Source organism: Lissotriton vulgaris, chromosome 8 (genome assembly GCF_964263255.1).
Source record: "Lissotriton vulgaris chromosome 8, aLisVul1.2, whole genome shotgun sequence".
Lineage (NCBI taxonomy): Eukaryota > Metazoa > Chordata > Amphibia > Caudata > Salamandridae > Lissotriton > Lissotriton vulgaris.
Window position 1 is genome coordinate 1,138,291,604 of NC_141696.1, and position 72,089 is coordinate 1,138,363,692.

General features: G+C 44.6%; 1 protein-coding gene across 1 annotated transcript; it reads left to right on the forward strand.

Annotated features, from left to right (window-relative positions):
• The first annotated feature begins 27,342 nt into the window (after positions 1-27,342).
• LOC147698392 (uncharacterized) lies at positions 27,343-42,890 on the forward strand. Its single transcript, XM_086936234.1, has 3 exons — positions 27,343-27,609; positions 27,664-28,231; positions 42,853-42,890. Exons 1-3 carry the CDS (start codon positions 27,343-27,345, stop codon positions 42,888-42,890), a joined length of 873 nt encoding a protein of 290 aa, XP_086792360.1.
• The last annotated feature ends 29,199 nt before the right edge of the window (positions 42,891-72,089 follow it).

Below are 72,089 nucleotides of genomic sequence, written 5' to 3' on the forward strand. Positions count from 1 at the left end.
TTACCCCTAGTTGATCAAGAAGATCTTTCAAAAATAAGTCTGCCCTGCTGGTTTTGTTATCATCCTGGTAGAGGGTCTGATAGTATTGTTGAAATGCCCCGATTATTTCTGGTGTTTGTGTGAACGCCTGCCCTTGGAATTGTATCTTTGTGATGGCATTATGGGACATTTGCTGGCGTGCATGTAGTGCGAGCACTTTTCCGAGGTAGGAAAATGATTTCAAAAATCCCTCAAATAGTCACCTAACTGTGGAAAATAAAGAAATATATAAAGACCACATTTAGAGTTCCACCTGGATTGTGCAAGACTTATTACAACTAGAAATCAAAAGATGCACGTTAGCCTGGTAGCCCAAACTGCTCACCTTTTTAAGGATTAGGATATTCAAACAAGCGATTGTAGAAAAATTATTCATATATATCCCAATGGACAGTGCTTTAAAATGCTGCACATGTAGTATCATACTGTACCAACGATACACAGCTTCAATCTATTAAAAGACAATTTGTTTTGTCTTGGCAAGGGCACTCTTTAAAAATGAGCAACCACTACTGCAGAGCGTAGGGATGTTCACTGATTGCAAGTAGAGCAGAGCCTCTGCACATCTTCTAATACCACAAGCTCTGATTAATAGGACTAAAAACCTTTTAGAGTAAGCCCTGTATAATGTTTAGAAAAAAATGAAGTTAAGCAAACTCTGGGGTGAGGACTCGTCACAGGGCCAGGAGTACTCGTCACAGGGGCAGATTAAGACATAGGTGGAATCAAATTGACCCAGCGGAAAGCTTAAATGCCACCTCACAATACCAAACCTAAATCTAGTTAGCAAAACTCTGAACCTATACAAATTAAAAACTTGAACTGAAAATGAGACTATTTGCACTAAATGGAAATGACAATTTAAATACATTTGGATTACCTGGTAGGAAGCATACAATTGCTGCTATAAAATGCTTGCCTCCCCCTAGACAGAAGGTAAAAGAAGAGGGTTAAAATGGAAAATCCTTAGATATTACATTTTCGATCATGTTCTTCAGTTCTTTTAGCCTTCATCATATTTTATCACATCTATCTAAGATATTTTGCCTGCATTTCTATATTGCTCTGTCTTGTGATCTTTTCTTACATTTATCACCTTTTGCTAAGCCTGATGCACTCCTGCTTGTATTCATTTCATAACTTTATTTTTAATGATGGTACTATGTATCAAAACAATAAATTGATTTCACTAAGAAAAAAAAAACTCTGTCCCATTTATTATCCATCCAAGACAGGTATGGTTCCATATTGGGGGTGGTTTGCAAGATAACATACTCCCTGACAAAGATTTTGGCTATTTCAGTTTCCTCTCTATGCTATCTATTTCTGATTAGGAACGCTTTTGTGACACAAGTAAGTTCCACCTTATATATACACGAAGGAAAGCAAAAGAGCTCAGGTGTCCCCAAATCAGACATTTCCTGTTTGATATATGCAAAAAGAACCGATGATGGACAGAATCTTAACAAATCAAACATTCACCCCAATGGAAGCCTCCACTAACAAAGGGGGGTGAGGCGGGTGGGTGGAGGGTGGGGGGGGGAGAGCCAGCCCGAGGTCGGAGGGGAGAAGGGTGACGACGGGTTAATAATAATATTAAAAACTTACCAGACCGCCGCTTACCGCCTACCGGGTCGCTCCTGCTGGCCTCTGCTTCCTGGGTCTCAGCAACCCCGAAGACAGATTCCCAGCCAATCCCTGTACTGTAGAGAAGCACAGGATTAGTCTGAGCAGGCAGGAAAGATGCCTTGCTCAGAGCAGGCAGTCTATGGGGGTTCTCCAGTCCGGCTGCTCAATGCAGCCTGGCTAGAGAAACCTAAGTGCGCATGTGTGTTTTGGTCGGCCTGAGGCAGCAGGTCAAACACATATGAGCACTTAGGAAGTGCACACACACTCCTTCTCCACCCTCCCATGCCCACCCTCCATGCACAAGCTGGGAAACAAAAAAATAAAACAATGTTAGAGCATCGTTTTTTTGCGTTTGCTGGCAAGTCTGTGGGGTGACGCTCCTCTGCCATTGCGGAAGAGCTGCCACTGATTCACCCCCGATCTGGGTTTCATCCATCATTTTTTTGCTCACCATGCTACCGCAGTTTGTACCCAGCCATATTCAAATTAGTCTCGACCCTGCTCCCTAGGGGAACAGTCAAGTCTGAATTTCCAGGTATGGTCCTCTCTGGGACAAAAACAAGCATCCTGAGACCCTCATCTGGGCATACCCTTCCTACCCAGGGCGAAAAAAGCAAAAAGAACAGATAATGGACAGAATACTGAACAAATCAAACATTCACCCCCAATCACAGATTTGTTTTAATACATATATTTTTCGTTTTCCTGTTTGATATATTGCAGCCAGAGAATGTCTATTACAGTCAATGCAGTCCAAGATCACCTTCCTGTTCAGGCCTGCGTCTGCGTTCGCCCAGATAGCGCACCAGAGCATCAGCGGGACCAATTTGATAAGATCTTTGTCAAACCCAACACCAAGCTCCTGATGGACAATATAGGTTGCACAGGCCGGGGGTAAACCCAGGAGAGGACGCAGGACCCTGTTCACTTCAATCTGGAGGGTAACAATATATGAGTTTCAAGTCCTTCGCATCCTTCCGCAAACTGAATCCCTGTCAGCATACAGCTACGATAACATTCAGCGCCACTTCTCACTTGGGATTTACATATTCAAGACATGACTTTTACTGAAATACAAGAGAGCACCACTCTGGTTTGCATGATGTCCTGACCTTCAATAGGGGTGTGGGTGGGATGGAATCTGTCTGGATCTGTGATCTGAGGAAAATGAAAATCTAGACTTAAGTTAGTTTCCAGTAGGGTATGTTGATTTGTATAAAAGAAGCAGCAGTCATCATCAGGTCTAGTTCCTACAGCTGGAGTGGTTACACAATACATTTACATCTGGGTGAATTTGAAAATGATGTAATAACATCTATACACCCCCCAGCAAGGGAAACATTCTACACTGGTGCCCAAAAGAAGAGTGACCTGTATCAATTGTTAGGCACATGGAACAGGAACCAGTACTCTTGTACCCTGTAGCTGTAGCTGCTGTGTAGATATTTAAGTAAGCTTCTGCCTCTTACTGTCACCCCACCAATCAGTAGTCAAGGTATTAATTTACAGCCCCCTGGGCCATGCAGGACCCTTCTTGAAATCTTTGGGCAATGCCCTTGAACACTGAGCCCTAAGATATGTGCACTTTTTAGTATTGGAGGATCTCAACCTGCATATGGACAAAGTAGAAGACAGTGTGGTGGCCCTATTATTAGATACTATGCCATCCTTAAAGCTTACCTAACATGTGTTCAGCCCTACGCATCAAGCAGGTCATGTGCTGGAACAAATCTTGTCTAATACTGAGCTGCACTTAGAAGATCATGTGCAACTAGTATGGACGGATTACTATTTGATCACGTTTGTCTGTCCTATATTAATAAAATCACAACCCAAGGCAGGCAAAGTTTCATCTGTTTCAAGAGCATTTAATAAAATCCTACCACTGGAATGTATTCGCTCTTTGGAAGAGAGCATCTCCTCTCTCTCTGTCTTAGTGGAAGATGATGCCAGCCGGCTAGACAGTTGGATTCATAACACATCCAATAAGCTTGCACCAGTCTCTTCACACACACCCTGCAGAAGCCATCTGGCCCCTGGTTTCAAGACAGTCTTAGGCATGATTTTAGAGAGGCAATGTCGGAACAACTATAATGCTAGTGACAAAGGTATTTATAAGGCAGCTCTAAAAAATATTACGCACAGAAGTAAGAACAGCTAAAAAACACATTTTGAGGTGAAGATAGTGGATACAGGCTATAAATCAAGCAAAATCGTCAGAGTTGTTAAAAATGTTATGTCCCCGGAGGCTTGCCCCAGAGTCCAGAGTCCATCAACCTTCAGCGGAATAGTATGAACAGCTGCCCTCATATTTCCAAAATAAGATCAAATCATTCAAGCTAACCTTTCATCGGTTAGAGGACAGTCTGATGGATATTGTAAACTCCAGCACGGCTACTACCACTATGGCTACCCTTTCAAACTTCCAGCCTATTCACTTGGAGGGATCACAGACAACTTTACAAGGGCTCCAATCAGGATCTGGGACTAGATTTAGGCCCAGATCTCTGAACTGGGGTGAATGTATGACATTGTTCTGCATTCTCTCCATCAATTGTTGTTTTTTGCATTTGTCACCCAAGTGTGACTGGTAAGCCCAGACGTGTGTCCTGTACTCTCCATGCCACTGGAGTCAATCTATCCTGGCTGATGAGGGGTGAAACCCTGAAACCGGTCCTAGGGTGTTTGTTTCCAGTCCAGGGAGGACCTAGGCTAGCAGTTCGGGCGGGACTGTTCCCATTGGGCACAGGGTCCAGGCTGATTTGCATATGACTGGATTCTAACTGGAATGGCATTGTGAGCAAAAAAACAATGGATTTAGTCCCAGATCTCTGTACTGGGGTGAATGTATGACATTGTTCTGCATTCTGTCCATCAATTGTTGTTTTTGCAACTTTCTAAAAGTGAAATTTTCTGAATTGTTACTTAAAATCTGACCATTAAAGAGGATTTTAAATTACAATTCTTTAGAGACTAAACAGAACATTTCTACCTGACCACTAAAGAGGATCAAATAGGGAAGTTGCAGGCAGAATAATGCTAATTAACCTACTGGAGATGCAGGCAAGAAATGTATAATTTTGTAAAGGTTACTTTTCTTGCAGATTTATAAAAAATCCATCATCTTCACTGAACTTGATTTTAATAAATATTAAAACAGTGATTGAATGGGCTCTGTACTATAGGCTATTCTAAACCAAAAGTATAATAAAAACACTGTAATTGTAAATTAGTTTTTGTCACAGAAACAGCTACTGCTTATGCTGTGAGACTAGCCTTTGGGGGCTAGTTGATGTAGGTACATACCAACCTTAAATTCTCCTATGTACTACTTTTAAGTACTATGCACCCTACAATTTCAAGAATAGATATGTCAGTAAGGAGAAGATCATTTAAAAGTATCTGTACTTAGGAAGACCTGATATTAGCAATAAAGGTCTTAGCAAAGGGGAAAGGTCTAGGCCCAAACATGATACCAGCAGAAGATTTTAGGCAAACACAGAGTGATGGCAAAGTATTCTAACAGCAACCTTCATTGAGATTGCTGTGACAAACACATGCCCCAAATCCTGGCGACATAGTATAAATGTGCCTTTGTATAAAAATGTACCAAAAAGCAACCTTAATTCCTACAGAATGATCAGCTTGATAGCTAGCAATTACAATTTTCTTCCTAAACAGAAACTTAGGCCCCGATTTATATGTTGGTGGCGATGGAGTTCCCTCCCCACCATTTTGTGTGGACCATCAGTTTGTCCATGGCTCTATTTCCAGCCTGGGGTGCGATTGGAAACTCAGGCAAGCCTAGAGTGCTCCTCTCCTCCTTGACTCTCTTAAGCTAGGGTCACCGGTAGGGAAAAGTTCCTTGTGGGGAGATGCTGCCCTCTTGCAGTCCCTCACACTCTTTTCATTGCGTTGGTGGGGACTACTGCCAAACCGGGGCTGCCACATTAACAGAAACAATTACTTTAGTTGGGCCATTCAGGGCCTTATGGGACACTCCTTTGCCTAAAGATTGAATAACTGATGAGTGGCTCCGGCTGCTGGCTTTAGCTGTTACGCGCAGCCTCGCTCAATGCGGCCAGCCCTTTTCCGTTTTGTTGTTTTTTTCAGTTTTTTTAGGACAGCCTGATCCCAGTCGAGTACCTCATGTGCTGCCAACATTGGAGGCAACCCAGGGAGCCCACCACTGGCTGACTTCCTCCTTCCTGCTCAGCTACCTCCAATTCCTGGCTGCAGGTGCTGGCAGCTCTGTTATCCCCTGCCTGCTCCTGCAGGCAGTACACTTGTAAAAGGGGTGGCTGCCTGATCTCTCCAGACATGGGCAAGAGGTGCAGGGCAAGTTCACCACTGATGGGAGAAGCAGTAGAACGCTCCACACTCCATTTCCCTTTCCTCGCCTCTCTCTCTCTCTTTTGGGGGAACATGACGGTGCTCTCCTGTCATTCTGGTGCCATCTGGGGCCTGAAGTAGAGCCCTGGGCACCCAAGATTGAGGAACCTGCCTGGGGGCCTCCTGGCACCTGGGCAAGGGGCCCTTTTGCTTGCCCCCTCCCAGGGTTTAAAAATGGAGAATGTTCCTTGCCGCAAACCCTGGGTCTCGGGCCACCCAAGGGGCATTTTTCAAAGCAACAGTTCAGCTTCATGTGCCCCAGGATGGCACTGCGGGGTCAAAGGCCAAATTCTTCTCCTGCTTATATATCTGGCCCCTTTATTCCTACTTGGGCTAAATTTGGTCCTGCTGGTGAACTCTAGCCAACTCTAGCATTTTCCTTAGGCCTCCTGACTTCTAAGGAGGCAAACTTTACAGGGAACCGGTTCCACAGACTCCCTGCTCCAGCCTTGCTCCTCTTACTCCTGTGATGGTTCTCTCTTCCTTGGCACAAAAGTCCAGTCCTTCCCCAACTAGTTCTTAGGGGGTGTAAGTGGACCAGCTTCCCTGGTCCTGGGGAGAGCCCAATTGATCCTGGGGGCAACTGTAGTCAGAGTCCTTAGTCCAGTTGGATATCAGGTGGTTCCTCCTTCCAGTTATCCATGGCTGCTATCCCAAGTCCAAGTGTCCTGCGAAAAACACAAGCAAGAGAGATCTCTTTCCCTTGTGCCAGATCCTTTAAGTGGGGTTCTAGAAGCTAGGCACCTCTGACTTATCCTGGGGTGTCACATCACCTCTCTGCCACCAGGACAGTGTGCTAGGACAATTCAAAATAGCACCACCCAGGAGTCACTGGGCGCATCTCCTCTGGGGATCTCAGCTTAGCCCCTCACTGGTAAGAAAACCAAGGAGCATCAACCAAACGATGCAAGAGTCTAGTGGCAAAACTTAGATGTGCAGTAAAAAACTTTTACATGTCAACAAAAGATCACAAATGGTTAGGACCATTTCTCTGTTGGATACCAAACAATTGCAACGTTGGAATAGATTGGGCTGATTGTGCAGTCTAATAAATATCTTTGTGATCTTTTGTTGACATGTAAAAGTACATTTCCCTTTTTGTCACCAAGGAGCCATGTATGTGTGTATGTTTGAAGTTCAGTGTGAATGAGTAATGCGGTTTGAATGGTGAAGTCTGAGTGTAAATATTGTGACACCTTTTAGGTTGGGTAGGTTTTTTTGCATACAGGTTTATCCTGTTTTGAAGTATGTATTGTTTTTGAATCACTTGAACGTAGTGTTTGTTCTCTTTTTCTACATTGAATGAGAAATGTGTAGCTTATTTATTCACTTTTTGAAAAAAGAAGTAAGCTGTACAAAATAAATTTGAAAAAAAACTTTATTAGGTAAGACAGGTGGCTACTGACTCAATGTTCTTCCGCCTTGCTAAGTAAGGGATAAATAAATATCAGTATAGGCATTTGTGTTTGTTTTTTCTTCTATTCTGTAGGATGCGGCATTTTATCTTCTGTACTGTCTGTCCTACATAAAGGAAGCTGCATGGGCAGCTGACGGCGTAAACCACGCCAGTCGTGTTGCAGTTACTGTGTTGTTGCAGTATGTATGTCTGAGTATTGTGGGTGAATTCTGTCAGTTCTATAGTCATAGGACACACCTTGCAGACACAGCTTTTGTGGTGCTCTCTAGCAGGAGGAAGACCCCAGAGAGTAGTTTGGCCAGAGATGCGTGTGGTAGGTAGGAGTGATTTGACCAGGTGGTCCCTGATATTCTTGCCTTTCCGAAATGCTTGCAGTGGAGGGGGCATATTCCCTAATTCGTCAGTAACCAAGTGCCAGTGCTGGTTAATCGCTTTTTTAATAGCACTGCTCTTTGTGTTGAATGTTGTAACACACACCAAACGGTCATCACTGTTAGTTTTGGCTTTAGGGACCAGTAGGTGTTCCCTATGATTATGCCAAGCACGTTTGCGTGCCTTCTTAAGTAGTCTGATGGGGTATCCACGTTCACTAAGTCTAGCTAGTAGTCCTGCGTACTCAAAGTAATCCTAGTTCTTTGTACAGTTCCTACATAACCTCAGTAATTGGCCAAAAGGCAGCTTGTCCCTGAGGTTACGGGGATGGTGGCTGGTGTACCTTAGAAGTGTGTTGCGTTCACTACTTTTTCTATAGAGGCTGGTATATAGGCTCCCTGATTAAGTTCTTATCTGGATGTCCATGAAGTTTATGGACTCCCTGTCAGACTCAAGTGTGAATTGGATGTCTGGGGAGCAGGTGTTAAGCCAATTATGAAAGGCTGCCAGTAGTTCCTCACTGCCTTCCCAGAGTATCAAGACGTCATCTATATAGCGTATCCACAGTGTGATATGGCTAAGGTAAGGGTTGTATTCATTGAGGACAAATTGATGCTCAAATTCACTCATGTAGATGATGGGAGCTAAACTTGCCCCCATAGCCTTGCCTTTGGTCTGGACATAGTACTGACTTAACTACATGGCCTTAAGACGAGTCGAAACGTCAACGCTCTTTTAATATACACGGCCTGGACCCTGACCCTTCATACCCTACGTGCCACATGGGAATGCATATCCCTATTGTTTGAATAAATTGTGTGAATCCTGCCCATAACTGCAACTGTGGCCAGGCCAAATAGGACAGTAATTTTGAGCCAGTCCGCTCTCCTTAAATATTGTACTATTTACTTATGTCACTATCTTAACCACCTTTCCTCTCCTCACCACTGAACCACAAAATACACTCAAGCACTCTACTCCTTTGCATGGTCCTCCCTTGGGGAAACCATTCTGCCCGTAATTAATATTTTTTTACCATTTGCAATAAAAATAAATTGCCTGTGGTCCTAGAATTTGGTTTGTTGCTCTATCCATTCTTTGCTTTAATCAATGTATTAGATACCATGAGCCGACTTTTGTTCTCTTAGCATGCTCGCTAACTGTTTCATCTTATCAGCTGAGTATTCAGAGTTAAATCTGACATTGAGGTAAGGTTTAGGACCATTGTTTATTGTATCACTTTCATAAAGTTGGCATTTTCCTGACCTATTTGGTGCCTGCACCTGTTCATCGGTCACATAGCTAGATGTGAGTGGCAGCTGTCCTCTGTATGTTCCTCCAGGCTGCCATAAAATAGATGGATTAGGTGTTCCTGGATGGGCCATTTCAGGCAGGACAGGGGATGGAGCTGGGAACATCCCTACTTGCAATTCCAGCGGCTGTGCCCTGCTCATACACAAGCACCTTCACACAAGGCTACTGTGTCTGTAACCAGGTTGGAACCACGGCATGGATTGCAAACACTTCTGAAAGGGGTCTTCAAGAAACTTCTTCGAATTCAAATAAGGCACCAGATATAAAAAAGTAACCCTCATACCCATTCTTCAGTACACTTTCTGGCCTGTGGGAGACTCGGAAGAAGGCCTTCCCTGCTCCTCTGCTACAAGAAGGACTGCTCTGCTGCCTTGCTACTCTGCTGTTCTGCTGTCCCTCTATCTGAGTGGGAAGGACTGGACCTACACTTTGAACCCAGTACCACCAGAGTGACTCAAAAGGTTAGTTAACTGTCCTTCTGATCAGAGCCTCAGAAGCAGAAAAGGCTCCAACCATCTTGAACTTAGCACCTGGACTCTGCCTGTTGTGAGTCCTAGCCTGTGGTGCCCCACTAGCCCTTGACCCTTGGAAGTGGAGCTAAAGGTGCTCTGTCAGGCCAGCCATAATCTCATCAGACCCAACGCTGCATAACACAAACCCGACGTAGCTCTCCGCAGTACCTCATCGGACTGACAGAAAGATACAGAGTCGAGGCAAGACTGCATCGTAGTTGCATAGCTCATCAGAACCACAGCTGCATGGCGCATCCTTGACATGGATCTTGCAGCCCCTCAACAGAACTGATGCAGCATGATGCAGCCTCAACACAAACTCACACCACAGCCCTTGCAACTCATTGGAACTACCGCTTCACAACACATCATCGATGTGCACCTCACATCTCTTTTTGGCACAGCCGCAGCATGGTACAATGCTCTGTAACTAGGATTAAAGGCACTTTTTTCAACAGGACTAACTTAGTCCCTGGATCCAGCCTCCACTCCATTGCGGTCAGCCTGAACTTGTGACTTTGTCCCAGTCTGGTGTGCCCAGATAGCCACAATTGGCTCTTTTTACTTTGAAGCACTATTTTTACCTAAACATTTAAAATTGCATATCTATGGCTCTACTAATTGGATTAATAAAAAAATGTATTAAAATTTACTACATTGCTCTAAATTAGTTTGGGATTTTTTTTGTGCTGTGCTTTCACTTTATTGTTGCTTGTGTGCCGAATAAATACTTTTCACATTGCCTCTAAGTTATGGCTGACTGCTTTTGTGCCAAGCTACCAGCGGTTAATTTAGTGACTTTAGTGGTTCAACCTGATGGGAATTGTGGCTGTTCCTTGAAGAGGGTTCACACTCCCCTCAACCAACAACCCAATTTCTTATAATTAATATTTAATTAAATCAAGTAACACCCAACATCTTGGCGAATTGGGCCGTCAGTCAAATTCCTCGAGTTGGGTATATGATAGAAATCAATGTGGGATAATCCTAAGTGTGCACATGGTTAAAAAGTACTTCAATAGATTACACCTCTGGGAGTTTACCGCCCCAAAGAGAGGTACTTTGCCCCTTACAGCAATCACAATATATACTATAGTAAAAGGCCTTGATCAGTGATAGTACGGCGGGCTGCATGCAGTCCTCCTGACCTTTACATGCAGCCCCCTGCTCAACAGCAGCCCTAGTCTGTAGCTCACTTGATTTAGCACTAACATCAAAAAAATCTTAAATAAACAGGCAAGCCTATCTTTAAAGGCTAATTAAAGGAAGACAGTAACTAGGGTGACCAGCAGCATTTAACATTAGCCTTCATTTTCTAAGCCATCTTGCAGCAAAAGTGTAAAAACATGATAACTTCTCTCAAAATTCAAACAATGTGTATTTCATTAACATGCAGAACCATTTCACCACAGTACATCTGATATCAGTGCATTGAGAAGTATTTTTTTTTAAGTGATTGCTTTCAAATATGAATTTAGAAGCATTTATCCCCCCCCACTCCCCCCCCCCCCCCCACACACACTGACATCAATGCCAATAGGGAAGAGGCAAACCAGTTTTCATGTGCACTGTTAGGTTGGTCTAGGTTCCTATTATACAAGAACAACATTTTCGTTTATTAAAATAAAACACAGGAAATGGTTTGTAAAATGTGTATCCTAAAATCCTGTTTTTCGAGTTCCTCATATATGTGATAATGAAGAAAAAGGAGGAAAAGTGAATGAACACAATTGCCTGGGATCACGATGATCCTACCAAAGTGCACATATTAAAAATATAGAAGTAAGTGCATGTCAGTTCAATGTCCCAGATCTAATGCACTCCTATTTTGATTGCACACCTTCCAGAATTGTTCAGGCTGTGGTAAATAAGAAAGAGTGAGAAAGAACGAGGTTGAACGTGAATTTTTTAATTCTACAATAGGATATGGAATGAAAGAGCTGCTATGATTATATGGTAAAAATATTTTGGTATATTCCTATTGAAAGAATCTGCCTTGCCTACATAGATGTCTATGATAATACACAGTATGCCACATTGATACCCTACAGTGTCTACTCATATTCAAGGCCCTGCGTCTGTTTGGGGTCTCATTAAAACAGAAATAGAATTCTCTTTGTACTTCCCTTATGGGTTTAACATTTAGATCTGCCTAAGATTGGCTAATGGACTTTTGTTTGTTAGTCATCATTTGATTCATTATTAAAGCGTTTTCCTTTGCAGAAGTAATTGATGTGCCTAATAAATCTAGAAAGGTTAATTTGAAATGTGAAACATATCTTTGTCTCATTCGTTTTACTGTTCTTTTCTGACGTATGACAGACTTAGCAGGGTACCAAGCTCTCAATGCGAGTGTTTCTGCTTAAAAAATGTTGTTCTTCCACATTACTATTATAAACCTTGAGAAGATATGTTTCATTTGGCACTGGACGTTCTTAAAAAATAGCAAACCACATAAGATTACCATAATCATGATTCAAAGTTGCTATTTGTTACTGTTTCCATGGCAAGGATGAAAGACATGGGGGCATATTACCAAGGCAGGCAAAATGAAATTATCGCTGCTTTTGCGGCAGTTTTCGGCCACAAAACGGCGATAATTTCATCGCCCTATTAGCAAGCTGTCGCTAACATCAGTTAGTGACAGCTTTTAGGTGATAGCGAGCGGTGTGGGGCCCGCTTTGCATGTCAGCGATATTTATCGCTAATGACATGCAGAGTGGGCGTACCCAACCTGTTAGCAACTGAAAGCAGTCGCTAACATCGCTATCGCCTATTATCAACGCAGGCGTAGCGATTAAAATATTTGCGCTAAGCGCGAATATCGCCAAATCCTAACGCCTGCTCAGACCACTTCTTAGCCTGTATATCCAATGGGAGGTGGATATTCAGGTTAAGTCGCTATTAGCGATAATGCCTGAATATCGCTGAATTTCCAGCGATATTCACGCATTTTGCCGCTATCGTCGGATATTTTATCGCTTTGGAGATAAACATTGCTAATAGCACGTTATCTCTGCGATCAAATCCAGCGATGCCGTGGTGGTGTTATAAAATGACTGCCTTTTTCTAATTGATAGTAAGTCCTAGGAGAACTCCTGAGAATCTGACATCCAAGTTTTCACCAGAGCAGTCCTGGAATAAGTTTGTGAATTTAAGGTTTTTCCTAGGCGTCTTTTTTTACTGCATAAATGTAGCAGGTGCAGATTAATTCATACACGAGCCACCAAAGTTCCGTTGCACTTGCTTACTGTTTGGCTTTTAACTTTTGACTTTTTTCCTCCACTGCAAACGTATATTTTCCTGTGAATGAATCGCTACCGCTGCAGCACTTCAATCAATTTCTGTTTGTATCCTCTCCTCATTCCCTCGCCTGAAAAGGATTTCACTCATTACTTCCACAGGAGGAAATCTCAACTCATATCTAGGGTGGGAATGTGTCTGCCGAAAAAATGTTAAGTACCAAAGGTCAGATAATGGCTTTCATAAAGACGCTTCCACATTGAAGAGGCAATATGTTCAGACAGTGTACATCAATATTTTGTGTAAAATCATGATTCCAATTTTTTTCAACCTCAAATAACATAGATTATAACATAAGTGTAAAATACTGTTGGTCCTGCATAGCTGGTGTCAATTTAGACAGAGAATGTCCATCAGTGTAGGGTCAGATTAATGCTTGATTTTCAAAATACAGTAGCAAACCTGCATCCACGCATTTATGTTTACATGGGTACAGATATACAACTTTTTCCATTGTATAAACATTTTTATGAGTACATCTGGAAAGCCACGCCAAGTGCAGGTTTCTGAGTGGGTTATTAAGAACGTCAGATGGCTTTAAAAAAAGAGTTGTGTATTCGCTCTGTTTGGAGTTCTCCAAAGCAGAGAATTCGCACAGAGCACTAGGATTCCCTGTGCAAACACACATAGGGGGCATATTATCAAGCCTGTGCGCTAAAATTATCGCCGCTTTATCGGCCGAAAACGGCCGATAAAGCGGCGATAATGGGCTTGATAATATGCTCTGTGGAATTCCAATCGAAGCCCATGTTAGATGTCTTCACATCTAACATGTGCTTCGATTGGAATTCGATAGAGCATATTATCAAGCCCATTATCGCCACTTTATCGGCCGTTTTCGGCCGATAAAGCGGCGATAATTTTAGCGCACAGGCTTGATAATATGCCCCATATTTTTCTGCAGGAGCAGGACACATATTTTCCCCCATAGAGGAACCCTTTGCTGCACAACCCCACCAAATCAGGGTGTGATCCCTCCCTTTCCAACAATAGAAAGGGATTCATGCCAGCTGAAGACAAATCCTGTGCACACGTTTGCAGATTGCTTGGAGAAATGTAAGATATATGATCACGAAGAACATCAACTGCAATACTAAATATGGTATGTACATATTAGAATGCACGTGCCAGAAGTACTATGTGGGCAGCACGATTAGAGCCCTGAAAGAGCGTATCATGGAACACATCAGAGCCATGCACCACGGGGATGCAAGATACCCGATGGCCTGTCACATAAACACATACCCTTCACAAGGATCGAATAAGAGTCTCTCTTTTTTCGGTATTGATGTTGCTGAACCGAGCGCAAGCGGTGGCAACCGTGAACTCAGACTCAGGAGACTGGAAGCTACTTGGATAATGCGCTTGCAAGCTGTGAAATACGGTCTCAACATTGACCATTAACTGCATTACTTCTTAGGTTCCTGAAGTCTGTTATGACCAACATCAACAGACTGTGCCTCTTCCTGTTTTTGCATCCACACCGCCCTTTCTGTTGATGTCTCTCTGCGCATTATGGTATTTAGACCTAGAACAATTATTCTCTATTTCTCTGTAATTTCTGATTTTTTCACCATTCTGCATCCTCTATTCCTACTGTCTACGAAATTTGGGAATGTTTGCCCACTGTACCTATTTAACATAACTGACTTCAGTTTACTGTGAATGATAACACTACAAATTGTTGTTTTACTAGCATTTTTCTTCCCTCTTATGTTTTCAATTTCCTTTCTCCTGTTTCTCTGCCACTGACGCCACCTTAGCAACACTCGCACCTTTGGCACACGTTTACCCTTCTATTCATCTTTGCTTCAAAGTGCTGTTCACAATTTAAGAGATGATGGGAGATTGTGTAGCCATTTTAGAGATTTGAAAAATTATGTGTTCGAATCTTGACCTACAGCAACTGATAAATCATCCTACTCATCACGGAGGCCATATGCTTGATCTTTTATTTGCTAATCAAGATGAGGCTGAAGTCCTCAATATAACCCCTCAAAACTGGACCGATCACTTTTTAATTCTTTTTAAGATTATACAACTCTGTCGTGAGGATAAAGCCAACCCCCCAGCTACGTACCGGAGAGGGAGAGAATGGTCCAAACTCGAGAAAATTAAGAATTTTGAAATCCCCTCAGGTGTAACTGACTTCAATCCTACTGACACAGTTGAGGTAAACTATAACACCTACTGCACTTATATAATCAATATCCTGGACTAGGCGGCTCCAATAAAGAAACTATAGAATAGGAAGAGAGTCTCAGCCCCATGGTACAATGAAGGGCTGAAACAGCAACGCCTGTCTTGCAAACAAGTGGAGAGGAAATGGAGGAAGAAGTATCTGCCATCAGACAAAAATGAGCTGAAAACAATACAACTGAAATATAAGGAGCTCATTACTAGGTCCAAAGCAGACTTCTATGCCAATACTATTATCCAATTCATCATGGTGGGGGATGCACACCAGTTTTCACGAACATTTTTTCATTCCTCAAGTTAATTCATCCTTCGTTTTGAATTGCGTGCAAATGTGATTTATAGGCATGCCCTGCTGCCGTCAGTTAAGAAAACATATGAGAGGAGGGACTTCGCAGCCCCTTATCCAAATGCACAGCTCTGTGCCGCTGAATTTGCGTGCACATAATATTCTCACACCTTAGTCCATTAAAGTATTTTCATCCTTTTCTTTAATCCGTATTTCAAATCTATGACATTTTGATTCTTGGTTGTAATTTGCCAATCGGGAAAAATAAAAGTGCCAATTTTCAATCTTAAACATTCAGACTGTGCCATTCCAGGCCTTCAAGAAAGAATGCGAAAATGCAAGAAGTCCATCACAAGTGTTCATTTATTTAGTAGTTAAAATACCCAATGCATTTCGGGCCTCCATGTGCCCTTCTTCGGGGGTCACTACAAATAAATAGAATAAAACAATAAGAATAATTAATCACATTCTGTATCTGAAATGTTCTGTGTTGCAAAGTTCTTGTAATCATATGCTAAGTTCACCATTATTGAAACTCGACTTCCTAATATGCTGCGTTCCTATGTTTACCCTTCTTACATCTTAGTCATCATGGACTTAATCATAAAAGTGTTGGAAATAAAACCATGCTCATGTTTCTGTTAGTGATACCAGTATGTTGCTCCCATCTAACGTAAACATGCACAGAAACCTACTGTGTCTTATGTATTTGTGCCTTCATTTCTGAGACCCTTTGCGCACCGCTAGCGTGCCTGAGTTTTAAATGTTCAACGTGAGCTAAGCTTCACTCTTTACACAGTGCTGCAAGTTCTACAATCACTTTTTACCATTGCGAATTCCAAGTAAGCAGGCGCTTTTTTTATCATGTCGCTTACCGAATAAAACAAACACCTAGCATCTCCCGTCCTCCTCCTAATTGCTCGAGCCGGTTTCACAACTCATTTCCCGCCCACGCTTTAACAAGTCTTCCACCCTCTTGTTCTCCCTCCCAAATCTCCCGTGGTCCTAATGCCCACCGTTCGATCGGGACCATTTCCTGTGAGTAAACAGCATATACCACAATGCATCATTTATGTAAAACAGACCAAACATCAAACAAGAACGTGCAAAGTGAAAAAAGTCATTTCGGTGTATCAAATTCGATTTAAAAATTCGATTTAAAGATGTTGCAGAGTCGATACGTGTGATTGGTTCTCTTGTGAGGGACTCCGATGTTAATTCCGATCGTATGTTCCATAAAGTCATGTTTTATCACTGCGTCATAAATTCCTTTGTATGGGTGCAATCCCTGTGTTGTGGGCTGTAGTTAAGACAATTCATCATGGTGGGGGATGCACACCAGTTTTCACGAACATTTTTTCATTCCTCAAGTTAATCCATCCTTCGTTTTGAATTGCGTGCAAATGTGATTTATAGGCATGCCCTGCTGCCGTCAGTTAAGAAAACATATGAGAGGAGGGACTTCGCAGCCCCTTATCCAAATGCACAGCTCTGTGCCGCTGAATTTGCGTGCACATAATATTCTCACACCTTAGTCCATTAAAGTATTTTCATCCTTTTCTTTAATCCGTATTTCAAATCTATGACATTTTGATTCTTGGTTGTAATTTGCCAATCGGGAAAAATAAAAGTGCCAATTTTCAATCTTAAACATTCAGACTGTGCCATTCCAGGCCTTCAAGAAAGAATGCGAAAATGCAAGAAGTCCATCACAAGTGTTCATTTATTTAGTAGTTAAAATACCCAATGCATTTCGGGCCTCCATGTGCCCTTCTTCGGGGGTCACTACAAATAAATAGAATAAAACAATAAGAATAATTAATCACATTCTGTATCTGAAATGTTCTGTGTTGCAAAGTTCTTGTAATCATATGCTAAGTTCACCATTATTGAAACTCGACTTCCTAATATGCTGCGTTCCTATGTTTACCCTTCTTACATCTTAGTCGTCATGGACTTAATCATAAAAGTGTTGGAAATAAAACCATGCTCATGTTTCTGTTAGTGATACCAGTATGTTGCTCCCATCTAACGTAAACATGCACAGAAACCTACTGTGTCTTATGTATTTGTGCCTTCATTTCTGAGACCCTTTGCGCACCGCTAGCGTGCCTGAGTTGAAAATACTTTAATGGACTAAGGTGTGAGAATATTATGTGCACGCAAATTCAGCGGCACAGAGCTGTGCATTTGGATAAGGGGCTGCGAAGTCCCTCCTCTCATATGTTTTCAATACTATTATCCAGGCATCAAATGGGACGAAAGCTCTATTTAAGATAGTGAAGGAGCTCTCCTCACCAACCTGCCTTAATAATAATGTGGTGGCCTCACAAAGTTTGTGCGACGATATTGCCTCCTATTTTGATGAAAAAATTGTCACAATTGTCGGCACTCTTCATCCCACGGGCAATAATGAAGAAGATAATAGCCCCTCTGAGGCAGAGGTTAAGAACCAGGAGCAAACAGTGACCCTGGATAATTTTCAAACCTTTACCGACATCTCTTTTACTAATTTAGCCTAAACCGTGTCCTCAGGATCACCCACGGACCCCCTGCCCCACAAAATCTGGAAAACATTTGGACAAGGATCGTTTCCCTGGTTGCGACAAATTTGCAACTAATCTCTGGAGACTGGAATAGTTCTGGAGAATTGGAAACAGGCAGTGGTAACTCCTTTGATTAAAAAGCCATCTTTGGATCCAACGAAACCGGCTAGTTTCAGACACATTTCTCTGCTGCCCTTCCCAATTAAAATCATGGAGAAGGCAGTAAGTAAGACACTATCCAACTATTTGAAGGGTAGTCAAATCCTGGACAGGAACTGTAGGAAGGTGGCTATCTGACTATGGTTACACCCAAACTTTTTGCCTGGTGTTTAGCGGGTTTTTGACATAGTTGTCCTGACATCCTGCTATTCAGGGCCCCAGGCTAATTGCTCTCTCCTTAAAATGGACTCCATGTACCTTAGGTACATACACAATTGGAACTGGTTCACCTTATAGGCCCCTGTAACAGTGTTCCATAGGTACCCAGGGCATAGGTGTATCCAAGGCCTACCAGGGGCTGCAGCATGTATTGTGCCACCCTTGGCCTGGCCTCCATATTTGACACAACTGGCTGATCACTCAGCTGGGGTAAGTTGGTGTAATCACCTCTTACTTAGATATAGTATACCTATATCTAACCTAAATGGACACATGTTAACCTATAAGCCACTCCTATGGAAGGCCTCTGCAATCCTGGAGGCAGAGTGCGTGGTTTCATGTGAGATGGTGCTCTAGCATGCGCTGAGCCTGTGTGCAGCTGTCGGGAACCACTCCCTTAGCTGTTCCAGGATATTGCCATACCATATACTCTTAAGTGCATTATAATCCTCGCGATTATATGCTAACTTTGGTTTGGCTTTATCAAAACATGTCGAGTAAGGTGTCATACGACTTGGAATACTCTCCCCATGACAGTTCTGTCGACGGGGATAGCATTCCACCCTTCTAGTGGGACACGAAATGTACATAACCTGAACCCCGGTTAAAGTTAACCAGAGCCTCAGCATCACAAAATGGATGCTGCCACCACAGACACAAGCCTGACCTCCTGCTGCTGGGAGTCCTTCCAGTGAGGGAAGCTTGGACAAAGGGTTTCCTGCCTTGGGAGGTGCGAGCACCACCCCAGACAGGATTTTGTGTATTGGGTAGGACAGGGCTGAATAGAATCAGACATGCCCGGGGCACACAAGGTGTCCTCGTGCATAAACCAGTCCAAACTGATGCTGGGGCTTTCCAGCCCCAGTCCTGGCACAGAGCTGGACAAAGGAAAGGGGGTGTAACCGCCCCCTTTCCTGGTCCCACTCAGATAAGGGACCTAGCAGGTGATCCACCCCTCAGATTGGGAATAAGAGTGGGAGCAGTGCCATAGCACTTCAGATCATCCTGAAATCAACTTGAAACTAAGAAGACGACTGGACTTCGACATTCTGCTGCACAGAAGACTGAAGAGCATCTCCCTTGTGGCCTAGGAGTGGCCACCCTATGAACACAGGCACCATCCAGCAACTCGATGTCTGCTTTGCCGCTGCCTCCTGCTGGAGCCCGAGCCCAGAGCCTGACGAGACCCAGACTGCCAGACATCTTAGAGCCTGATCTACAGTCCCTGCAAAGAAGGGACCCGTGGAGGCACGGAGAGACGTGGGACCAGACATCTCGAACAACCCCTGAGAAGCTGACTGCGCAGCACCCGAGGCACCCTCAATGCTGTGCTTTGGGGTTTGAGAAGCCCCACAACCGAGCAGCATTTGCACTGAAGATCAGTCCCCCAGCATCTCCATGATCTGCCTGGGGCCCTTTTGCATTGTGCCACTCGACGCGCCATCCCGGCCACTTGCCACGTGGCTAGCAGCCATCTTGGCGACAAAACCTATGATTTACACTGCGGGTCTGATTGGACCAGACTTGCTCTCACTCCTGTAAAAAGGAGCACCCGCTCTGACCTTGCTGGTCCGAATGATAAGCTTTCTTCACTTCCTGCGTGGCTTGCATTAGCCAAGGCCTGTTTGCTCCAATCAAGTTGCCGACACCGCCAACAGCTAGAGCCTTCATAGGGCAGCTCATGATCGATGCCTGGATGTCCTCAACCTCTTTGTGTCTACGTGGCTGAGGAGACAAGCTGCACCTCATCGCCTGTTTGCACCCTAAATCGCCTTGTTCCATCCTGGTTCCACGGTAGTCACTGGCTAGTGACTTTGAACATTGTCCCCTATGCTTTCAAGTCTTCACCATTTAGATCCACCCTTGCATCCACCGGAACTCTTCTCGTCTCGACGCCTGCAGCATCTTCAGCTCCAAGCACCATCAACCAGCGTGACGAAACCCGACACTACTTCGCACCTGTGCACCCGCCTCCTGTGGGTGAGGTAACTCAGCAACCCCGGTGTTCCTACACTGGTAAACACCTCTAGTGTATGTGTCTAAAGTTTCATCATGCTAGGTTAAGCGGAAGGTTCCTTAAACACTAACTTTGTAACTTTTACGCACCATTGACATTGCATTGGTGTATGTGTGCACTTTAAGCGCTGCACCCGAGTCCCGCGGGCCTTTCCCGACTTCTTCACTGTTAGACCCGAACAGCTCCAGCGATTCCCCAGGCCCTAGACCTACTTCCTTTCAGCTAGGTGGTTCTTATACCACTATTTTAGTATATGGTTTAGGTGGCCCCTAGGGCTCATCCATATTGTGCAACTTTTGTGTATTTAAACTGTGTTTTGTTTTAACGCATTTGCTTCTGTGCTCATAAAGAGTATAGGGGATCTGTAGTAAATAAATATATATATTTTCAATATATATCTGTGTGGTGTCCTTTTATTTGATATTCAAGGGGATTGTGTATGGTAAAACAGCTTGCTTCACATGCCTATACAGAGTTTAGCCTAAGACTGCTTTGTCCACGCTACCTCTAAGATAGCTGGTCTATAAGGTTGACTTACAACCAATCATCATAAGGGTTGCTTGGCATGGTACAAGTTGATCACTAGAACTAGTGAGCATCATATACCAGGCCAACTTCCCACATTGGTGAGAAGCGGTTGGGATTTGAGCTTGCTGTTGTTTTACCATTACAATCTTTGAGATTATCATTTGAAAGATCATACAGGTACCTGCTAGGTACATATAAAACAAGACTAGTATACTTAAGTTCTACTGAACTTAGTTGTTTTAGAGGATAGGGAGTAGCACACCCTGACTACAACTACTAGATAGGTTTAGTAGGTAAACACCAGTGTAGGTAGATTGCAACATATCCACCCACACTAGAGCAATGTCTGGAGCAGAGGGGTCCACTGGACCTGTCCCTGTTGAGAGTGACCCTCCAAGGGCACCATCCAAATTTGCTTTGCTTAATTTTAAGAAATTGAGGCATCTTTGTGCCTCAAGAAGTCTCAAGACGGGTCCAACCCCTACTACAGACCACCTTAGAGAGCTTTTAGACCAGTCTGAAGCTCTCAAGACCTCTAAAGCAGACCCCACAGGGAATGCTGATGGAGGCTCTCCCACTGAAGATGATAATACTGACACCCCTGTCCCTGTAGTCCAGATAGACGAGGATGACCAAGTCACTGGAGATACTCAGCCTGATGAGGAGGAGGAAGAAGAGGAGACAGAAGGGGGGAGCAGTGATTCTGATGATGGCAGAAATAGTCAGGTGCCAGCCAGAGGGCTTAGCATGGCTAACTTAAGCCTATTTGGGACTGAGTCAGGGATGAACCAACTCAGACCCCCAAGTGGACTTAAACAGGAGCATAGGAGGAGGAGGAATCACTCAGGTGAATCCAATACCTCCCAGGCTTCTAGAGGTTCTCATGGTCACTCCAGAAGGGGGATGACTAGCCCTCAGAGAAGGGAACATGAGGCCAAAATGAGAGAGGCTGAGCTTAGGATCCAGAAGCAAAAATTAGAAGTTGCCCTGGCCCAAGAGAAACTTGCTAGAGCAAGACAGCCTAGAGAGGGTGGATTAGGATCCACTGGTGGCAGCACTATCCCTAAGGATAAAGACAGGTCCTATGACAATAGAAACCTGAGTAAGATTGTGCCCCCCTACAAAGCTGGGGATGACATCCACAAATGGATAACTGCCCTTGAGAGAGCCTGCAGAGTACAGCAGATCCCTCAGGAGCAGTGGGCAGCAATATTGTGGCTCTCATTTGAAGGTAGAGGCAGAGACAGACTCCTCACAGTTAGTGATGGGAATGCTAGAAACTACCTGGTCCTGAAGAGTGCTCTGATTGATGGGTTAGGCTTAACCACTGAACAGTACAGGTTAATGATCAGAGAGACCCAGAAGACACAGACTCAGGACTGGTCTGAATTTGTTGAAAGTGCCACTAAGGCTCTGCAGGGATGGTTGCTGGGAAGTAAGGTTACAGACTATACAGGATTGTATAATTTAATTATGAGAGAGCAAATCTTAAGTAATTGTCAAAATCAGCTTCTACATCAGCACCTGGTGGACTCTGATCTGACCACTCCACAAGAATTGGGTAAGAGGGCAGACAAATGGGTCAGAACCAGGATCAGGCCTAAGAACCAGGGTGGTGACCAAAAGAAAGAGACTACCAAGCCTCAAGAGAAAGGTGGGGATAAAACCAAAGAGAAGACTTCCCCAGGGCTTCAAAAATCCAATTGAAAGGGTGGGCCCCAGAACACTTCCTCTACAGAGAAAAAAACTTACTGCCATACCTGTAAACAGGTTGGACATTGGAAAACAGACAGCTGTTGTCCCAGGAATTGTAATAAGGAAAATATACCTCCAAGTAAGGCTCCAACACCTCCTGTCACTGTTAGCAGTGGTCCCCCAGGTGGTGGGAGCACCCCCAAGAATTTGGGTGGGTTTACCTTTGGAGCTCAGGTGGATTCTGGCCTAGCCAGGTCCCCTACCTCAGATACTCTTGTCTATGAAAATGGCATGGGGTTTGCCAACTTCACTGCTTGCCCAAACACTTTGAGCAGGTACAGACAGGAGCCCCTCATCAATGGCTTGAAAGTTGAGGCCTTTAGAGACACAGGGGCTAGCATCACCATGGTGGCTGAATGTCCAGTCCCCTCAAGGCAACTTTTACCTGATGCCACATATCAGGCGACAAACATTGATGGAATAGAAACCAAACATCCCATGGCAGTAGTCAATCTTAGCTGGGGAGGTGTCACTGGCCCAAAGAGAGTGGCAGTGTCAGCAAACTTGCCTGTAGATTGCCTACTTGGTAATGATTTGGAAATCTCAGCCTGGGCTGAGGTGGAACAGCAAACCCATTCTAGAATGGTAAATCTCCATGGAAAGGTTAGTGGGGCTGTGATGGCCACAGCACCAATCCAAGATGTCCTTCCTGAAAAGGTTGGTAGGGCTGAACAAACCTCAGCCCCATCTTTAGCTAACTTCCCTCCTGAAAAGATTAGCAGGGCTGTGATGGTAACAGCCCATACCCAAACTGAGTCCCTTCCTGAAAAGGTTGGCAGGGCTGTGATGGCCACAGCCCAAACTCAAACTGATTCATGTGTTGTGAAGCCTGAAACAATGGATCACTCCACACAAACAGAGAGCATTGAGGAGGAAGAGAAATCTCCCTTCCCCCAGACTTTAGGACAGGATCAGCCTCCTCAGGGAACTGATCTTACCCCTGATGAAGGAACTGCCCCAGAGGCGGTTGGGCCTAGCCTGACAGAGACTCTGATGTCAGTGGACCCTACTCAGTTGGGACCCAGTCTGGAGCAGGTAACCTGCCCCTCTCTACCTTGCCTTAGGCAGCCCAGGGTTGCAGAGGACAAGAAGGACAGTGAGCCCCAAAGGGGCCCCTGTCATATAAAGCACCCCCATCAACAGATTAGGGGCACCAAAACTAGTAGCCCTAGTGAGGTGAAAACTTTAAAAACTCCAGAGGGAGCCCCCTTAAAAGTAGTTAGGGACCTCCCAAAGATGGATTCTGTTGGGCACAGCCAAACCTGGGACCCCAAACCTGACCTGTCCCACCACCTCCAGTAAGCCAAACAAAGGGACCCAGCCTCCAGCTTTAGATAGCCAGAGGTTGACCCTGAGAGCACAGTGCAACTCAGTCAAAGAAAGAAAGGCCTACATGGTGGAGAGTGATTGGAGGAAGCTGAGTCCTACAGAGGAGTCTCACTTCAGTTCTCCCTCTCAACACCAGCCTTTGACTTTGCAAAGACACACCACAGGTAGAGATTCCCTATGGTGGGGACCCTCAGATACCCTTAGGGTGAGGGATTGCTTAGTGGACCATGACACAGGGGGTAACCAAGCCAGAGCTGGTACTTCCTTATATGGCCACTTAGGCAATATAGGCTTACCTGGTCAAGAATAGCCTTATCCCAATTTGTTGGGGGGGGTTGTGTAGGAAGGTGGATATCTGACTATGGTTACCCCCAAACTTTTTGCCTGGTGTTTAGCTGGTTTTTGACATAGTTGGCCTGGGATTCTGCTATTCAGGGCCCCAGGCTAATTGCTCTCTCCTTAAAATGGGCTCCATGTACCTTAGGTACATACACAATTGGAACTGGTTCACCTTATAGGCCCCTGTAACAGTGTACCATAGGTACACAGGGCATAGGTGTATCCAAGGCCTACCAGGGGCTGCAGCATGTATTGTGCCACCCCTGGCCTGGCCTCCATATTTCACACAACTGGCTGATCACTCAGCTGGGATAAGTTGGTGTAATCACCTCTTACTTAGATATAGTATACCTATATCTAACCTAACTGGACAAATGTTAACCTATAAGCCACTCCTATGAAAGGCCTCTGCAATCCTGGAGGCAGAGTGCGTGGTTTCATGTGAGATGGTGCTCTAGCATGAGCTGAGCCTGTCTGCAGCTGTCGGGAACCACTCCCTTAGCTGTTCCGGGATATTGCCATACCATATACTCTTAAGTGCATTATAATCCTAGCGGTTATATGCTAACTTTGGTTTGGCTTTATCAAAACATGTCGAGTAAGGTGTCATACAACTTGGAATACTATCCCCTCGACAGTTCTGTCGACGGGGATAGCATTCCACCCTTCTAGAGGGACACGACATGTACATAACTGAACCCTGGTTAAAGTTAACCAGAGCCTCAGCATCACAAAATGGATGCTGCCACCACAGACACAAGTCTGACCTCCTGCTGCTGGGAGTCCTTCCAGCGAGGGAGGCTTGGACAAAGGGTTTCCTGCCTTGGGAGGTGCGAGCACCACCCCAGACAGGATTTTGTGTATTGGGTAGGACTGGGCTGAATAGAATCAGACATGCCCGGGGCACACAAGATGTCCTCATGCATAAGCCAGTCAAAACCGGTGCTGGGGCTTTCCTGCCCCAGTCCTGGCGTGGAGCTGGACAAAGGAAAGGGGGTGTAACCGCCCCCCTTCCTGGTCCCACCCAGAGGAGGGACCTAGCAGGTGATCCACCCCTCAGATTGGGAATAAGAGTGGGAGCAGTGCCATAGCACTTCAGATCATCCTGAAATCAACTTGGAACTAAGAAGACGATTGGACTTCGACATTCTGCTGCACAGAAGACTGAAGAGCATCTCCCTTGTGGCCTAGCAGTGGCCACCCTGTGAACACAGGCACCATCCAGCAACTCAACGTCTGCTTTGCCGCCGCCTCCTGCTGGAGCCCGAGCCCAGAGCCTGACGAGACCCAGACTCCCAGACATCTCAGAGCCCGATCTACAGTCCCTGCAAAGAAGGGACCCGTGGAGGCACGGAGAGACGTGGGACCAGACATCTCGAACAACCCCTGAGAAGCTGACTGCGCAGCACCCGAGGCACCCTCGATGCTGTGCTTTGGGGTTTGAGAAGCCCCACAACCGAGCAGCATTTGCACTGAAGATCAGTCCCCCAGCATCTCCATGATCTGCCTGGGGCCCTTTTGCATTGTGCCACTCGACGCGCCATCCCGGCCACTTGCCACGTGGCTAGCAGCCATCTTGGCGACAAAACCTATGATTTACACTGCGGGTCTGATCGGACCAGACTTGCTCTCACTCCTGTAAAAAGGAGCACCCGCTCTGACCTTGCTGGTCCGAATGATAAGCTTTCTTCACTTCCTGCGTGGCTTGCATTAGCCAAGGCCTGTTTGCTCCAATCAAGTTGCCGACACCGCCAACAGCTAGAGCCTTCATAGGGCAGCTCACGATCGACGCCTGGATGTCCTCAACCTCTTCGTTTCTACGTGGCTGAAGAGACAAACTGCACCTCATCGCCTGTTTGCAACCTAAATCGCCTTGTTCCATCCTGGTTCCACGGTAGTCACTGGCTAGTGACTTTGAACATTGTCCCCTCTGCTTTCAAGTCTTCACCATTTAGATCCACCCTTGCATCCACCGGAACTCTTCTCGTCTCGACGCCTGCAGCATCTTCAGCTCCAAGCACCATCAACCAGCGTGACGAAACCCGACACTACTTCGCACCTGTGCACCCGCTTCCTGTGGGTGAGGTAACTCAGCAACCCCGGTGTTCCTACACTGGTAAACACCTCTAGTGTATGTTTTTAAAGTTTCATCATGCTAGGTTAAGCGGAAGGTTCCTTAAACACTAACTTTGTAACTTTTACGCACCATTGACATTGCATTGGTGTATGTGTGCACTTTAAGCGCTGCACCCGAGTCCCGCGGGCCTTTCCCGACTTCTTCACTGTTAGACCCGAACAGCTCCAGCGATTCCCCAGGCCCTAGACCTACTTCCTTTCAGCTAGGTGGTTCTTATACCACTATTTTAGTATATGGTTTAGGTGGCCCCTAGGGCTCATCCATATTGTGCAACTTTTGTGTATTTAAACTGTTTTTTGTTTTAACGCATTTGCTTCTGTGCTCATAAAGAGTATAGGGGATCTGTAGTAAATAAATATATATATTTTCAATATATATCTGTGTGGTGTCCTTTCATTTGATATTCAAGGGGATTGTGTATGGTAAAACAGCTTGCTTCACATGCCTATACAGAGTTTAGCCTAAGACTGCTTTGTCCACGCTACCTCTAAGATAGCTGGTCTATAAGGTTGACTTACAACCAATCATCATAAGGGTTGCTTGGCATGGTACAAGTTGATCACTAGAACTAGTGAGCATCATATACCAGGCCAACTTCCCACATTGGTGAGAAGCGGTTGGGATTTGAGCTTGCTGTTGTTTTACCATTACAATCTTTGAGAGTATCATTTGAAAGATCATACAAGTGCCTGCTAGGTACATATAAAACAAGACTAGTATACTTAAGTTCTACTGAACTTAGTTGTTTTAGAGGATAGGGAGTAGCACACCCTGACTACAACTACTAGATAGGTTTAGTAGGTAAACACCAGTGTAGGTAGATTGCAACATATCCACCCACACTAGAGCAATGTCTGGAGCAGAGGGGTCCACTGGACCTGTCCCTGTTGAGAGTGACCCTCCAAGGGCACCATCCAAATTTGCTATGCCTAATTTTAAGGAATTGAGGCATCTTTGTGCCTCAAGAAGTCTCAAGACGGGTCCAACCCCTACTACAGACCACCTTAGAGAGCTTTTAGACCAGTCTGAAGCTCTCAAGACCTCTAAAGCAGACCCCACAGGGAATGCTGATGGAGGCTCTCCCACTGAAGATGATAATACTGACACCCCTGTCCCAGTAGTCCAGATAGATGAGGATGACCAAGTCACTGGAGATACTCAGCCTGATGAGGAGGAGGAAGAAGAGGAGACAGAAGGGGGGAGCAGTTATTCTGATGATGGCAGAAATAGTCAGGTGCCAGCCAGAGGGCTTAGCATGGCTAACTTAAGCCTATTTGGGACTGAGTCAGGGATGAACCAACTCAGACCCCCAAGTGGACTTAACCAGGAGCATAGGAGGAGGAGGAATCACTCAGGTGAATCCAATACCTCCCAGGCTTCTAGAGGTTCTCATGGTCACTCCAGAAGGGGGATGACTAGCCCTCAGAGAAGGGAACATGAGGCCAAAATGAGAGAGGCTGAGCTTAGGATCCAGAAGCAAAAATTAGAAGTTGCCCTGGCCCAAGAGAAACTTGCTAGAGCAAGACAGCCTAGAGAGGGTGGATTAGGATCCACTGGTGGCAGCACTATCCCTAAGGATAAAGACAGGTCCTATGACAATAGAAACCTGAGTAAGATTGTGCCCCCCTACAAAGCTGGGGATGACATCCACAAATGGATAACTGCCCTTGAGAGAGCCTGCAGAGTACAGCAGATCCCTCAGGAGCAGTGGGCAGCAATATTGTGGCTCTCCTTTGAAGGTAGAGGCAGAGACAGACTCCTCACAGTTAGTGATGGGAATGCTAGAAACTACCTGGTCCTGAAGAGTGCTCTGATTGATGGGTTAGGCTTAACCACTGAACAGTACAGGTTAATGTTCAGAGAGACCCAGAAGACACAGACTCAGGACTGGTCTGAATTTGTTGAAAGTGCCACTAAGGCTCTGGAGGGATGGTTGCTGGGAAGTAAGGTTACAGACTGTACAGGATTGTATAATTTAATTATGAGAGAGCAAATCTTAAGTAATTGTCAAAATCAGCTTCTACATCAGCACCTGGTGGACTCTGATCTGACCACTCCACAAGAATTGGGTAAGAGGGCAGACAAATGGGTCAGAACCAGGATCAGGCCTAAGAACCAGGGTGGTGACCAAAAGAAAGAGACTACCAAGCCTCAAGAGAAAGGTGGGGATAAGACCAAAGAGAAGATTTCCCCAGGGCTTCAAAAATCCAATTGAAAGGGTGGGCCCCAGAACACTTCCTCTACAGAGAAAAAAACTTACTGCCATACCTGTAAACAGGTTGGACATTGGAAAACAGACAGCTGTTGTCCCAGGAATTGTAATAAGGAAAATATACCTCCAAGTAAGGCTCCAACACCTCCTGTCACTGTTAGCAGTGGTCCCCAGGTGGTGGGAGCACCCCCAAGAATTTGGGTGGGTTTACCTTTGGAGCTCAGGTGGATTCTGGCCTAGCCAGGTCCCCTACCTCAGATACTCTTGTCTATGAAAATGGCATGGGGTTTGCCAACTTCACTGCTTGCCCAAACACTTTGAGCAGGTACAGACAGGAGCCCCTCATCAATGGCTTGAAAGTTGAGGCCTTTAGAGACACAGGGGCTAGCATCACCATGGTGGCTGAATGTCCAGTCCCCTCAAGGCAACTTTTACCTGATGCCACATATCAGGCGACAAACATTGATGGAATAGAAACAAAACATCCCATGGCAGTAGTCAATCTTAGCTGGGGAGGTGTCACTGGCCCAAAGAGAGTGGCAGTGTCAGCAAACTTGCCTGTAGATTGCCTACTTGGTAATGATTTGGAAATCTCAGCCTGGGCTGAGGTGGAACAGCAAACCCATTCTAGAATGGTAAATCTCCATGGAAAGGTTAGTGGGGCTGTGATGGCCACAGCACCAATCCAAGATGTCCTTCTTGAAAAGGTTGGTAGGGCTGAACAAACCTCAGCCCCATCTTTAGCTAACTTCCCTCCTGAAAAGATTAGCAGGGCTGTGATGGTAACAGCCCATACCCAAACTGAGTCCCTTCCTGAAAAGGATGGCAGGGCTGTGATGGCCACAGCCCAAACTCAAACTGATTCATTTGTTGTGAAGCCTGAAACAATGGATCACTCCACACAAACAGAGAGCATTGAGGAGGAAGAGAAATCTCCCTTCCCCCAGACTTTAGGACAGGATCAGCCTCCTCAGGGAACTGATCTTACCCCTGATGAAGGAACTGCCCCAGAGGTGGTTGGGCCTAGCCTGACAGAGCCTCTGATGTCAGTGGACCCTACTCAGGTGGGACCCAGTCTGGAGCAGGTAACCTGCCCCTCTCTACCTTGCCTTAGGCAGCCCAGGGTTGCAGAGGACAAGAAGGACAGTGAGCCCCAAAGGGGCCCCTGTCCAATAAAGCACCCCCATCAACAGATTAGGGGCACCAAAACTAGTAGCCCTAGTGAGGTGAAAACTTTAAAAACTCCAGAGGGAGCCCCCTTTAAAGTATTTATTTTTTTAATTTATTTATTTTTGGAGTTTTCTATAGCGCTGGCCAGACCCAGGGGTATCGGAGCGCTTCACAATTTGATTGGGAGGAAAGAGAGCGAAAAAGTACAGTGAAAAATAGACAGACATCATACAAGTTCAGCAAATTAACAGCCGCCTGAGGGGCGGGATTGAGGTAGTGTTTTCGAGGTATTCAAGGTTCCTGTCACGTTGTTGAGGTAGTATTTATGAGGTAGTTAAGGTTTTCGATTGCGCTATTGAGGTAGAGTTCGGGAAAGCACGGTTGAGGTAGAGGATTTTTAGGCGGTTCTTGAATTCAGTAAAGGACGGGGTAGTTCTGATGTCCACTGGGATGCAGTTCCAAATTTTCGGGGCGTTGCCAGCAAAAGAGCGGTTGGCAGTTCTTTGTTTCCGGGTTTTCAAGGGGATGAGTAGTAGGGAGTTTGAACTTCTGAGATTTCTGGATTGACCAGCTTTCTTGAGTTTGGAGGCTAGATATTCCGGTTTCCCTGTGTGTAGGGCTTTGTGTGTGAGACAGGCTGTTCTGAAGTTTGCGCGCATTTCCACTGGGAGCCATTTCAGGTCGTTGAGTGCGGGGGATATGTGGTCGAATTTCCTTACACCTGAGACCATTCTGGCTGCTGCATTGAGGGTTGTTTTTAGTGGCGCTAGGTGGGATATGGCTGTGCCGGTTAGGGTTGCGATTCCATAGTCCAGTCTGGACAGGACTATGGAAGTGGGAGGTCTGTGGGAGGTCCCTAAGTAGTTAGGGACCTCCCACAGATGGATTCTGTTGGGCACAGCCAAACCTGGGACCCCAAGGCCCCAAACCTGACCTGTCCCACCACCTCCAGTAAGCCAAACAAAGGGACCCAGCCTCCAGCTTTAGATAGCCAGACGTTGACCCTGAGAGCACAGTGCAACTCAGTCAAAGAAAGAAAGGCCTACATGGTGGAGAGTGATTGGAGGAAGCTGAGTCCTACAGAGGAGTCTCACTTCAGTTCTCCCTCTCAACACCAGCCTTTGACTTTGCAAAGACACACCACAGGTAGAGATTCCCTATGGTGGGGACCCTCAGATACCCTTAGGGTGAGGGATTGCTTAGTGGACCATGACACAGGGGGTAACCAAGCCAGAGCTGGTACTTCCTTATATGGCCACTTAGGCAATATAGGCTTACCTGGTCAAGAATAGCCTTATCCCAATTTGTTGGGGGGGGTTGTGTAGGAAGGTGGATATCTGACTATGGTTACCCCCAAACTTTTTGCCTGGTGTTTAGCTGGTTTTTGACATAGTTGGCCTGGGATTCTGCTATTCAGGGCCCCAGGCTAATTGCTCTCTCCTTAAAATGGGCTCCATGTACCTTAGGTACATACACAATTGGAACTGGTTCACCTTATAGGCCCCTGTAACAGTGTACCATAGGTACACAGGGCATAGGTGTATCCAAGGCCTACCAGGGGCTGCAGCATGTATTGTGCCACCCCTGGCCTGGCCTCCATATTTCACACAACTGGCTGATCACTCAGCTGGGATAAGTTGGTGTAATCACCTCTTACTTAGATATAGTATACCTATATCTAACCTAACTGGACAAATGTTAACCTATAAGCCACTCCTATGAAAGGCCTCTGCAATCCTGGAGGCAGAGTGCGTGGTTTCATGTGAGATGGTGCTCTAGCATGAGCTGAGCCTGTCTGCAGCTGTCGGGAACCACTCCCTTAGCTGTTCCGGGATATTGCCATACCATATACTCTTAAGTGCATTATAATCCTCGCGGTTATATGCCAACTTTGGTTTGGCTTTATCAAAACATGTCGAGTAAGGTGTCATACAACTTGGAATACTATCCCCTTGACAGTTCTGTCGACGGGGATAGCATTCCACCCTTCTAGAGGGACACGACATGTACATAACCTGAACCCTGGTTAAAGTTAACCAGAGCCTCAGCATCACAAAATGGATGCTGCCACCACAGACACAAGTCTGACCTCCTGCTGCGGGGATTCCTTCCAGCGAGGGAGGCTTGGACAAAGGGTTTCCTGCCTTGGGAGGTGCGAGCACCACCCCAGACAGGATTTTGTGTATTGGGTAGGACAGGACTGAATAGAATCAGACATGCCCGGGGCACACAAGATGTCCTCATGCATAAGCCAGTCAAAACCGGTGCTGGGGCTTTCCTGCCCCAGTCCTGGCGTGGAGCTGGACAAAGGAAAGGGGGTGTAACCGCCCCCCTTCCTGGTCCCACCCAGAGGAGGGACCTAGCAGGTGATCCACCCCTCAGATTAGGAATAAGAGTGGGAGCAGTGCCATAGCACTTCAGATCATCCTGAAATCAACTTGGAACTAAGAAGACGATTGGACTTCGACATTCTGCTGCACAGAAGACTGAAGAGCATCTCCCTTGTGGCCTAGCAGTGGCCACCCTGTGAACACAGGCACCATCCAGCAACTCAACGTCTGCTTTGCCGCTGCCTCCTGCTGGAGCCCGAGCCCAGAGCCTGACGAGACCCAGACTCCCAGACATCTTAGAGCCTGATCTACAGTCCCTGCAAAGAAGGGACCCGTGGAGGCACGGAGAGACGTGGGACCAGACATCTCGAACAACCCCTGAGAAGCTGACTGCGCAGCACCCGAGGCACCCTCAATGCTGTGCTTTGGGGTTTGAGAAGCCCCACAACCGAGCAGCATTTGCACTGAAGATCAGTCCCCCAGCATCTCCATGATCTGCCTGGGGCCCTTTTGCATTGTGCCACTCGATGCGCCATCCCGGCCACTTGCCACTTGGCTAGCAGCCATCTTGGCGACAAAACCTATGATTTACACTGCGGGTCTGATTGGACCAGACTTGCTCTCACTCCTGTAAACAGGAGCACCCGCTCTGACCTTGCTGGTCCGAATGATAAGCTTTCTTCACTTCCTGCGTGGCTTGCATTAGCCAAGGCCTGTTTGCTCCAATCAAGTTGCCGACACCGCCAACAGCTAGAGCCTTCATAGGGCAGCTCATGATCGACGCCTGGATGTCCTCAACCTCTTCGTGTCTACGTGGCTGAGGAGACAAGCTGCACCTCATCGCCTGCTTGCACCCTAAATCGCCTTGTTCCATCCTGGTTCCACGGTAGTCACTGGCTATTGACTTTGAACATTGTCCCCTCTGCTTTCAAGTCTTCACCATTTAGATCCACTCTTGCATCCACCGGAACTCTTCTCGTCTCGACGCCTGCAGCATCTTCAGCTCCAAGCACCATCAACCAGCGTGACGAAACCCGACACTACTTCGCACCTGTGCACCCGCTTCCTGTGGGTGAGGTAACTCAGCAACCCCGGTGTTCCTACACTGGTAAACACCTTTAGTGTATGTGTCTAAAGTTTCATCATGCTAGGTTAAGCGGAAGGTTCCTTAAACACTAACTTTGTAACTTTTACGCACCATTGACATTGCATTGGTGTATGTGTGCACTTTAAGCGCTGCACCCGAGTCCCGCGGGCCTTTCCCGACTTCTTCACTGTTAGACCCGAACAGCTCCAGCGATTCCCCAGGCTCTAGACCTACTTCCTTTCAGCTAGGTGGTTCTTATACCACTATTTTAGTATATGGTTTAGGTGGCCCCTAGGGCTCATCCATATTGTGCAACTTTTGTGTATTTAAACTGTGTTTTGTTTTAACGCATTTGCTTCTGTGCTCATAAAGAGTATAGGGGATCTGTAGTAAATAAATATATATATTTTCAATATATATCTGTGTGGTGTCCTTTCATTTGATATTCAAGGGGATTGTGTATGGTAAAACAGCTTGCTTCACATGCCTATACAGAGTTTAGCCTAAGACTGCTTTGTCCACGCTACCTCTAAGATAGCTGGTCTATAAGGTTGACTTACAACCAATCATCATAAGGGTTGCTTGGCATGGTACAAGTTGATCACTAGAACTAGTGAGCATCGCTGTTGTTTTACCATTACAATCTTTGAGAGTATCATTTGAAAGATCATACAGGTACCTGCTAGGTACATATAAAACAAGACTAGTATACTTAAGTTCTACTGAACTTAGTTGTTTTAGAGGATAGGTAGTAGCACACCCTGACTACAACTACTAGATAGGTTTAGTCGGTAAACACCAGTGTAGGTAGATTGCAACATATCCACCCACACTAGAGCAATGTCTGGAGCAGAGGGGTCCACTGGACCTGTCCCTGTTGAGAGTGACCCTCCAAGGGCACCATCCAAATTTGCTATGCTTAATTTTAAGGAATTGAGGCATCTTTGTGCCTCAAGAAGCCTCAAGACGGGTCCAACCCCTACTACAGACCACCTTAGAGAGCTTTTAGACCAGTCTGAAGCTCTCAAGACCTCTAAAGCAGACCCCACAGGGAATGCTGATGGAGGCTCTCCCACTGAAGATGATAATACTGACACCCCTGTCCCTGTAGTCCAGATAGATGAGGATGACCAAGTCACTGGAGATACTCAGCCTGATGAGGAGGAGGAAGAAGAGTAGACAGAAGGGGGGAGCAGTGATTCTGATGATGGCAGAAATAGTCAGGTGCCAGCCAGAGGGCTTAGCATGGCTAACTTAAGCCTATTTGGGACTGAGTCAGGGATGAACCAACTCAGACCCCCAAGTGGACTTAACCAGGAGCATAGGAGGAGGAGGAATCACTCAGGTGAATCCAATACCTCCCAGGCTTCTAGAGGTTCTCATGGTCACTCCAGAAGGGGGATGACTAGCCCTCAGAGAAGGGAACATGAGGCCAAAATGAGAGAGGCTGAGCTTAGGATCCAGAAGCAAAAATTAGAAGTTGCCCTGGCCCAAGAGAAACTTGCTAGAGCAAGACAGCCTAGAGAGGGTGGATTAGGATCCACTGGTGGCAGCACTATCCCTAAGGATAAAGACAGGTCCTATGACAATAGAAACCTGAGTAAGATTGTGCCCCCCTACAAAGCTGGGGATGACATCCACAAATGGATAACTGCCCTTGAGAGAGCCTGCAGAGTACAGCAGATCCCTTAGGAGCAGTGGGCAGCAATATTGTGGCTTTCCTTTGAAGGTAGAGGCAGAGACAGACTCCTCACAGTTAGTGATGGGAATGCTAGAAACTACCTGGTCCTGAAGAGTGCTCTGATTGATGGGTTAGGCTTAACCACTGAACAGTACAGGTTAATGTTCAGAGAGACCCAGAAGACACAGACTCAGGACTGGTCTGAATTTGTTGAAAGTGCCACTAAGGCTCTGGAGGGATGGTTGCTGGGAAGTAAGGTTACAGACTATACAGGATTGTATAATTTAATTATGAGAGAGCAAATCTTAAGTAATTGTCAAAATCAGCTTCTACATCAGCACCTGGTGGACTCTGATCTGACCACTCCACAAGAATTGGGTAAGAGGGCAGACAAATGGGTCAGAACCAGGATCAGGCCTAAGAACCAGGGTGGTGACCAAAAGAAAGAGACTACCAAGCCTCAAGAGAAAAGTGGGGATAAAACCAAAGAGAAGACTTCCCCAGGGCTTCAAAAATCCAATTGAAAGGGTGGGCCCCAGAACACTTCCTCTACAGAGAAAAAAACTTACTGCCATACCTGTAAACAGGTCGGACATTGGAAAACAGACAGCTGTTGTCCCAGGAATTGTAATAAGGAAAATATACCTCCAAGTAAGGCTCCAACACCTCCTGTCACTGTTAGCAGTGGTCCCCCAGGTGGTGGGAGCACCCCCAAGAATTTGGGTGGGTTTACCTTTGGAGCTCAGGTGGATTCTGGCCTAGCCAGGTCCCCTACCTCAGATACTCTTGTCTATGAAAATGGCATGGGGTTTGCCAACTTCACTGCTTGCCCAAACACTTTGAGCAGGTACAGACAGGAGCCCCTCACCAATGGCTTGAAAGTTGAGGCCTTTAGAGACACAGGGGCTAGCATCACCATGGTGGCTGAATGTCCAGTCCCCTCAAGGCAACCTTTACCTGATGCCACATATCAGGCGACAAACATTGATGGAATAGAAACCAAACATCCCATGGCAGTAGTCAATCTTAGCTGGGGAGGTGTCACTGGCCCAAAGAGAGTGGCAGTGTCAGCAAACTTGCCTGTAGATTGCCTACTTGGTAATGATTTGGAAATCTCAGCCTGGGCTGAGGTGGAACAGCAAACCCATTCTAGAATGGTAAATCTCCATGGAAAGGTTAGTGGGGCTGTGTTGGCCACATCACTAATCCAAGATGTCCTTCCTGAAAAGGTTGGTAGGGCTGAACAAACCTCAGCCCCATCTTTAGCTAACTTCCCTCCTGAAAAGATTAGCAGGGCTGTGATGGTAACAGCCCATACCCAAACTGAGTCCCTTCCTGAAAAGGTTGGCAGGGCTGTGATGGCCACAGCCCAAACTCAAACTGATTCATGTGTTGTAAAGCCTGAAACAATGGATCACTCCACACAAACAGAGAGCATTGAGGAGGAAGAGAAATCTCCCTTCCCCCAGACTTTAGGACAGGATCAGCCTCCTCAGGGAACTGATCTTACCCCTGATGAAGGAACTGCCCCAGAGGTGGTTGGGCCTAGCCTGACAGAGCCTCTGATGTCAGTGGACCCTACTCAGGTGGGACCCAGTCTGGAGCAGGTAACCTGCCCCTCTCTACCTTGCCTTAGGCAGCCCAGGGTTGCAGAGGACAAGAAGGACAGTGAGCCCCAAAGGGGCCCCTGTCAAATAAAGCACCCCCATCAACAGATTAGGGGCACCAAAACTAGTAGCCCTAGTGAGGTGAAAACTTTAAAAACTCCAGAGGGAGCCCCCTTAAAAGTAGTTAGGGACCTCCCACAGATGGATTCTGTTGGGCACAGCCAAACCTGGGACCCCCAAGGCCCCAAACCTGACCTGTCCCACCACCTCCAGTAAGCCAAACAAAGGGACCCAGCCTCCAGCTTTAGATAGCCAGAGGTTGACCCTGAGAGCACAGTGCAACTCAGTCAAAGAAAGAAAGGCCTACATGGTGGAGAGTGATTGGAGGAAGCTGAGTCCTACAGAGGAGTCTCACTTCAGTTCTCCCTCTCAACACCAGCCTTTGACTTTGCGAAGACACACCACAGGTAGAGATTCCCTATGGTGGGGACCCTCAGATACCCTTAGGGTGAGGGATTGCTTAGTGGACCATGACACAGGGGGTAACCAAGCCAGAGCTGGTACTTCCTTATATGGCCACTTAGGCAATATAGGCTTACCTGGTCAAGAATAGCCTTATCCCAATTTGTTGGGGGGGGGGGTTGTGTAGGAAGATGGATATCTGACTATGGTTACCCCCAAACTTTTTGCCTGGTGTTTAGCTGGTTTTTGACATAGTTGGCCTGGGATTCTGCTATTCAGGGCCCCAGGCTAATTGCTCTCTCCTTAAAATGGGCTCCATGTACCTTAGGTACATACACAATTGGAACTGGTTGACCTTATAGGCCCCTGTAACAGTGTACCATAGGTACACAGGGCATAGGTGTATCCAAGGCCTACCAGGGGCTGCAGCATGTATTGTGCCACCCCTGGCCTGGCCTCCATATTTCACACAACTGGCTGATCACTCAGCTGGGATAAGTTGGTGTAATCACCTCTTACTTAGATATAGTATACCTATATCTAACCTAACTGGACAAATGTTAACCTATAAGCCACTCCTATGAAAGGCCTCTGCAATCCTGGAGGCAGAGTGCGTGGTTTCATGTGAGATGGTGCTCTAGCATGAGCTGAGCCTGTCTGCAGCTGTCGGGAACCACTCCCTTAGCTGTTCCGGGATATTGCCATACCATATACTCTTAAGTGCATTATAATCCTCGCGGTTATATGCTAACTTTGGTTTGGCTTTATCAAAACATGTCGAGTAAGGTGTCATACAACTTGGAATACTATCCCCTCGACAGTTCTGTCGACGGGGATAGCATTCCACCCTTCTAGAGGGACACGACATGTACATAACCTGAACCCTGGTTAAAGTTAACCAGAGCCTCAGCATCACAAAATGGATGCTGCCACCACAGACACAAGTCTGACCTCCTGCTGCTGTGAGTCCTTCCAGCGAGGGAGGCTTGGACAAAGGGTTTCCTGCCTTGGGAGGTGCGAGCACCACCCCAGACAGGATTTTGTGTATTGGGTAGGACAGGGCTGAATAGAATCAGACATGCCCGGGGCACACAAGATGTCCTCATGCATAAGCCAGTCCAAACCGGTGCTGGGGCTTTCCTGCCCCAGTCCTGGCGTGGAGCTAGACAAAGGAAAGGGGGTGTAACCGCCCCCCTTCCTGGTCCCACCCAGAGGAGGGACCTAGCAGGTGATCCACCCCTCAGATTGGGAATAAGAGTGGGAGCAGTGCCATAGCACTTCAGATCATCCTGAAATCAACTTAAAACTAAGAAGACGATTGGACTTCGACATTCTGCTGCACAGAAGACTGAAGAGCACCTCCCTTGTGGCCTAGCAGTGGTCACCCTGTGAACACAGGCACCATCCAGCAACTCAACGGCTGCTTTGCCGCCGCCTCCTGCCGGAGCCCGAGCCCAGAGCCTGAGGAGACCCAGACTCCCAGACATCTCAGAGCCCGATCCACAGTCCCTGCAAAGAAGGGACCCATGGAGGCACGGAGAGACGTGGGACGGGACATCTCAAAAGACCCCCGAGAAGCTGATTGCGCAGCACCCGAGGCACCCTCAATGCTGTGCTTTGGGGTTTGAGAAGCCTCACAACCAAGCAGCAATTGCACCGAAGATCAGCCCCCCAACATCTCCACGATCTGTGTGGGGCCCTTTTGCATTGTGCCACTCGGCGCGCCATCCCGGCCACTTGCCATGTGGCTAGCGGCCATCTTGGCGACGAAACCTACAATTTACACTGCGGGTCTGGTTCCTCCAGACTTGCCCTTGCTCCTGTAAAAAGGAGCACCCACTCTGACCTTGCTGGTCTGAGTGATAAGCTTTCTTCACTTCTTGCATGGCTTGCATTAGCCAAGGCCTGTTTGCTTCAATCAAGTTGCCGATACCACCATCAGCTAGAACCTTTGCGGAACAGCTCGTGATCGATGCCTGGACGTCCTCGACCTCTTCGTGTCCACGTGGTTGAGGAGAAAAGCTGCAACTCATCGCCTGTTTGCACCTGACATCGCCTCGTTCCATCCTGGTTCCATGGTAGTCACTGGCTAGTGACTTTGAACATTGTCCCCTCTGCTCTCAGGTCTTCACCACTTCAGATCCACCCTTGGATCCACCAGAACTCTTCTCGTCTCGACGCCTGCAGCATCTTCAGCTCCAAGCACCATCAACCAGCGTGACGAAACCCGACACTACTTCGCACCTGTGCACCCGCTTCCTGTGGGTGAGGTAACTCAGCAACGCCGGTGTTCCTACACTGGTACACACCTCTAGTGTATGTGTCTAAAGTTTCATTTTGCTAGGTTAAGCGGAAGGTTCCTTTAACTCTAACTTTGTAACTTTTACGCACCATTGACATTGCATTGGTGTATGCGTGCACTTTAAGCACTGCACCCGAGTCCCGCGGGCCTTTCCCGACTTCTTCACTGTTAGTCCCGAACAGCTCCAGCGATTCCCCAGGCCCTAGGCCTACTTCCTTTCAGCTAGGTTGTTCTTATACTACTATTATAGTATATGGTTTAGGTGGCCCCTAGGGCTCATCCATATTGTGCAACTTTTGTATATTTAAACTGTGTTTTGTTTTAACGCATTTGCTTCTGTGCTCATAAAGAGTATAGGGGATTTTGTAGTAAATAAATATATATATATTTTCAATATATATCTGTGTGGTGTCCTTTAATTTGGTATTCAAGGGGATTGTGTATGGTAAAAGAGCTTGCTTCACATGCCTATACAGAGTTTAGCCTAAGACTGCTTTGCCCACGCTACCTCTAGGATAGCTGGTCTATAAGGTTGACTTACAACCAATCATCATAAGGGTTGCTTGGCATGGTACAAGTTGATTACTAGAACTAGTGAGCATCATATATCAGGCCAACTTCTCACAGGGACCAATTTGGGTTCCGCCTAGGGCATGGGACTGAAACGGCCTTGGCCACCATGCTGGATAACCTGCACATGCGGGCCAACAATGGGAATGTATCTGTTCTAGTGCTTCTCGATATGTCGGCAGCTTTCGACACGGTTAGTCACCCTATCCTAGTAAAGAGACTGGAAAGGATAGGGGTGAAAGGGCAGGCCCTGCTGTGGCTGCAGTCCTATTTAACAGGGAGACATCAAATGGTGTCTATGGTACCGTTTGCCTCCAATAAAACACCGATAGTGTATGGGGTACCACAGGGCTCAGCGATCATCCCCATACTATTTTATATCTACCTTCAGCCGCTGTTTCCTATTATTAAATCTTTTGGAGTTGATTTAATAAACTATGCCGATGATACTCAGTTAGCCTTCTCTTTGGATGGCGAACATGCAGTATCTGTGGACACTTTCCAACGATGCATGCGTAGTACCACCAATTGGCTCCGAGAGAACTCCCTGCAGTTTAACTGTAGTAAGACGGAGGTTGTTTACTGTTCTTCTGCTATGCTGCCCAACCGTCTTCCCCTCGAGCTGAGACTAACTCCGGAGGAGGAGCCATTGAAACCAGTTGATACAGTACGTAATCTGGGAGTACTAATCGATGGCGACCTCCAAATCACAGGCTGACCAGACTGTCAGGGTGTGCTTCTCAGTGCTATGTGGGCTGCGTCAGGTGCTTCCACTATTACCGGAAGAACTGCGTCCGACGGTGGTGAGAAGCACGGTGCTCAGCAGACTGGACTACTGCAACTCCCTATACTTGGGGGCTCCACAATATATCATCAGGGAGTTGCTGAGAGTCCAGTCGGCGGCAGCAAAAATGGCATTAAATAGGCAGCGCAGAGCCTCATCTACACAAGCTTTGAGGGAACTTCACTGGCTGCCTATTAAGGAGAGGGTCCAATTTAAGGCACTATGCCTAGTCCACAGAGCGGTACATGACAGAGGTCCCATCTCTTTGCAAGAAAAATTCTCCTGGTACCATTCCACAAGACAACTTCGTTCCTCAAGTGCCAGGCTGCTGGTTACTCCCAGATTTAAGCGATCTAGGATGGGAGGAAGGTCATTTAGTGTGACCGCCGCTCTCCTGTGGAACAAGCTTCCTCAGAATATTAGACAAATGGATTCTTTACTCGAGTTTAGGAAGCACATTAAAACATGGCTCTTTCCTAGGGTTTGATCCTCTCCCTTTCTCTTTAAATGCTTGAAACTAGTTGCTGACTGGTCTAACCCCTTTTTGATCAAAGCGCCAGGATACCCGTAGGGTGACAGTCTGCGCTATATAAGAATATATTCCATTCCATTCCCTCACTTCCGGTTTCTCAATTTAGGAGAGACGCAATCTAGTTCTTGACTTGATTCTAACACTTGCCCCGCCCCGTGTCGGCATTCACGTAGACGCACACGATAACTGGCTATTTAACAGCCCGGTGAATCCTGCGCCCGGAGATCCGCTACCTCGATATGGACGTTTTCGCTGTGCACACATCCGTGCCTTGATCTACTTTCTGGTAAGAGACCACGCCGCACTCCCATTCACAACCATGCCGTTATACTCGTTTATAAATTTCTGCGCCATTTTTGACAGGCATGGTACCTTTATTTTTTTATAGAACGCCGATGTGGACACAACCGTCTTGAGGCTTTCGCTCACCAGCAGCCAGTGCCATACATAGGTGCACTCCACCTTCAGATGCTTTCCGCTAATACTCACCACGCAGCTTGGTCCTGATACTTAACGGACCTGCTGTAAGCTCGTTTCTCCTTTACCCATCTCCATGCTAATTATTCAAGGTCAATTTTATCACCATTCCCTTATCAAATCTTTTTCTCCCTCACAGTGCCATTCTGTGATCCTCGATTTCAACAGGTATTCACCTCTCCACGTTACCATGTCACCTCATCTCTTTCACCGTAGGCACAACTTATATCACATTACTTTGACTTTCTATTTTCTTGAGCTGTTTTTCCATATACTCGCCTCCGCCACTCCTGGCTCTCGATCCTTTCTCCAGAAACTGGTCCTCGGTAGCTTGTTTCCGGTCCAGGGAAGGCATGGCTTGGCAGTTCGGGCTGGACTGTTCCCATGAGGCACAGGGTCAGACTGATTTGCATATGGTCATGTCTGAACTGGGGTGGCAGAGTGGGCTAAAGAACGGTGATGGATTAAACCCAGATCAGTTGACTGGGGGTGAGTGCTTGTATTGTCAACGCTCCGTCCATCATTTCCTTTGGTTCTTCTCGATCCTTTCTCACCAGTGCCTTGACCCTGTTTTTGTTGACATGTTGTGTGCGATGTTATTTCCTGAGTTAGGATATCGCTCATATTATCAGCATGCGTGTGTTTACCAACGTCGTTTTTGTTCGGATCAGCATTCCATGTACTATATTGGGCGCATTATTTATATGATTGGGACGCTCCCCCTGTTCACGTTGATATTGCTGTACTGACCACTGCTGTCCTCTGGCCCGATACATGTTGTGCTGTAGAATTTCCCACTACCAATTACATCTGATTTTAGACCACTTTGTTTACTACACTTTGGTCTCTCTGGCTAGTTGCAAAGATAATTTCGCAAGCCAATTTACTTCTGACCGACTTTGTTAGCACTCTACTTTTACGGTTTGTTTTTCTGCAATTTGTCTTCTCCTAGGTACACCATCAGAGATTATAAATATCACTATATTTACATTCCCAACATTAGCTTGTTTTGCTCATTGTTTATTTAGTAGGTTCTCTCTGGCCAGTTGCTGAGATATCTACATAGGTCATGATACCTTTGACCTTTTCTTGTCAGCGCTTTGTAATTTCATGTCTTTTTCATTTGCCTTTTTTTGCCCTTTTCAGGTACAACTACTAGAAACTGTGAACCTTACTGTATCTAAGTATGCAATTTTTCATCCCAATTTATTTTCCTTAAATTTCACCATGTCACAGCACCATTGTGGTTTATAAACTTCTATTTATTTCAAGTCACTCTGTTATGCCTTTTCACAAGGTAGGGTCTCCACCGTTAGATAGGTTTGCTCAATCGCTCACACCGTCACCCCTCCCACCCCCATTTCCTCAATTGCACTCTGCATTGATTGTCACTGTGTCTTATGACTGTCATAACTTGTGTCCTTCCTAGCCCTGAAGAGTCACATCATTATTAACGGTGTGACGAAACACGTGTCGGCTGGTTGCATTTCGTATGTACTGATCAGAATTGAATTATAAACACACATCTTACATCGCTGGATCTCGACCTCATTTATTGAACTTTGTCTTACTCACCAGGTTCTTACTGAAGAACCAAGCAATTTACAATCATGTACATTTATTGAACCTTGTCTTACTTATCAGGTTCTTACTGAAGAACCAAGCAATCTGCAAAAGTGTGCACAGGATTTGTCTTCATTTGTTTGGTAGGGGATTTGTTCCTTACCTCTGCAGGGGCTGTTTACTGTCTGGGTTTGTTCCCCTGACCTGTTTTGCACCGTGTACTCTGAGCCAATCTACTTGATTCGCACCTTCTAGAGCGCCATATCTTTCTGTCCCGCATCCAAACCCAATCTCTCTTCACAGATTCATGCCAGCTGTTGGGCTATACTCAAAATCTGTCTCTTTCTGTTTTGTAGTTTTATATAGCGCGAACATGACCCGAGGGTATCATGGTGCTTTATATGGGCACCATTTGCGTTACGGATGGACACATTCGTTTTGTTAGGCACGGGAAAATTAAAGTGATTTGCCCAGAAACACAGGATGTTGAACGTCGGAGTCGACCGCACCAGCTATTAGGACCCATCTCTACCTCCCATGAAAGAAAGAGGAATACGAGGAGTTTGTGAACGGCAAAAAATGTTTATGTCTGTGGGCATCTACACACGTCAATGGCTAAACACACCTTGAAACATGGAGGCAGGCGACCCCGGTGGCAGAGGGTTCGCGCCTGCAGTCAGGACCGAGACTGTGCTTTGCTGACGCCCTGCTGAAGGAGAGCAGCGGCGCTGGACTTTAGAAATTGTTTTTATTTTGCTCCAAAGTCAACAGGAGACTAACTTTTAATCTCACCTCTTCAGGGCTCGGTGGAGTGTGGGCGCCATCTTCGTTTGGGCTGGTCAGGCGACCTAGCTCAGCGCCACACCCCTGCGCTCCGCCCCTATTTAGGAGTGGCTTCTTCATTGCTCGCTATTGGAGGCAGGCGACCCCGGTGGCAGAGGGTTCGCGCCTGCAGTCAGGAACGAGACTGTGCTTTGCTGACGCCCTGCTGAATGAGAGCAGCGGTGCTGGACTTTAGAAATTGTTTTTATTTTGCTCCAAAGTCAACAGGAGACTAACTTTTAATCTCACCTCTTCAGGGCTCGGTGGAGTGTGGGTGCCATCTTCGTTTGGGCTGGTCAGGCGACCTAGCACGGCGCCACACCCCCGCGCTCCGCCCCTATTTAAACGTCCCCCAATGAGGAAGCGCAGCGGGCGCGACGAAGGCGCGCCGAAGTCAAGCCCGTCTGTGCCCATCCGCGCCCCTAGCCCCGTGCGCCCGTCCGCGGCCAGTCGGGGCTAGGGGCGCGTCCTTATGTCCCTACTTATTCATCTGAGGACCTACTTGCTCTTCAGGGTCATTGGCCCCTGGCTGTACCCATTATTAGGGGCATCTCTGCTCTTGGCCTTGATCCTACCTCTCATTACCCTATACCTACTAACACGATTCCTCCGTTGTCCTACGTTCCCGATCCTGGTTCCTCATCCCTTTCCCCTCCCCTGTCCATTATCTTACTCAACACCAGGTCCGCAGTAAAGCACCACCAGGAGTTATTTGTGCTGCTCGATACTCACCAGCCTGACATGTTACTTTTAACAGAAACATGGTTTTGTGAGTCCTCCCTGCCCTCTCTATTGGCTGCCCTTCCCCCTTCTTATGTGGCCCTCCGTGCTGATCGATCAGCGGGTAAGGCAGGGGGTGGCGTGGCTCTTATTGCTCGATCTGAGCCCAATTTTCAAATCCTTCCCTCCTCTCCTATCAATCCTACCGAGCACCTTGTGGCTCGCTCTTTTGCCTTTTCTCCCCCGCTTACCTGTTTATTAATGTATCGCCCTCCCCAGTCCTCCCACCTGTTTTTGCCAGCATTTCAGGACCTATTAGCCACTTTAGCGATTAATCACGCTTCAGTTCTGGTATTAGGGGATTTTAATTATTGGCCCTTAGACCCCCATGAATGTACTGCCTCTAAGCAATTTTCTGACTCACTTGTATCCCTGAATTTTGTCTCCCATCTGCAGACTCCTACGCATATTCACGGTCATGTACTAGACCAGGTTTGGTCTCTTAATACCTCGGTCTCTTCCATGTCCGTGTCCCCATGCCCCTGGTCAGACCATGCCCTGATTTCCTTTTCCCTCCGCCTTAAGTCGGCAACAAAGATCCCGCCTGCCAAAAACACCTGGGCGCGGAACTGGAATAGGGTAGACCTTCCTGCATTGTCATCCTCCCTTTTGAACTTCGCACCTAATTTAGAGGGCTTATCTTCTATCTCTCAAGCCATTGCCATCGATACCTGGCTTGCTGGAGGCTGCGACACGGTAGCCCCATTACGACGGATATCAACCTGAAGATCTGAGGAGTCAAGTCGGTGGTTTGGCGATGACCTGAAGATAAAAAAGCTGACCCTCCGGCGGGCCGAGAGGCAATGGAGAAAGGACTATTGCCCTCTACTAAAAACCCATTATTTGACTTTGCTGAGTGACTACAAAAGGGCCATATTAAGCACTAAAACTGCAAACTTCTCAGCTAAAATTCTGGTGGCGGAGAATAAATCCAGGGAGATTTTCTCCATCGTTCAGGACCTGGCCTATTCTGACAGGGCCACACTCAAGCCCCCCCCCCCACTCAGTCCCTCTGTGACTCTTTGAATTCCTATTTTTTAGAAAAAATTGGCAACATCAAAGCCAACATCTCACTTCCTTCCCCTACTTTTTCTGAGCCCTCTCCCCCGACTGTTCACTGTTGTCTTTCTTCTATCCCTCCGCTTACCGAAGAAGTGTTTCTTGCAATACTTCCCAAAGTAAAGTCTGGTTCCCCGGCGGACATCTGTCCAGCCCATATTTTGCAACAGATTTACTCCGTTTGCCCCAAACCGCCCATCTCCCTTCTCAACAGCTCGCTGGCTCAGGGGGTGGTAATTCCAGCACTTAAATCTGCCACCATAGTGCCCATCCTGAAGAAGCCTGGCGCAGATCCCTCTGCTCCAGCTAATTATCGCCCCATCTCCCTCCTGCCCTACTTGGGCAAGGTGCTGGAGCGACATGTAACATCGGTCCTCAGTGCCCATGTAGAAGCCAATGGGGGCCTAGCGTCCCGCCAGGCAGGTTTCCGGCCTAGGCACTCTACTGAGTCCGTCGTGGTGTCGGTCCTGAATAACCTTAGGGAGGGCATGGACCAAAACAACCACCAGGCTCTGGTGCTCCTCGATCTCTCCGCCGCCTTCGACACGGTGGATCATTCCATCTTACTTTCCCGTGTCGGAGCGGCGGGGGTAGAGGGCTCAGCCCTGGTTTGGCTATCGTCCTTCCTGAGGGACCGCACCCAGGCGGTCCGGCTGGGGGATTTTTCAGCCACCCAACTCAAAGTCACATGTGGTGTTCCTCAGGGTTCTTCTCTTTCCCCTCTTTTGTTTAATCTCTATATCTATCCTCTGATCTTTGTACTTCAGCAACTGGAGGTCACTGTTTACAATTATGCAGATGACCTCCAGCTTATCTTTAATCTGTCTTCTTCTCCTCATTCTATTTCTAATTTTCAGTCTACTATGATTTTCATCAGGGACTGGATGAACCACAACCATCTGAAGTTGAACCCTGACAAAACAGAATTGGCCCTTACGGGTGGTTCCTCCAGTCCCTGGAATTCCTCTTTCTGGCCTTCCTCTTTAGGATCCCCTCCTACACCTTCTCCCTCAGTTAAGACCCTGGGCATTAAACTTAATAATCATCTCAACCTTCACTCACAAATGAGTTCTGTTGTTTCTTCCTGTTTTCTTGTTCTTCGAACTATCCGCTCTGTTTCTCGTTTCTTTTCTGCCCTTGCACTTAAGTTAATCATGTCCGCTCTGGTTATCTCCCGGCTGGACTACGCCAACGCCCTCTACAACGGCATCCCTGCGTACAGTCTGCGGAAGCTCCAGCTGGTTCAAAACCAGGCGGCCAGTTTGGTGTATGGCCTCCCCAGCTCCCATCACTCTACTCCCCTACTGAAGGCATTACATTGGCTACCTGTTAGGGAGCGATCCCTTTTTAAAACTGGTTGCATGTTTTTTCAGGCGCGCCAGGGCACTGCCCCTGCCTTCATCTCTTCCTTGCTAAAAGAGTATACCCCTGTTCGTGAGCTTCGCTCATCTACCCAATCACTCCTTCAGGTACCCCGGTACAGACGTAAGAAATGGGGCGGAGCCAATTTTTCATTCCTGGCACCATCCTTTTGGAATTCCCTCCCCGATCACTTACGTCTGGCCAGACACTACTCCCTCTTCTGAAAAGTTCTTAAGACCTTTCTCTTCACCCAGGCTTTTCTTAAAGTGAACTGATCTTATTTTTGTGCCTCTTCGCCAGTTTTTCGTTCCTACCGCTAAATTAGTCTCCACAGCGCCAAGAAACCGCACGGTGAATGTTGCGCTATATAAATATTTTAAATTCAAATTCAAATTCAAACATACACTTTCTTTCTCCGCCCTCAGTAGGGTTTACGAGTGTGAAAACCTCCAAACTCAAAGTGTGTTCTTGCCAGGACTCCCTTAGTGAATTCCTGACATGATTTAAAAAGGTACATTCGGTCATAGACTTACATTTACAACAATCTTACCATTTTACATAGGGTACTAAGTAAACGAGTTTCACTAAGACGCATTGTATGCAAGTATGCCCATGTTGAATATTGGTAGGGGTACGGCCCTCCCCACCCCTACGTTGGACACAGATGGTCTACTCTAGGAGGGCAATCAGCAGAGTGCTTCTAGATGAACAGACTGTGCACCTATATGAATGGACACCAGTACTTCCATGGTGGTGAGAGTGTAGAAAGACATGCCTTTTACAATAAATATCAACATGAACTAATTTTACTGTGTCAGCCCATCGTCCTGTACTCAAAATGAACGCACAATCGTCCCCAATTCTACTTCTCATTTCAAATACCGGTAGGACATATCAAACGCAATTGAAACCTTGCTTTCATCATGTGGACGCACACTGAAACATATGCGTACTAAACATGTGTATTCCGCACAATTAATTTGATGGAAGCTTTATCAAGAAAGTTATTTGTTAAATAATTTTGTTCTGCGTGCATCGTCATCAATTTAAAGATTGTTAAAGACTGTTGTTATTGTAACATTTTACGTTCAGATGTATTGCTTCCTTTACGAGAACATTTTTGTACACTTGAAACATGTTATCTTATTATTGACGCACTATATAAATAAAGCCATGGACGTAATTTAAGGGTCACCAAGGGTTGCAGCTGTGACCCCTGGCTTTTCCCTTGCGACTCCTGGCACACTGCATTTGCGACCCCTGGTTCAGATGTGGCAAGATCAATGTCAGAAACGCTGGGGCAGCTCGTCCCTTTGCAGCTTAAGTAAAAAATGTTGCTTTTAAATGTATGTTGGGTGCTTGCTTGTGGGTGAGCCTGTTTATGTGAGAGGCTGTAAGTATGAATGTGTGTGTATGTAAGTGTGTGTGTGTGTGAGTGAAAGTCAAAGGATATGGGCTGTCACTTCCGCTAACCCTGGAAGTTTGGTGAATTGACGTCAATGGAAAAATCATGTGCTAACAAGTTCCCTGTTTAGAGATTTAGAATTATTGTTATCAAAATAATGTGCACAGGTAAAAGACACTTTAGTATCCAGGTGCTTCCTTTACAATAATCACACATTCTAAGAAATGCTATAGAATAGAATAACTTCTACTGTCATCTTATACGAAAACATTCCATTATTTATACACAATGCAAGCTCTCTCTAACATTCTAGTTTAATTGATAACTCGGTAGGAATCTACCTTAATCATTCATTGCTTAAGTCTACACAAAGGCTTGCAATTTTAAGGCACATCAGGAGGGCATACATCATTGTTATAATCTTAAGTGCCTGGATTACACCTCTGGCAATACCATACATATATTCAGGACATTTTCTGTCCATTGGTGAATTATGCAGTAATCTATGGCTACCCTGTATTCCTTGGAACCTGGCTAAACAATGCGTTATAAACGACAATGGTTCCATCAAAATTAGGGAAGATGCATTAAACCAATTCAGAGGCATATTTATCAAACAATGACGCATCGCAGCGCATTGCAGCGTCACCTTGATACGCTGTGTGACAGTGAAAAGGCAGGAATGGGGCATGTTTAACATAATACGGCTCATGCCTGTCTTTTCCCAGCACAATGTGATGCCTAGCGCCAATGCAGACGCCCTTGCACCAGGCAAAGGGGCAAGAATGCCTGCATTGTAAGCGGGACTGTTTTTGAGCAGGACACCTTCCAGCACAAAAACAATCCCCTTAGGCATTTTCCTCTTTTAATGTGTGCACATAAAACGCAGAAGTAATGAGGAGAAATAAAGATATTTCATCTTGTTATACCTCCCCTGGGAAGGCTTAGCATTCTGACGCATTCCCAGGTCTACCAGTATTGGTAAATCTGGGAATACTTCAGAATCCATGGGTGAATGCATGGGAACACGCACGCTCCACCCAGGGAACTCCTTCCCAGGATAGAGTAATGCAAAGCAGTGATTTGTGCTGTGTTGCATTATTCTAGATTTATCAAGTCACTCAGGGCCACCATGGTGGGCTAGCGTGGCTTCATAAATCAAATTCATTGGTTGCAACTCTTGTTCCCCCTTGTTGCGTGGTGCAAAAGCTTCGCAAGTCTTTGGTAATATATGCCCCTCAATGTATACCTGATAGAATAAACCTTTAAAAAAACAAAAAAACTCGCAGCCGGCAAGAATTTTAAAACTATATTGAAGCACAAACAAAATGCATGAACATATGAAAAGATGCATGTGAAAACAGCGCAACAAGCATTAGTTGTGAAAAGAGTATTGATGAAATCTAGGACGACACATTTTGGAACTTTTGACTGAAACATCAAAAGCTCATCATGACACCACAGATCACCTTTTAATTTTATTTTTAAATTTTTTGCTTCTTAATTGAATATTTATTTTCCCAGGTAAACAGTCATTTATACATTGAATCCGTTTAATGTGCACTGGGTGATTCCAGGGGAACCATAGTTATTTATAACGTTTTGAAAAAGCAGGACATAACTTTGTCCCATTCATTTCTTCTTCCTCTGGCAAATGATTTTAGCAGGGTACGGTTATGCCTACACAATATCCCAATCTTTCAAGAGTGGGTGCTTATTTCAACTCTTCAGTTCTCTAACTAAAGCTTTCAGGTTAATCAGTTGCAAATCAGAGTCTAGACCACGGTTCTCTTAAAGATGCTAAGCATTATTGTGCATGCCTGCCTGCCCGGCTTAGATAACATTGAAGAAGTAACCCACTCAGACTTACACACTTGCGAGCTGGTATTTAGCCTAGCTTTACATTTAACTGAAGCAAATGTTGATAGGGAGCTGCTGGTGCATTTGTTAGAAGAGCCTCCGCTCCCATCTTCTTCCTCTAAGCAGCAACATCACTGCATCACCTTACCACTTTATTTCGGGCTCAACCCATTTAAAATTAAAAACAGGGCGATGAGACGACCCATGCCCCACCTTGCCCTACAATATAACATGGCGAAGATACATTTTGCTTTCAAATAAAACTCTAGCCCTTGGAATGAAACTCTACCCCGACATTAGTGACAGAACAGAAAATTTCCTCTTGCATAAGATTTTGTCCAGAAGGTCAACTTGCATCGGTGGCTATTCCAGCAACTGCACCTTCTGAATGTGATTCCAGTTATCAGCAGTCTTTATCTGTAGCAGTACTTTTATTATTTCATGTCTACGGACCTTTAACCACCCTTTTCACAAAATATATCATTTTCTGTTTTAAATAGACTTATGTTTAAGGTCTATTTTCGAAATTGTAGTATGTTCTAAATAGTTGGTTTTTTTATCCACGTTTAAACTCAGTACAGTCTAATCTATGTATATCTGAGATTTGACCTTGTTGGCTCCCAGTTCAAGTGGTTCTTGGCATGCAGAAGCAGCCTCATTTCAAATCAGGAAGGTACAACGAGAAAGAGAACAGACCCCAACCAGCATCCTTGAAAGATTACTTTGCGTTGCTATTAATAACTGAAGCAGAGGCACATTTTCCCAGCAGAAAAACAAAAAACCATCAAATATCTAGTCTACAGTAGTTCAGTCTATGGAATGAATAGCATTTGAGTCCCCACTGCTATATCTATTGCCTAGTTCTCTTAGTTTAAATACAGACATAATGTTACAAAAACTTCTTGTCCATAACATCAGTTCTCTTAGTGCATATAGAAATGCCAATCACTACTCTACCTTCTGAGTATTATCTTTGTTTATGCTGTGTTGTACCATGCTTCGCTATACTGCTATTATTATTATTATTATTACATTTCTTATATAGCGCCAGAATCGACCCCCGAAGGGGCATCTCCGCGCTTGCCTTGGGAACCCGTCCTGGTTTTTCCCTGTGAGATAGCCCCTACAGGGCATCCCCAAGGTGAAAGCCAGGCATCCCGCCGCGGGGGGGGGGGCCGTTGTGGAGATTAAGCAAGCTTAATGCCCAGAGTTGCAGAGTGTGAACCCATGATTAGGTCAGGCACCGAAGCGAGAATTATCGAGTCCGCGGACATTTGAGCTCAACACCCTGCCGCGTCGGGAATCGAACCCTGGTCCCGGGTCTGACCTCTGCTTCAGGGTCTGCCTGCTCTAACCAGTGAGCCACACTTCTCCATGTCATGTTATGTTATGTTACATGTGACACTTGTATAGCACTCGTACATTCTCCATAATGTTTTAGCGCTATGTGACTGATGACTATGGTTTGTTTACCACTTTACCACTTAACAACCTGAATAGCACAAGCAATCAAAGCACTATTGAAGTAGGTTTATGGAATTACTAAAGGAAATGTGATTCATCACCAGGCCTATCTAAGACTGAAGGTTATCCCACAGAGAAGGAGCCAGTACCAAGAAAGAAAAGCTACCCATTCTTTGTTTCCTAAAGCGTTAAGCGTGGTATAAAAAGAAGGCAGTGAATAGCAGACCGAAGAATGTACAAAAAGCTTGGCTTGTTTGTCTGAAACGGGGTTTCATCAGGGGTCTCCAGCCTGTTTCGCAATAAGAGCTACTGATGTTCAAAATATTATAAATGTTGTAATAGTGATCACATCAAACAAGATTCCAATAGTGGCCACTATATGCAAGGTTACCAGAAGTGATCACCTCAGTGCATCACGCACAGTTACCAATAGTAACATGAAAAAAGTTAATAATGTTAGTAATATAGTAATATTTCAAATTAACGCTTCATGATTTATCACTCAAATTTCAGCTGTAAATATATTTTGAAAAATTAGCCATTTTTCTATAATCATCAACTTATGATTTCTGAAAATATACACATTTTCATCTTGAATACACACTTTTCAATGAAGGTATACATATAATAATTCAACCAATCAAAAGCTTCAAATGTAGCAGGCTAGGCTGCACACAGTAGAGCTACTTACAGTTAGCTGGCCAGCTATCAGGATCTCACGAGAAGCCGGTACTAAATACTCTTATTAACAATGCACAAGAAAGTGATGAAGTGTGTTTTAAACAAGCAGGAGTAGGGCCAACAGGGCCCTCTTCTGGACAAAACACAAGGAATTGTCATAATCGAATACAAAGCTGCTTCTGGGTGATATTGCAGAGTACTTGCATCAGGAATAAGACAAGCAGAATCCTCCGCTTCTGCCTCAGATAAAAAAAACTTCTTTCCAAGACAGCTGAAATCTGAAAAACAACTTCCAGTCTAAATCAAAGGGTTTTGAAAGACTGCCAAGATTTGATGCAAAGTCCTAATTTCAGTGGTGAGAATATTTGTCACCAAATTCCTTCACGATTGCTCAAGTTCAAGTTTAAGTTGTTCAAGTTGAGATTTGTAAAGCGCACTACTCACCCAGAGGGTCTCAAGGCGCTTGAGAGGGGGGCGGGGGGGGGGGGGTTGGCTACTTGTCAAATAGCCAAGTTTTGAGTTGTTTTCTGAAGGAGAGGTGGTTCTGTGTAAGGCGGAGGTGGGTGGGGAGAGAGTTCCAGGTTTTGGCCGCTAAGTAGGAGAAAGATCTTCCTCCCATAGTGGCTCTTCGGATGCGTGGAATTGCGGCGAGGGCTTGATTGGACGATCGTAATTGGCGGGTGGGGGTGTAAAAGGCCAGGCGTGTCAATCATGACTTATATTTTTATAGATTTCTGATTGATCAGTGGCTGAAAGTCTAATCCCTGACCTGCACTATATATTGTTTAAAATTGCTTAGATAAATCCAAGATTCTAATGTAATCGGAAGGGCATCTAATTATCATCAGCATACAAATGGAAATGGAAGGCAATGGCTCAACATGGATGTTGAACAACCTCAGTGACAGAATTAGAGGTCAGTGGTACATCACATAAATGAAGGAATTGCCACAATTTCCACTCATGGTTTAATTACCAACCATAATACATCCAGTACCAGCACCCAAAGCAATATATGGAAGTCAATTGAAAAGAATAGCATGGTTGACGTTGCCAGATGCTACAAAAGAATGTGTTCACTGGCATCCCCTATTTCCATGCCGCTCAAATTCACTAATGATCACGTCTTTGAACCCAGAAATCAATCTGAAAGTCATCCTTCAGTCCTTGAGATTCAAGCTAGGGAGAGAGCAGAGCAGCATCATGAGTGAGAAAACAGGAGGGAACAATCCTGATGATAATGATTGGTTCAGGTTGTTACATAGAGAATGGCTTATTTTCGGTGCATCCTGTTACACACTTTGGGCTATACAGAGGTAGGCAAATGTATGCTATTAAATGCACACTTGTCACCTAAACACTGTTTTGAAATTGAAATTAGGGATCTGAAGATGATTCTTGATAGCTGAAGGATTGATATAGCTTAGTTGTGGCAGAAACCACTCAATTGATGTATTAAATCTATCCTATGGATCGCCCTGCTGATACAAGGGACTGAGTAGCCATCTAACCCAATCACGAGTTACATTTTAATTCTGATCTGGGTGTTGTCCAGAGTTAGAGGCTAAATCAGTATTATGAGTAATATGCAAATGCAGCATTCCCCTTATTTTATGCCCAGACATATAAAACAACGGAAAGCAGGTGAAATATGTTTAGTAGACACAGCCACCTATGTGAAAAAACATGCAGAAGTCAGTGCAGAAACACTGATTCCAAAGTTATATTCCCCATTTCTTTCGGGCTAACTAATGAATAATACCTTAGTCCTTGAACCCAGAAGTATAATAGGTACTTTAGGGACGTAAGTGTGTTTGCCATTATCTGGCTTGGCACATTACCAGGACAATGGACACAAGAACTGCTGAGACATCTCATTCCCCTCTAATTCTATAGTGAATGTCAGTGAGCTTCTGGTGCATAGATTGCCAGTCTTCAGACATGTATTCATGCTTTCATTACTGTGATTTCCTCATATAGTCAGGTTTTAGTGATTGCAATGTGTGGACTGATGATCCAGTTGCTACTCTTTAATCAGATGAATGTTCTTGGGTTGGCTAGTCAGTCATGGCCCTGCACCCACTGCAGGCTGTAATTGGGTTAATTTTGTAGCCTTAAAAGCATTATAACAGTGGTGATTGAAACATTGTGGTGGACTGACCATTTTAAGATTGGGTTTCAGCCGCCATTCCAGAGAAAGGGATTACTCCAGATTTCCCATCAAAGTCCCTGGTCATTTGTGGTTCGAAATAACTCCCTCCCCTTTGATGTCTCAGATTAGACCATCCCTTTTAGCTTCTTCTTCTAGCACCAAGACTTATTGAAACTACTGATACTGGATCCCTGCTGACAATGATGCTTATGAAGATAAATTGAACTGTGCTTGTTCTCTTTTGCTTCAGTTCCCACGTTTAATTAGCTAGAAATAAGCAAGAGGAGATGCCCTATTATGCCATTAATGAGCTATCGATGGCTGATGCTATGCGCACAGGAGAAGCTTTGTCTTAAAATTTAAGCGATCAGCTCCTGAATTGCTCCTTTCTCCAAGTAGCTCCATTTTACAGTGACCTTCCTTGAATCTTTTGCTTCTCTTAAGTCAGTGTTTAGGTAACAAGTGTGCATTTATTAGCATGGCTTTGACAGTAGGTGACTAGCTAAGCTGGAGACTAACTGAGGCTTGATAAAAGATTTTTTAATATGATGTGGTAAGGGTATCAAGAAGACCCGGCTTTGAGCTAAAAGTCAGACTATTCAAAACGAATGTTGATTTTAAGGTCTAGCATGGCGCTCTCTTATCTTCAAAGCTTTGTGTGGAGACAGCACATTACACTATGCGAACAGAGATAAACACACTTTAAAAAACCTATTGTTATCTGTCTGCAAAAGCTAGCGAAATCCATAAATCCAGGAACTGGAAATGGTATCGGTCTGAGATCATTTATTTTTTGTAATAATGTATTTTGCTTATTTTGCTACTAAGTGCACTGTCTCCAAATATGGTTCCTTGACTCTAGGACTTAATTAGTGCATCAAACTGATCCAATCAGAGACAGCCAAATACATAGATTGTTATCAAGAGTTAGCAGAATAACAAGCGGATGATCTGTACTATTTTCTATCCTGGAAGGGTAATTTTCTCAAGTACTTTACTGGAGTAAATATCCAACCCTTTACAGGAAGGAAAGAGTCGGACAGTAGTGGAATGTGAGGATTACCTCCATAGTCCTTGTTTGTGGGTGTGACCAAACGTCTAAGGTAAACCATGATTTGGAATACCTGTTTCCCACCTCTTGCTTGGGATTTACTGCTACTGTGGAATTTTCCACACTCATGGTGGAGAAATATGCACTAGTAGATGCATTTATGTTTACTAAGAATTCCTGGAAGGAGTAAAAGATATATATATGTGTTCATAAACTTATTTTGATAATCAAATTGTCTTTTACAATAATGCCCCCCAAATTGTGTAAGTAATATGTGCCTGAAACTCTACTGTTAACTAATAATTCATGTGACCTTAACATGGGACTGAAGGAGTGTAGGTTGAGTCATAACCACCAGATGAGTGCCAATCAATGGTACATTAGTTCAGTGAGTTAATGCTTTTGTGGCACAGACTGAGCAAGATTGAAAGAAGAGGGAAGGAGTGAATTAATCCCATTGAAACAAGCATTGGCAATGCCAATGGGTATCGCATATGAAAGCTATTGGCTCTGGCATTGTTTTGTAACCAGACTGTACAGCAGTGCAGACTCTTTGCAGCGTGGCTAAAATTAATTTTAAAAAAACACTATGACACAGCTAGGCTGCTTCCCTTTCTTTTAAAATGCTTTAGGGCTGGATACATCATAGTACCTTTTTATTAATATGTTTAGACATGCTTCACAGCAGTACATGACAAATCATTGCTAAGGTCATCAATGCCCATGCTGTACAGCATGAAAAAGAGACATTGACAGAGCCAATAGTTTCAAAGGAGCGATCTATTGGCTTTGCCAATGCTTTTGTGATTCTGTCCAAATTAGTTAATCTCCCTATGTGCGAAAAAGAAAGAGAAATATGTAATTTTGCAAAAAAAATCTTATCACAATAAAGAGAGCAATTGTGCCTATGTTAATTTCTTAGTGAAAATACACTGGGAGCAAACAACATCTGTTGTCACAATAAAAAGCAGACATCATCTGTTGTCATAATATTCATCCATTTCAAAGAAGAAAAGGGCTTCCTTAAAGTGCATGTGACATAGTAAAGCATAGCTACAAATAGCAAGAGGATCAACAAATTCTATAGTAAAGAAGTAAAGTAGTGCCTCAATCACAGTGCGATTAGCAGGACAGAAATCAAGCCGAAGTAATCAGGACTTGGTCCATGCTCCAGCCGAAAGAAGCGGAAGTGAAGCCAGTACGCGCTGGTCGAAGCAGCAATGAATAGTGACAGTGAAGCCAACACATGTAAAGCAATGGGTGGGCTACAAGACCCTTGTTGTATACAATATATTTTGCAAGCGAGTGACATGCACTCTTGGAAGCGAGAGTTAAAAAGTAATAAAAAATCACTAAATTCTGAAGGTGTGTTATGGCCAGTAGAACAAAGAAGAACGAAAACAAGAGCTTTGTTTTATATCCTGCATTTAATAGGGAGGTAAAATCAGTTTGGGAAAACAATTTTTCATCTAGACTTATCCTTCTAATTCAGCATATGTCACAAAAATGAGACAGTGGTAAAATATTGTAACGTGCTTTTGCAAAATCTTTATTGCTTTTACCACTGTTTTATGGTTGTTTTGAGGCTGGTGATGAGGCATAGTTTTTGCTTGTGTAATTCAGTTTTACTATGATGTGGGAAAACCACATTGATTAAGGGAGTTCATAGCTAAACTTACAATGCATACGCCAGATAGTTACATATCACAGGTTTCCACAAAATGTCAATTTTTCAGGGCACTCTAAATAATTACCAGTATTGTGCAAGATAAATTAAACTGCCTGTCAATATTATATTGGACTCGCCATCTAATTCACAAACCATAGTGAATTTCGAGTTTGCAACAGTAAAAAACGGATGCATTGAAAATTAAGAAATTCTACATTTCATTAGTATTAAACGTTCATGCATCACACAGAGTAAAAGTAACATATGATTGTTTAACTCGTTACATCAGGCTTCAGAGACAATGTTGCACCTTTATACGTCTCATGCTGCTGATCAGGCGGTTATTTCAATTGCTGACTCACCAGCTAAAGTTGTCAACGTTTATTAGGGGTGCTGCAGCACCTCCCCAACACTATTTCCTACACCTGTCAGCGGATGGTGCTCTGTATACATTAATCCAGTCCAATTAGGTTTCGAGAGTGACTTGTCATAACAAATTATCAACTCAGGTTCTCTGTCTTTAGGTTTGAAGATATTTCCCCATATCCATTGATGTACAACACAAAGACAGTACATTTCAGGTTATGGACTCTATTTTTTGATGTGCCAACACATATGCTTATCATCAGAATATACATGGATGTATAGTCCAGATTTCCTGATTAGGTAAGGTAAAGTTTGAAGATTTATATAGCGCAGCATATCCCCCATGTGGGTATCCAGCAGCTGTCTATGGGCACAGGGAGATTAAGTGATTTGCCCAGAATCACAGGATGTTGTGCCGGCACCGAGACTCAAGCCCTGTTCCCCAGCTCCCAAGTCGGCAGCTCTGACCACTGCAAGAATAATATACATGTTAAAGTGAGACCAGGCTGTGGACCTAGCCCTAAGGTATCCCACAGAAAATAGACAGCATAGTTGACCTACATCGCTTCAGGTACCTTCTGTCAGATGTTAGATAAAAAGGAAACAATTTTCTCCAAAGCAGTTCCCTGAACCGCTAGATTAGCTAGTAGGGCAAATAAGATAGAATGATCCAAAGTGTCAAATGCCTTGAACAAATCCAGTAGGATGCGAATACTGACACCAAAATCCGGCATATGACAGAGCTCATCCAAGATGGCCAAAACAATACGTCCATGTTAATGATGTGACCTGAAGCTAGCTCTCTGTATTAACATTATCATGCATCCAGAAATCACTACAACCGCAAAGTTGCAGTGCATTCAATGAGTTCACCACAATAACTGAAGATTATACATGCTCATAAAATTGCTCAATTTCATGGGAGTTAAAGATAGTTTCTATATTTGTGGACAGACCATGCATTTACACAGAACAAGAGAGACTTCATGAAAGATGTGACCAGGCAGGTTCAGCAGGCTCTGAAAGCTTCTTGATACTTTGGCAGATATAAAAAAGGGAGCCTGAGTCGTTATTGTTCATTATCAGATTAATATTTTCATTATTGGCAGTGGCTGAATGGGATACAAAACTAGCTTAAGACCTCAATAAATTGTCAACTTGTGCTTCCTATACTGAACTTGGGGTAACATTGGTCTTTGAGTAAGAGTGATTAGATTTCTTGATGCGTAAAATGTCTAAAAGTAAAAAAAATCATCAAAACCATCATGCAGCACCTACAAATGGGAAAAAATGAGAACCCACCCAGTGCAGTATTGGAGAGTTATTGAAGTATGCACAACTCTTATCTAGAGACAGGTAGTAATTTACAGTACTCTTTCTGTTAGTTCTGGAAATTTGTTTTATTCTCTGGGTGACAGTACCAGTATCAGTGCCATTCCATTCACTTTTTCTGAGCAACAGCTAATGAAGATACTATGGACCGTATCAACTTTGATAACGAGTGAACTGTTAGGCAGAGCCAGGCATGACACTTGTAAAGAAGAACAATTAAAAAAAAGAATGTGTCACAGTAAGTCCAGAGAAATTCAGTGAGCTATATCAGATCTTGGCACTTCATAGGGAACAAAGTCTGAGGAGAACATTATTAATTGAAGGACTGATGGCATTTGTTGGGTCTCAAATTTTCGTGCACCTGATTTCTGCCCAGTGAGCCAAAGTGGATGGCATTTGGCTGGCAGAATTTGGAGAATTCACTTAACTGGTGCAGTTGAACTAGTCTCCAGTGCCACAGAGGAGCAGTCTCTCTTTTGTACTGGAAAGAAAATTGTAAAAAAACACTGCCCCGGTGTTAGAAAAAGGTGCTTGAGAGACCGCTGTGCATGGCAACAAAATGAATCTTTAGGTGAGGTGGATGTGGGCATACCGCATTGGGTACATAGAGCCATGTTTTGATTAGATTAGCTCCTCTCTGATTTTAAATAAAAATAATACAAGTGACTACTGACCCAGTTTAACGCAACTCACCATTTGATAACCCTGGGCTGAAACCTAAAAATACGTGTTGTTGCTGCCCATGGAGCAGCATAAGCCAACAAAGCTTTTTTCCCTTGGGCTAATTCACTTTCACAGGATTCAGACTCCCGCAGGAGTGAGATCTCTGATTGGCTGCCAACATCATGGGAAAAATGCTGCTGTCAGCCATTACAGTACTCAGGCACTCAGTACCTAGTCCTGAAGTTAAAAAAATATATGTATAAGGGTGCAGGGTAGGAACCACCATTCCCCTGAATCAAAGGCTTTGGCGGCAATGCCGCCACTGCAGACAAATTGGGGTCTAGTTGATGGAAGAGAGCAAAAATGGTGCCAAGATTATGTGTCATGGAATGGGCAGGGACGAAGCCTGACTGGCGTGGCTAATTCAAGTGTTGCATTCATGGCTGCAATCTAGTGGCAAGTATTTTAGCCAGAATTTTAGCATCAATATTATTAAGTGAGAATGGCCTGTTGGATTCGCAATATTTGGGACCCTTAACTGGTTTGAGTAACGTTACCAGCAGGGCTTCTCGGAGAGTCAAAGGTAGCATAACTTGTTGGCTTCTGCCTAATTTCAAGTAGATGGGGAACCAGCAGATCATCGAATTCCACATAGAATTCTCCTGAGATAACATCTGTCCCCAGGGCTTTGCCCTACTGTAGGAAGTGAATCGCGTCTCGGACTTCATCTTCTGTAATAGGTGTGTGAAGTATTGCCTGTGCCCATCGGATAGCCTGGACATAGTGATGTCTTTTAAATAGTCTTCAGTCTGACTATCGGAAGTTGTCATGCGTGTAGAGCATAAATGTGAATAGTAATCTGTGAAGACATGTAGTAAGGAGAGGGAATGGTACCATTCCTTACCCTGGACATCTTTTATTTTCACAACTTATGTGGGTGTCCGTAATGTTTCGAGTTTATTTGCTAGAATGCAGCCAGGCCGTCCACCTTCACCGTGGAACCTTGCTGTGTGTCTGTATGATAAAAAGCAAATTTCACGGTCTGCCATCTCCTAAAACGCAGACATCTTTTCCCAAATGGTTGCCAATAGTGCTGTCAAGTGCTCATTCATGTTCCCTTTCTAACACCTGTGTGTTTCGTTCAAGTATATGGAGTTGCTGGCGAATATTGCACAGGACCCCTGTGTAATATAGAGACCAAACGTAGGTTTAGTTTGAAGGCCTCCCACAGTGTTTGCACACTGTCCACCGTGCCCATGTTGTGTTCGACTATGGATTGACAAATTTCTGCCCTATAGGCCTGATCCAACAGTGCGGTAGCCAGGAAACGCCATTCAAACTGCTGCTGTGCATGGAAGGGTAGCAACAATACCAGTTTGACAGGAGAGTTTTCAGATGGTATTTCCAGCTTGTGTTCTGTTGTCTTCATCCAGGAGCTAATTTCTCAGGTAGCTAACCAATAGTCTATCCTAGACCATGATTTGTGTGTGGATGAAGTATATATGCCTTCCTGTCTGGTTGGGTGTCGCAACCTCCAGAGATCCACCAGCTACAAGCACCCTAGCTGCTTGTTTTCCTTATCTATCTGTGTGGGTTGATCTGTCTAAGGCCAATCGATATATGGATTAAAATCGCTTGCCTCACACAACCGCTGATGGTGGCACATCATGCAGTTGTGCCCATATCCGCGCGTAAAATTCTGGGTTGTCCGTATTCAGCCCATACACATTGATTAATGTTAAGATGGTGCCATTGAAATTTCCTTGCACTATGGCATAGTGACCATGTGCATCTTTGTCCATGTTGAGTACTACACATGGGGTTCCTTTTTTTGATTGCTGTTAATGTGACCTACATGGCAGTAAGGATTTGGGACACTTCACCCCCGATCCTAGATCCCAGATCCTCTGTGTCCATTCCGGTCGCTGTCTGAAAATCTCTGCACTGCCTTTGCAACTTATGCTGATCAAAGTATCGTTTTGGCTGTGTCTTGTCTGTCTTCCCATAGTGGTCCAGTGCTACAGGGGGGCACAAAAACAGAGACCAGTGTCCGGTGGCCCACTGGTCAGCAACTGAGGTGTCACCTCCATTCACGGCGGCAGCCAGCCTCGTAGGTTCCCAGTATAGGCCTGCAAGCAGTAGCACTTTGCCCCAAGATTACGTGCAACCCCCTGCACCTGTTTATCCAACCCACGCAAGGCCCAAGTCGTGGGGGTTAATATGGGGTTCGTAGTCTACCTACTGTTGACCCATCATCACCCCATCTTCATGCGGCTGATTCCAGATCCATGAAGCTGTCAGGTTCAACCGGGTTTGGGAGATTCTATGGTTACTACGTGGGTGCTGCACAACTAGGTAGGTCAGTACTTCCTTGTAGGTTGAAGGAAAACGGGAGCTAGGGACTGTAGCCTGCGCCGATGTCTCCCGGGCACTATCAGACCAAGGCTACCAGTACCAGTACCGCACGTATTCAGAGGAGAGTCACCAATGATGTCAGCACCAACAAAGGTTAGCACTCCCCACGTAGACCTCAGTGCAGCTCTCTCTGCACCGCCGCCAGGCCTAGTCAAGCATTGATAGATCGGGGGTGGAATCCACATCCGTTCCAGCAGCGCAGATTCTGCAAATGAACAGGAACACTGCTACAGTGGTCCAACACAGAGTGGACCCCCCCCGCAGAGCTCTGATCAGTGGCTGCACTCACTGCCCTCCTCTGGCAGCTCCTTAGCACGGAGGACGAGCATGTCCTGAAAGAACCCGCACCGAGACAGTCAATCTTCACAGGGCCATCGGGCTCCAACTGCAGCCTTTTGCATGCCGCAGTAGCCACCAGTGCCACTCCAGAGGCCCCCATCAGCCACCTAGTGCCTGTAGTCTCCGCTGTGATGCAGGCCATCAGCCGTACACTACTGGTACTGTAGGCCAGAACGGACATCCTTGCAGCCAGCGCAGCGGCGAGCCACAGCCACCAGACTGATTTGGATGACATATGAATTTGCAGGTTCATCCCAGTTTATCAAGGCTTATTTTGGTTTCCAGTTATGCCAGAGACCTTCATGCATACTATTCTGAGTTGAAGATACTTATTTTTGGCACAGGATGACATAGGATGAGAAGAAGGAGCTCACTTAAAAAGCAGCCATCTTTGGGCCAGGCAAGCTCCACCCCAAGAAATGTTCTTTAAAGTTTCTTCAAGGTAGATGCACGCTTACAGACCCATATCTCCAGTTCTACATCCAGTGTCCCACCCATACTGGAACTCACATACCTATGTATAAATGGATAGAGCCACTAATACACCAAGTTTGAGAGTGACAGAGCCTTCCATACAGTCACTTACATTAACATTTATAGACCCATAAAATTACTAACAGAACTAGTCATACACCAACATAGTTCCTTATACACAGAGGAACTCATACACTCACTCAGATATGTACGCAAGTACTGACAATGATATTCACTCATACCGAACTGTAGAGCTTTAAACATATCTCAGGCCTGCTACTGCAGACCCTGTGTGTGGAGTTTTACTACCAGGCCGAAGTGGCTTTTAAAACTCATTACGAAAGCCTAAACTCCTTTTCTACTGCATATCACCCCAAAGGTAGGTTATAGGTAGCCCATAGGGCAGGGAGCTATGTGCCTAAAAGACAAAGCATTTGCTTTAACGTTTCATTGAGTTACATGCACCCTTACAGAGATATATGCTTAGTTATACATCTAGTCTCTCGCTCATACTGCAACTCACACATGTATTTACAAAAGCTTAGAAACACCCACACATCCAGTCAGACAGAGGCAGAGGTACTTAAAATTCACTGACACAATCACACAGCACTTGTGTATCCAGCAGTGCCAGAGCTTGTTGCTCACACAGTTACTTACTCTAACACTAACACAAGTATCCTATCCATACAGCCATTTGCATATAGATTTACATACTCATTGAGTTACTAGGTGAACCACTCTTATACTGATTTTCTTACCTACACAAACACTCACACACTCATACAGTCACTCTGATATGTACTCAAGGTACTGACACAACCAAATCAGTCTTGCAAACAAGTAGCAGTTTACACATGTCTCAAGCCTGCTGCTGTAGAGCCTTTGTGTGCAGCTTTACTGCCATGTTGGCTGGGATTTAAAAGCCATTGTCAGGTCTTCTACTGTATATAAGTCACCCTTGAAGTAGGCTGTAGGTAGGAATAGGATAGGATGCTTAGCATTTAATATCTTACTGGCCCTTAAACTCTCCTTTTAGGAGATATAAGTCACTCCCAAGGTAAGACATGTGGTTTGAAGTTATGCTGAGTTATATGCACATTTACAGATCCATATACTGAGGTCAACATCTAGTCTCACAAACATATTGCACAATTAAACACCCAGTGAAAGATGCATAAACCGATTTAGTAAGAGATCCATAGAGCACATATATATCTAACAGTAACTGAGCTAGTTGCACATAGACTTACATACCTCAACAGTATGTATCACAGCCAGAAAATCGGTATTTTCGGCCGTTACCGATCGGTAAATAGGTGATCGCTATGTAGGGGGCATTATTTTACCGAATCGGTAAAAGTACAGATTCGGTAATTTTACTGATTCGGTAAAATAAAAAAACGGTAAATGTACCGATTGTGAGCTACCCAGATGTAGGTGGGACTCTTCAGAGTCCCAAAGATCCTTACCGAATCGGTATTTTACCATCAAATCCAATTTGATGGTAAAATACCGATTCCGGTGTGCATGCACATGTGACAGGCAGACATTAGGGCATGTATGCCTGCCACATGGCACCCGAGCCTGTTTTGGGGGTGCCAGAGGGTGTCAAAGTGACACCCCCTGCACCCTTGTGAAAGTCGGTATTTACTGATTCGGGAAATACCGAATCAGTAATGCCCATTCATTCCTATGGGCTTCAAAGCCCATAGGAATGAATGGGCATTACCGATTCGGTATTTACCGAATCGGTAAATACCGAAATCATCCGATTAGGTATTCCAGCACATCTGGAATACCTACATATCCACCCCATAGATTTACCGATTTTTAATTACCGAATCGGTAAAATTCGGTAATTGAAAATCGGTAAATCTATTTCACCTACATCGGGCCCTATGTGTCCAGTTATACTTCCAGTCTTCTACCCATACCGTAACTTGTAAACCTTTTTATGAAAGCATACACACAGTTACATACATAGTCAGAGAGATACAGAGGCAGTTATACATCTATTCACTCACTCATAGAGCAGTTATGTATCTAGTACTAACAAAGCCACCTGTACACACAGTTATATACCCAAAACTACTTACACAGCCAATAAGCTATCCTTACAGACACTTCCATTCAGATTTTCACACCTATATAGTCACTAACAGAGCTATCCATATACTGATATACTGACTTACATATACATGTACTCAAATACTGAAACAAATAAGTCATCCTTTCGGACAAGTTTGATTGAATTAACGAATATTAGTCTTATAAAGCGCAGACTTTGTCCAACGGTGCCAAGGCGCTGCAGATATGGCCAGAAGTCGAGGTACATAGAGGCTCACAAGAATTAGGTGGTAAAGAGCCAGGTCTTCAAGGCCTTATGGAAGATAGAGTGAGACTCTTGTCTGGAGATTGACAGAGGGAGAGTATTCCCGAGCTATTCCTCCATCTAGCTCTCATAGACCTAGGAATTACCAGCCAATTTTTACAGGCAGATCTTAACTGCTTGGTGGTAATATAGCATTGAAAAAGCCTTTTTATGCCTTCAGAGCCTAGGTCATAAAACGCCTTATGAGTGAGGCAAATGGTTTTAAATAAGATTCTTTGGCCTAAAGGAAGACAATGCAGCTTGAGAATGGGCACCGAGACTGGGTGGAATTTAGGAAGACCCATCACCAGCCTGGCTGCTGCGTTCTGCACATAAGTAATACAATTGACAGGGGAACCCTACTCACTGGGAGCCTGGGCGACGTATTTAAACAAAAACAATGGCTCCTGTGGGTAAATACTGAACAATTTATAATATTATAAATACACAATGGCAATATGGGTGATGTAAAGGAGACGATTGTCTTCGGACAATCCCGAGGGTACAACCCGCGTTGGCGTCTGCACAGTGGCAGGAATGGCCGAACGACTCGCGTCGTTCGGCCATTCCTGCCACTGTGCAGACGCCGGTTGTACCCTCGGGATTGTCCGAAGCCACACGGCATTTCTGAGAGCCAACAGTAACTGATCCCTGAAACAAGTTGGCCGCATTGTTTTCTAAGGAAACCGCCCCATCTGTAGCACTAATTAGTGCTTGGAGGCAACTCTTTACTAAAGTCGCAGACCGGAACAGACCGTGAGACTGCGCTCCCTATTCATGTTACACCTAGTCACTACAGGGGTCCCGGCCGGGATCTCAGTAAGTTGTTTTTATTCACCTTCCTCACAGTGTCACTATCAACATGCGCAAACCGCAGTCATAATCGAGCAGGTGCCCCATACCCACTAAGCCCTGAAGAGACCTTCATTCGTATAAGGTCGAAACGTCGTCGACAACTCTTGGAAGAAGCAGACCGTTTGAAAATAAGTTGTCGTAATTGGGCAACTTTTTTGCATTTATTCGAAAATTAATATATGGGTCGCTTCTTTTCCCTTTGCAAAAAACTAAAAAAACGTAATCTATGTCAAAGAACTTCATGTCACTTTTTTCTTAAATGTTTGTAATATGTTTAGGTTTTTTGTTAGAATCTATTCACTTGGGACACGATTACACTGTTTTGAAATTGTAAAAATGTATATAAGTGTGTAAATTGTTTATATGTATACCCCCCCTCTCTTTTTCTGGTATTTAATATATTCTTCTTGTGCATATACCACTTACTTGCCTTTCGTCTCCTTTACATCAACCATATTGCCATTGTGTATTTATAATATTATAACTTGTTCAGCGTTCTGCACAAGCTGCATTTTGTGGATGGATCCCTTATTGATGTCCAAATATAGGGCGTTACAGTAATTCAATCTGGACAAAACCAGGGTGACAACTGCCTGCTTTCGGGAGGAAAAGTAAAGAAATTAAGAGATCTTCCTAGGACCCTAATGTTTCCAAAACAGGTGGAAACCGTTCTATTGATCTGAGGACCGAAAGAAGGGAGATGTCAACTATGACACCAAGGTTTTTGTATATGGTGCCTGGGCGGGGACATGAACCGAGCCTTTCAGGCCACCAGGCATGAGACCACATAGGTTGTTGGCTCCCAAAGACCAAGACCTCAGTCTTATCACCATTGGGTCTAAGGTCGGTATTTACCATCTAGGAGGCTACTGCCTGCATGCAATTTCTAAAGTTTGTTGTGGACGCCCCAATGCTTTTGATAATAGACACCACAATTTGGGTGTCTTCAGCATCAGAAACCCCGAAACTGGTCCTAGGATGCTTGTTTCCAGTCCAGGGATGACCTGATCTGGCAGTTTGGGCTGGACTGTTCCCATTGGGCGCAGAATCAAGACTGATTTGCATATGGCTGAGTCCAAACTGGAATGACACGGTGACCAAAAAAACGATGGATTTAGGCCCAGATCTCTGTACTTGGGTGAATGTATGACATTGTTCTGCATTCTTTCCATCAATGGTTCTTTTTGCATTTGCCACCCCGAGTGGGACCGGTATGCCCAGACGTGGGTACTGTGCTCTCCATGCCACTGGAGCCAAGCTATCCTGGCTGAAGAGGGGTGAAACCCCGAAACCGGTCCTAGGATGCTTGTTTCCAGTCCAGGGAGGACCTGACCTGGCAGTTCGAGCTGGACTGTTCCCATTGGGCACAGGGTCAAGACTGATTTGCATATGGCTGGGTCCAAACTGGAATGACATGGTGAGAAAAATCGATGGATATTGGCCAAGATCTCTGCACTGGGGTGAATGTATGACACTGTTATGCATTCTGTCCATCAATTGTTCTCTTTGTATTTGTCATCAAGCGCTGCGAGGCCTCCGGGTAGCTATGCGCTATACAAGTGCAATTTTCATTTCATTCATTTCATTTCATTCATTTCATTTCATTCATTTCATTCATTTCATTCATTTCATTCATTTCATTTCATTTCATTCATCAGCATAGGCCAGCGCCTCCAGTAGCTGTTTAAATATGGCTCTAGCTGCTATTACAGAGCCTGTGTATATAGTTTTATTGTCAGGCTAATAACCAATTACACAACGCAGCGTAGCAGAAATGGGGTCCCCTGGACACTGCACAAATCTTCAGAGAGGGGGTTCCGATGCACACCCCCTACCCAACAAAGAAAACTAAACTGCTCTGTTGCAGTTTCCAGAGAACCCAGTGCCCCGGGATATCGTTGTTTCCCTGCCCACGCTCTTAAAGTCTAATGAGCTCCCACCATACGAGAGAAGAAAGCTGTTCCTGTTAGGTGAGAGCACATACATTTCTCCCTGCGATGAGTTCTTGTGGGCAGGGAAACTTAAAGTTATTCCCGCCCGGAAGGAGCACAAGAAAACTGCTCCTGCGGGGTGGCAGCAATGCCAGCTTCCACCACACTTGGGATGGTGGCTGGCAGGGCAACTGGCAGGGCTGTGGGGGCCTTAGGGCCCCCCCTGCAGTCCCAAATGTGGAACCCATTGTTGGGAGCTCTGGGGCACCCAACAAAACAAAAACAAAAAAAACAAACAAAAAAAACAATTCAGGCCCCTGCTGTAGCAGGGGACCGACTGGGCCATGGGGACCCAAGGCTTCCCGCCAGAGCCCCCACCAAACATAAAGGTGTGGGCACTGGGGCACTTCAGTCTTAAGAAAAAAAAAGGAGTTGCAAGCTGTTGAGGGTGCGAGTTAGGTGTGGATGTCTAGCCATTTCTTCTGTGTCTCTGTGTACATGCATGATAAAGAAAGTTACAACTTAACTAATCCCTTTGTTATGTTTAATATTGGTGAGGTAGGCAGTAGCCACCCTTTTTTCATTAAAGCTTTCAATCCCTTAAATAGGTTGGGTTCTTTAAAATTCAGAAGCAGCCTGAGTTGAAAGAATCATTGGTGACGGAGTTAAACGTGAATTTTGTTGGCAGAAACTGCAATAATGACCAGTGAAGAGTTAAATATGTTTGTCGTAATTCTCTAGAAATTTACCAGAGGTAAAAAGCAAGTTGGCACTTAAAAACCGTCAGAAGATTATTGTCAGCATTTGAAATGATTGATCCTTCAGTAGAAAGATGTGTTGATTTCGCTGCACTTGACAGAGGATCAATATTGCAAAGCCACATTCTGCACCGAGACATGCTTTGTCTATTGGTCTGACCATTAATGTGTTGGTCGAGTCTTTCTACAGTATTTTCTGATTGTGCATCCACACTTATATAAAAGCATCTGGCCACTAAAGCATAGTAATCATACACCTGAAACAAAGCACAGCTACTAGCTTTGACAATCCTTGATTCTCATTATATTCCCTTTATTTTTCTGATCTTTTATATTGAAATTGTTTTTTCCTGCATTTGAAAAATCAGTTTTTGTGAAGTGATTAGGCAGGGAAACCTGCCTCTTTAAATCTGCGATTAATTTTCAGCTTTTACTCATTGTGCGATCCTTTTTAAACAGGGCCTGTGTCCGATAAAATGTTAGTCTGTCACAATGCCTTTAAAGGAAATATAATGGCAAATTCACTTAAAATTTGTTTTCGCCTTTACATTTTAAAGGACTGGAATTATTGGGCATGTTTACAGAATGTAAATTGTTGTATGACAATAGTACAACAAAAAGCAAATCACAAACTGATGTCTGGGATCTCTGCTTCTACTACCTTGTCTCCGTGGACATCTCTGCTCAGTGGTAGAGATCTCTACCTATGTACATATACAAATTTGTAATACATGTGGGAGACACTGTTTGAGTGGTGCAATAGTTATTCCTAATTGAGAAGGGTTTAAGTACATTTAAGTAGGGGTTTTTGGGGAATAAGCTAATCAAAAGAAACACAGCTACTATACAGTAAAGCAATTGCAAATCACAAAATTCACTTTAACGTTACTACAAAGGTGTCACACCAAGCTTGTGGAGGTCACCACTTTGTAGTTCTAGATAGGACCTATTTACTACAGGAAAGGATTTTGTTTATTTTGCTTATAACTTTGGTGCCATATGAAGAATCTTGACAAAACTTTAAAACAAATAAGTTCATCTACCTCAGGTTCTACCTGAAATGTTTTGAGGTAATTCATCAAGTGGGGGTTGAGGAAAAGCGGGGGTCCTAAATCGCAATTTCCACATGCAATTTCAATAGGGTTTTTTTTAACAGCCCTACAGCCAAAACACCAGAACCGAATTATGGATCACTGAAATATTATCGACGGTCACATTATCAACTTGCTAAAATATCGTTGAAAAATTATCGACGACAAAAATATCAACTTTCTATACTTATTAAACCAACTACAAAAATATTGAGTCAAAAATATCGACTCTTTAGAATATCGAGTACATAAATATCGCCTTAATAAATATCGACTACAAATATATTGTTTTTCATGAAATTACCCCTAACACTACAAAAATATTGACTACTAAAATATAGAGTACTAAAATATTGTTTCCAAAAAAATATCGAGTTCATTTTTGTACCCTTTCATGTCTAAAATACCATATTAATCGTCAATAAAAGTAATTGCTCTATACAAAATACATTTTACATATAATACCTGTTACTTTTATAACATTCCTATTTATCTACATTTGCTATACATTCTATTAAATGCGTTCTATCATTTTAAAAATATTCTTTAAATTTAACTAACATTTTCATTATTTTTTTTCACTTACACATCTATTTTATTTAACAACTAACCTGCTTTAATGCAGAAATCACCACATACCACCATTCTCACATCAACAAACACACCAATTAACAAAAAAAATTCAAACTAGCCTATACAATGCTTCATTTCATCCAGCCAATCAAATCAAAGCACACAAAATGCACATACTATAAAAGGGATACATGCATTCTACCATTTGTTGCTGCTAACTCTATAGAAAGAAGATGCCAACACTCTGAAGATTTTGTTCCTGAACAAACATCTTTAAAGATCCAGCTCACTAGCTAATTATTCAAGTAAGTTACAGTGCATTATTTAGAAATCTAAATTAGTAGTCTACTATTTTACTTATATCTCCTAACTCTTGCACTTATTTAATTTTTATCTCCTCCTACATTTCTGATGGAAACTACTCCAAATAAATTCCTAATACATGCTCCTATTTCTTCACCTGGAAAATCCGATAGTAAGCATATATTAATGCTCTGTTATACACCAACTGCTGTTTTTAAACACTATTTCACAAGATTCATTCTTTATTTTAAACATTTTATTCACAGATATTCTGAGATTTTCCTATTTCAACACTACAAATGTATAAAACTACACTAATTAAACATGTAAGTATATATGTTTTTGTTATTAAACACCCAATATTAAAAATGCTATTTTCTAAACAACATATCTTGCATATTACATCTTCCCTACAGATCCAATAAAAACATTCAACATCAACTATACCAAAAGACAAGACTACCCTTGTAAAAAATGTAAGTATACTTGTAATTTGTCTAAAACTTCCGAAAAAAACGAAAACTATGTTCTTAACACCATGTTATATATTTTATATTTCCTCTACAGATATTCTGAATACATCATACATCTATTCTACCTACAGCAAACAAAACTACTTATTTAGAAGTTAGTATACTTTTAAATATTTCCCATTTCCCAATGGTTCCAAATATTATTTATAATAATTTACATTTATTTATTCTATCTTCTCTACAGATCTGAACTTTACTACCTTGATGTACTCCACCAAATACTACAACTCAACTACTTAAGCAAGTAAGTATATGTAATGTTTACATCAAATGTACTACTATGCAAAATAGAAAACTGCTTTTTCCTAGGAAAAACGTTTGTTATGTGTAAACATTAACTTAGCATTTCTATATTTTCATACCAACAGTAAATAAAGAAATACATACAAGAAAATCCTTCAAAATACAGTTCTGCATTTGTGATTACTACTTTTAGTAACTGTAAGTATAAATACATCATTAATTATGTTTGCACCACAAAGTGAAATATATGTTTTTTGATTGTGTT

Bases quoted from the DNA above. Each gene is read 5' to 3' on its own strand.
- LOC147698392 (XM_086936234.1), top strand. From the start codon at position 27,343: ATGTCTGGAGCAGAGGGGTCCACTGGACCTGTCCCTGTTGAGAGTGAC. The intron at 27,610-27,663 runs GTAGTCCAGATA...CAGCCTGATGAG, and splicing joins ATACTGACACCCCTGTCCCA to GAGGAGGAAGAAGAGGAGAC. The intron at 28,232-42,852 runs GTAGAGGCAGAG...TGCCCTTTTCAG, and splicing joins ATTGTGGCTCTCCTTTGAAG to GTACAACTACTAGAAACTGT.